Below are 72,089 nucleotides of genomic sequence, written 5' to 3' on the forward strand. Positions count from 1 at the left end.
TATTATCAGATAGATGGTTAGTATTTGCTTTGGCTATCCACAAACATGTCATTCATCTTAATCAATGTTTTGACAGAAAGCTAAGATTAGGATTTCTGAAAAGTATCTCCAGTACAGATGGTCCATTTTGCTTGAAAAGAGATCTGGAGGATTTTTAGATACCAAATGATTAATCATACCTGGAAATACAATACGCCGTTGCACCAACACACAATAATCTTCCTGAACAACAATCTCTCCCTAATGGCCATATATTCAGAGGTTCATGACAGTTCATATATTCTGTGGTCTCTGCTTCCATGGGCTCACTGCCTTCGTCAGTTTCTCTAAATAACTGTTACTTTTAGTCCCTGAACTTCAAAACCTATCCTATGTTCTGCAATCCATACATCTGGCTTTGCTTTCATACTGCTACCGATCTTACTATCTTCTTCCTGTCAAATAATCATTACATTACTAGGAGAAGAAATGAGGATTTACAATGTAACTTATAGCAGAAGGATGAGGAAGGAAATTTTCAGCACTACAATAAGGTCAAGTTAAAACTATGTGTTAGAACCCTCCCATCAAAAATGTTTACGCTACAATAGCACTATCCAACTGGAAAATAGTACAAACCACGTATGCAACTTAAAATTTTCTGGTAACCATAATTTTAAAAGTAAAAAAAAACAGTAAAATTCATTTTAATAAGTCTAAATGCAATATATCCAAAGTACTATTATTTCAACATGTAATACAAATTTTTAAAAATATACTGAGATGATTCAAAATTCAGTGTGTGTTGTACACTCACAGCACATCTTAATGCATTCTACCTACATTTGAAGTCCTCAGTAGCTACATGTTACCATACTAAACAGCATAACTCTATAATATAGTATTATGCCCCTCAGAAAGCTTTTAGGTAAACCTCAGTCTACAGTCCTGAAAAATACTATGAGTGGCAGAGCTAATGCTGAATCAATATTTACATTGTATGTAATACTTAGCATGAAATTAGAGAATATATTGATTATATTATTTATTCAACAAATATTTATCGAGTCCTTAAAATATGCTATGCCAGGTAAGATGTTTGTAGATCCTTTGAAGGGTACTGTCAACACTTACTTCCGGATTGTTTTATGAAAGAGTGATCAGCTTTGCCCCTTTGAAGTATACAGACATGATACAATTTAGTCTCCTTTGTTCTTCTGTGTAGAAAGAAGGACCAGGAGGCTGGGCGTGGTGACTCACGCCTGTAATTCCAGCACTTTGGGAAGCCGAAGCGGGTGGATCATGAGGTTGGGAGTTCAAGACCAGCCTGGCCAACATGGTGAAATCCCATCTCTACTAAAAATAAAAAAAAATTAGCTAGGCATGGTGGCATGCATCAGTAATCCCAGCTACTCAGGAGGCTGAGGCAGGAGAATCGCTTGAGCCCGGGAAGTGGAGGTTGCAATGAGCCAAGATCATGCCACTGCACTCCAGCCTAGGTGATAAAGCAAAACTCTGTCTCCAAAAAAAAAAAGAAAAAGAAAGAAGGACCTGGAGCCAACAGGGTGTCACCTTAGAGGCAGGCACCTGAGAGCAGGCAAAGGAATAATTCCATCTGCTGAAATACTAGGACAGTTTGCAAGAACACTTTGAACAGTGCCTCAGGATTGAGACTAAACACAAAACAATAACATTTATAACATGCTGACATTTTTAATTGTGAAAGAAACTGTATATGACTTGGAAATTACAGAAAACAAAGAAATCACTCATAATTCAACAATTTCTATGTATTTCCATTGCACATTTTCATGCATTTCCTTCCATCCAGTCTTTTTGCCCAGTCCTCACCATTTATATCCCAGGCCTGACAAGTCTGAGCCATGAGAGAATGTTATGCTTGCTTTTTATACCTAACTTGTGATGATGTGAGCCCCCACCCCCACTCCCACCAGCTTGATTCCCAGGAACTAGCTGGCCCCCAGGGGCCTCCTGGCTGCAGTCTCCTGGGTAGGACTCCTGCTGTCTCAGGAATGCCCCACAACCCCCATTTCTCCAAGCTGGCTGGCTTCTTACCTTGCACCTCACTGTGCCTCTGTGCCTACCATCCTCACAACATCACTGCTCTTCAGGGACACCAGTCTGCAGCTAATCTAACCTCACTAGCCCAGTGAGGGGCTTCTGCAGGTTCCACTCTGAAGCTCTTACTAACGGTCTACAGACCCAAACTCACAGCATTCTGCCAGTGGTTAGGGCTAACTCAGCTCACACTCATCAGGACTCTCTAGGCATTTCTGTACCTTAGAGTATAGGCCCGACTCAACCCCCAGATGGAGGCTGCTTCATTTTCAGAGCCAGAATTAGCCTCTCCCCGGGAAGACTGGACAGCGAGAGTACATGTTCCTTTATGGAAACATCTCTCACAGACAAGGCTGTGGTCTGATTCTGTGGCCTTAGCATGATCATTACAGCAGGCTAACTATGAACTTCTCACTGCCTGGGCTAGAGTCTTGTCTTATTTTCTGTTTCTCTTCTTTTTCTGCTTTTTCTTTCTCTTTTTTTTCTTTCTATTCACTTGCCTTTCTTCTGTCCTCCCTGCTTCCTTCCTTTTTCCTTTTTTAAATTTTACTTATATAAAATGGTATCTTAGAAACATTCTTCTGTTATAAAAGTACGATATATTCTCATCACAAAAACTGGGAAAATTCAAATAAACAAAAAAAGCAAAAGAAAAAGCCTCATGAATGTAGTATTTCCAAGCTAACTACCCTGTGAATCTAACACCTTGATTATCTTAAGAATCTGAAAGCTCAGGCACCTCAAGTATCAGAACCCTGAGATAACTCAGAAATCTGAAAAGTTGGTTGCTAAACTAAAGCTTTGATTGTAATAAATTAGTGTTATCTTAGCAAGTTCCCAAGTATAGGTAGGTATTTATTTCTGTAAAAGTTTATCATAATAATTTCACTTGCTGCTTTATTAAAGGAATTGTTAAAAGTTATTTATCATTATATAAGACCAAAACTTGGGCCAGAAAATTGGAGAAAAAAAAAATCCGAACTTGAACTCCTAAGTTATACAGATGGTCCCCAACTTATGATGGTTTGACTTATGAATTTCTTACTTGATTATTCTGTGAAAATGATACACATTCAGTAGAAACCACACTTTGAATTTTGATCTTTTCCTGGGCTAGCAATATGTGGTACAAAACTCTTACATGAGATATTTGACATTTTATTATAAAATAGGCTTTGTGTTCAATAATTTTGCCCAACTGGGGGCTAATGTAAGTCTTCTGAACACACTTAAGCTAAAATGTTCTACAGTGTAAGCTAGAATGTAGGTAGGTTGGATGTATTAAAAGCATTTTCATCAAACCATGGTGGGTTGAGGGGCATCTGTAAACTGCTACCAATAACATCATATCCATACACTTAGGAAATGTCGATCTCCGCTAGGACTTTCTCAGTCATTAGTGTTTCTTTTCTCTTTCTTTTGTGAACTACTAAAAATAATACAAAATGGGAATCAAAAAAATCTGGATTCTCGCTGTTTCTTTATTACATAGTATCTGTTTCCCAGATGTCAAACAAGGATAAGAAAATTTGTCTTAGAAGCTTTGTGAGGACAAAAATAAGACATTTGCTGTGAAATAACTTCAAAATAGTAAATCAATTGCGTGATACATGGCATTGTTATTTTTAGAAAAAATTATTTCTCAATGACTTTTTATATGGTTGTTACCATCATTAGAATTGTTTTGGTGAAAAATGATACCAAACAGGATAGAATTTCTTTGCATTGCTCTACTCTTATATTTTAAAATTTGGGGATCCAGGTGCTTGAGATTGAAGACATGCCAGTGACAAGCTCAGTTTTTCCTGCAGGCACTTTGAATTCCAGCCTTCCAATTTGAACCTAACACCATTAACTTAGCTTTAGCTACCATGTTTTTAAAGGCACGAAACTCTGTTTTTGTAAGTAACCTGAACAGAATGCCACACTCACACTCACACCTCCATCATTGCTACTCATTGGTCTTAGAGACGTTTCTCAGGACTTGAATTATAAAATTTCATGAACAAACCAGCAAACCAAAAATTTGCTCCACACCCTTTAAAATGAAATAAAGTTAGTATTTATCATTTATAAGCTTTACAGGGAACTTTGCTAAGGAGCCAGTGACTTCCACATAGAAGGCAGTAGTATATTCAAAATTTAGATGAACACATATGATGAAATCTTATGCAACTCTGCTAAAGTTTGGAGAGCAATTTTTTCACATGATGTAGAGGACATGGGTGCTACTGGCTAGCAAGGAAATAAGTGTTTGGCAGATTTACAAATCCCATGTCTGCTACTGCCCCAGCTCCGAGGGCCACAGCACCAGCAGGTATATGGCTGGAGGAATCTGGTGTGGGAGCAGGCAGTGGGGTCCTCACACTGCCAGTCAGCTACAAGATCTCCCACCGTTTCTCATTTTTCCATGATTTTCACTTCTTGGGGCCCTGTACTTATCAGGTAAAAATTACATATACCTAGTTCCTTCCCATGATAGATTCTAAAGTTAAGTGGCATGATGGTGAACATGGCTCAATTTAAAGTATGCAAAAACCCGTTTTCACTCTTTCTTCCTGAATCTGTGTGTGTGTATGTCTTTCTCTCTCTCACACACACACACATGCACACACACATTCACACACATGTGCACACACAGGTACACACACACAATTTTTTCAGATAGAATATATCATACTACTCCATTCTTCTTAGAGTTAACCAAGTGATGACCCCTATTTTAAATACATATTTAAGGTGAAAGAGAAGTCCTTGAACTATTATTGGTCATTAGAACAAGATTTTGAATGAGTTGACCAAACTACCTATTGAATCAACTTAAAGGGGATGGAACTATATATTCAAGAACATTGTAATTGTGAGAAAATAGGTATAATGTATGGGACACTCCCAGGATAAAGTCTTGTGTGACGCTACCAGGGGGTCATGCCATGCCATGGGGCCTAAGGCAGTCTTAGGACACTGGGCGTCTTGAGGTGGGAGAATGGCAGAGAGAGAGCATTCAAATCCAGGTATGTAACCACCACCAGCAGACAAACCAGAAGTTTAAGCAGCCTCATTGCAAAGGGAAAATCAGAAGGCCTGGGGGCTCCAGACCTAGATTCTACTCAACTTGCATTTTCTCTATGAAAGAAATTCTGAACACTGTAATAAGATTGTGAGTAAACAATGACTCATTAATTCAGTACTTTCAAAGAGATTCTCAGACAGGCAAAAACAGTACATGGAGCCTGAACCAAAGAGAACATCTTGAACTTCTTCCAGGCAGAACAGTCCTAAATATTGAGAGGTATGTAGAAAGAGAATAAGGAGAAGAGGGAAAAGAATACATAAATCATATTGTATATCATCCTTCTTCTTTCTCCAAGACCATTAATTCAAGTGACAGAAGGTAATAAGGAATAGAAAAGGCTAAAATAAACATTAAAAGGGAAGGAAGTTACTAAGTTGAATATGCAGTCTGAGGATGTTGTGGCTGAAGCTTATGTTTCATTTGCTTTGACTTTAGGATTAATGTTTGTGGGTTTATTGAAGCTATCTAGACCCCAGACCTTTCCTTTGGTATCAGCAGACAGTGCTTTATCCTTTCTCACTCATATCGGTTAAGTTAGCAACCAGTATCTTGCTCACCCTTGACTAGTACTTCTTCCATTCACTCCACATCTCTACATTCAACTGTGCACACACATGTGCAAACACACACATACCCAGACACATAACGCCACAGTCAGCTTGCTTCAGTTTGCTGCTCTTCATGGCTAGCTCTAGCCCTACAAACCTGGTTGTTCACAGCAGGGAATACAAACTGAATTGAGCCCTCCTGCCTTCCACGGGAAAAACCACAGTGTCCCAAGTAAGGATAGATTTCTGGTGCCTAGAACATCAAGAGCTATGAGCCACTTTTATATGCACTTCGGCAGAACTTCCAGGAAAGAAGATAGCTGACAAGCACCTTAGTTTATCAAAACTAAGATAAAAATGCAAGTAATGAACTTGAAGCAACAGCAGGACAAGTCAGATGGAAAAACATAACTCACCTCCTTTTCTCCACCCCACACAGTCTTTCTTTCAGAGCAAGGCACTATGACCATGAGGACTGTGCTAAGAATATATGAGAGAAAGCAAAAGAGAGCTATCTCAGGTGGGTACATTCACCTGGCAGATCTGCATCAAGTGTTGCTTATAAAAGCATGGTTGAAGATTGTACCTGGGCCAATGATGCACAGTGAAGATTTTTGAGGTTTTCCCTTCGTCCATTAGCCTGGCATTCGGTCACTCTCAAAACATGTATTCAGTGATTGCTGTGTGCATAAGACACTTTGCCAGATACTCTGGGGGTATGAATCAGATAGATCTCTATACTCAAGGAGTTCGCAATCCAGGAGGGAGCTGAGCAGATACACACATAAATAAGAATAAAGTAGAAAGTGATAGGAGCCCTAGGAAAGGAATTTAATAAATAGAGGTGTCAGCAAAGGTTTCTCAGAAGGGTGAAGCTGAGCCCTGAGTGAGATGGGGTCCTACCTTCCTCACTGAGGGCAGAGAATGATCAAAGCACACACTGTGGTACCAGTGCCTGTGAGGAAGCAGCTGCACCAGGCTAGAGCTAATGGCATATGGAAGGATCTCAAGAGCTTGGAACAAGAGCTTGGGGGTGTAGCTTAGGCATATATTTGAGGTCTTTGAATGACATGTGAGGATGTTTAAACTTTATTCTGGAGGTAGAACAATGAAAAATCCAAAAGCCCAAGGTCAAGGCAGGTTGTGAAAGTTTAAATCAACAAAGATATTGACATGAAGAAGGAGAGCCCATTCAGAAGCTATTGCAGGAATCCAGGTAAGTGGGAGAAGAGCCTGACCTAAGGACAAGTGGGGCTAGAAAAAGAACAAGAGATGGAAGAAACAAACGAACATTGATTGATGCATGTCTCATCATTCAGAAAAAGCTTACAGCTGAAGAAGCCAGCATAGAGGGTTTTCCACATGCTTCTTGGTTTTCTCCAGCACGTTAAAGCTAGCAGCAGGGATGTGAGTAACTGGGGATGATTGGCAGTGCCTGGGAATTTGCCCTTTGTTCCAAACAGACTGCTTACATAGCTCCAACTACAGCTTGGAGTAGTTGAGGTTAAGCAAAGCAAAAGGGTGATTCTAATCTCACAGGAAAGAAAAAATTAGGATTGACAGAAAATATAGTAAAGAGGCTTTGAAGGCAAAAATAAAAAATTGACATTGGGTACTATATCTCACAAATGTTTAGACAATGGACATGTTTCAGGATATTAGTGTCTTTCAGAAATATTACTGAAATGGATTTTATCTGAGGGAAGAGGGCATCTTGAAAAAAAAATGTGTTTTGATACAGGGTCTTGCTCTGTCGCCCAGGCTGGAGTGCAGTGGTGTAATCATGGCTCCCTGCAGCCTTGAGCTCCTGGGCTCAGGTGATGCTCACACCTTAGCCTTCTGAGTAGCTGGGACTACAGATGTGTGCAAAACACAGTTTGTTTTTTAAATTTTTTATAGACACAAGATCTGGCTATGTTGTCCAGGCTGGTCTCAAACTCCTGAGCTCAAGTGATACTTCCACCTTAGTGTCCCAAAATGTTGGGATTACAGGCATGATTCACTGTGTCCACCACTAGGGTTTCTTCACCACACCAGCACAATGTCAGCAGTGAAAGGGCCTGGAAGCTGGGAAAGCTTAAAAGATACAGACTGGACCTGAAGCACTGAGTTGGTTTAATACTGTGAGCTGCAATGTGGGTGCTCATTTTAAGCCTCACTTGAGTGTGCCATAAACACGAAAATGCATTTCCAAGGAGTTTGGGAGGCATCTAAACTACCCTTACCTGCCTCCGTGAAAAAATCAGTCACTGTGCTGAAGGAAGGATCTTGACATTTCTTTTATGGTAGGAATGGTTGAAGGGGTAGGAACTTGCCTCTTGGATATCCTACGAGCTAGATGTGCAGGCAAAGGCAAGCTTTTGTGTTGCTCTCCTGGGCAGATCAGTTACCACATTAAACCCAAATAAAACAACCTGGAGAAAAAGATTCATGAGGTGTCAGACACTTAATTTCCAATATGTACAAGACGAGAATGTTTTGAAATCCTGTTTCACAGCCATAATTCACATGCTTTGTACTTGTATATTTCTGTAGGTTATTGGTCACATGAAGCAAATATGGAGTTTCACAAGTTCTACACATGGTAGGAGGCAGGAGCAGGCTCCCAAGGTGTCAGCTTTTAATGATGTTGTATATTTAAGGAGCAATTGATACCAGTCTAGAACCCTTTTGGCATGTGCATATGGAAGATGTTACTGGTGTGTGACAATCCAGTTTTTATGCTACTGTGTTTTGCGTGCCTACTATGTGCTGAGGTCTATATACATAATCACATTTAATCTTCACAGCCGCCCCATAAGAAGTCTTATTACCCGTATCTTGCAAACAAGGGAAAAATGAGGCACAGAGAAAGAAGTGCAAGAGGCAGAGGTGGAATTTGTTCATCCACTTACTAGGCCTTAAGATGCAATCAGCACTGTTGACCAGCCCCTGGTCCCACTCTTCTCAGACACTGCATTCTCTTCCTATTTTTCTGGTTGAACCTTCTTTTGTTCTTTTTCTTTAGCTTTCCTTTAAATACTGGTCATTATGGATTAGTTGCATCTTAACAAAATGTCTCTGTTGGAGTCCTAACATCCGGTACCTCAGAATGTGACCTTATCTGGAGATAGGGTCTTTATAGGGGTCATCAAGTTAAAGTAAGATCATTAGTCGGGGCTGTCATCCAATATGGCTGATGTCCTCATAAAAAGGGGAAAATCAGGACACAGACATGCGCACAGGGAGAATAGAAGATGAAGATTAACGTAGAGATTGGGATGATGCTTCCACAAATCAAGGAATGCCAAAGGTTGCCAGCAAACCACCAAAGCTAAGGAAAGGCATTGGACAGAGTCTCCTCTCACAGCCTCAGAAGGAACCAACCCTGCTAACACCTTGACCTTGAACTTTGAGCCTCTAGAGCTGTGGGACTACAAATTCCGTTGTTTAAGCCACCCAGCTTGTGGTATGCCTTGTTACAACAGTCCTAGCAAACTAATACACAGCTATGCTTCAGTAAAAGGCACCTCAAGGAGAAAGACCTCTGCCTACCTCCCCAGGCTTGCCTGACTTCATCCTCATATACTAGCCACCTGCACCCCACCAAATAATTAACTTCTGCTAGTTTCCTGGACACCCCAAGCCATTGCATGCCTTGTTCCCTTGCTATGATATTCCCCCTTTCTGGAACACCTCCATCAACATTCCAGCTCAATTATCACCTCCTACAGGAAGCCTTCCCTCATTTCCTCCTATGCCTATCACTCAAGAAGTATTAACCACACTTTTCTCTGTGCTGTAGCTTTTTTTCTGTACCTGGTTCTATGGTTACCTTTACACTGCATTGTAACCTGGTATTCATGTGCTTATCTGTGTCCCCTGTGGAGCTGTCAGTCTCTGAAAGGCAAGTGCCTACTTCATTTCCTCTCTAGATTCCAGCACTGAGATGGTGCCAGGTGTCAGCCCTCCTTGGAAGCCTTAGAAAGGTCTCTCCAATTGCCATACCCCAACGACAATATAGGGGACTATAAAATGAGCACATAGTGGGAGGAGACAGAATGGTTCCCTGATTACATGTATGAACGCAGCTAGAGAGAGAATATGTCCTTCCAATGTGGGTGAGGTAGAAAAGCAGCATCTGTGAAAGCATGAAAAGGAGGAAATAGGAGTTGCTGGACCTATTGAGGAGTTGTCTGATAGGGAACCTAAGTGATCAGGCATCCAATCTTTTTAGTCACATTGGAAGGTAATCTCAAGAGACAGATGAGTCAGGGGCCCCTGGCTCTTGGTCCTTAATCTCTGGTTTTATATAACTCCCCTTATCCTGCTTCGTTTCTCAGACAACCTCGCATTCCCTTCTGGATCTCCCACTGAACAGAATACGATAAATGCATGGATTCCGCGTGTTTCCAGTCCTCGAGCAGTGATTGCTCATGGCCAGTGGACAAAGTGGCTTTGGATTGTTTGGCTCCCGAGCAGTCTGACAACAACCAGAGAAGGCTTGGAGCATGTCAGTATGAGAACTTCTGGTCTGAATGACAGATACATTTGTCAAATTGAATCAATAAGCTATCACTCTGGTAGCCACCCCAGTCTCCTTTGGGTTTTGCTTAGTGTAAACTAGTGAGTTAAATCGATCTTGGTTGGTATTTATTAGGTAAATAGTAATACTAGCACCTGAGCCGGGCACCGTGGCTCACGCCTGTAATCCCAACACTTTGGGAGGCCAGGGTGGGCAGACCACTTGAGGTCAGGAGTTCAAGAGCAGCCTGGCCAACATGGTGAAATCCTGTGTCTACTAAAAATACAAAAATGAGCTGGGTGTGGTAGCAGGCACCTGTAATCCCAGCTACTTGGAAGGCTGAGGCAGGAGAATCGCTTGAACCCAGGAGGCAGAGGTTGCAGTGAGCCGAGATCACACCATTGCAGTCCAGCCTGGGCAACAGAGACTGACCCTGTCTCAAAAAAACAAACAAAAAAACACTAGCATCTAAAACAAACAGCCTACATCCTAGTGGTTTAACAATAAAGGCTTATTTCTCACTCATGTCCTTACATTCCAGTCCTTGCAGGGTGGGTGAGGACTTTATAGTAATTCAGTCCTACCTCCTCATTGTGTCTTCTTTACTAAGCTGGAAATCATGTGGAAATAAAAGCAATTTTGCTTTCATGTAGAACATAAAAGGGAATGCATATGGCAAGTGGCCCATATCGCAAACACCCTTGTGCTCCTGGACAGAATTTCATCACATGGTTACTCCAAGCTGAGGGAAACTGGAAAATGTGGTTGAGCCAGATGCTTGGGAAAAAGAGAACTTGGCAATCGGCCACCCCAAGTGGTCTCTGTCACATAAGGACACAATAAACTGACACTCTAGATCCTTCTTTGGGCAATACCATGGCCACTTCCAGACTCTTCCTTCCTGACACTGATTGCTATACCTGAACCAGGAAGAGGTTGGTGCATGTTCATTGAATAAATGAATAGAACTTTTACTCTTCTCAACTCTCTTTGGCAAGCTTTAGTCGTTACCTCTAAGTGGATGTCCTCTCAAATAACTTCATCTCTCTTCTCTCCTTCTGAGCTCCAACCTTACATTCCCAATTCTTTCCTGGGTACCTTCACATGAGGTTCAACCACTTCAAATTCAATATGACAAACCTAAGCTCAGCAAGCTCTTCCTGTGCTGAGCTTTGTTTTTCTTACACAACGCTTAAGGCAAGAGCCTTATCTAACTCCAGTTTCTATTCCTCCAAGCATCTAGTACAACTTTGCATGCTATTAATAGTCATCTTTTGAATAAATGTTTCTGTTGTGGAATTATGCTAACCTTAGATTAGCAGAAAACAATGTGATTTTTCTGTTTTTCTATAGCTTACCTGATATTCCTCACAACGCCTACCCCTCTGGGTCTGATAATCCAGTCTGTTGTAAACTCTGTTGCATAAAATAATTGAAAGTCTCTTTAGGTAACTCAGTCTATCATTTTTTTTTGGACATTCCATCCTCAAATGTCCCTTTCCTCTGCTCTCTTCAAGAGGTATCTGTGGCTATGGCTGTACCTACTGAATCCAGGCTCAGGTAATCTGGCCTGTAGCCCTCAGCCACAGGGTCTGCCTGTTTAATCTCACCACAGTAACACCCCTAGTAAACGTCCCCTAGCACTGTTATCTAACCTCTGCATGTCCTCCACAGGGGCCCAGAATGTCAGGGTACCCAAGAGAGTGGAGGGAAGAATTGGGAGAACTAAATGTAGGCCTCCTTTGGCCTAAGCATGCAACTGCTGCAAAGGTTACTCTGATGGAGCCCATCAATGTTTGTGTGAAGGAAAGAGGGGCATCTGTGAGACTCTTCCCACAGTCCCCAACTGGAAATGAGAAGGAACCTACTCTGCTCTCTGCTTTGCTTGTAACCAGCCACCCCTACCACCCTTCCAGGAATTCTCCTATTGAAAGGAGGGTCCACCTGTAACACCCATCCATGCCAGCTTCCTCCTAGTTCTCCTGAAGTCCACCATGGGCCTGCTTCTTCTCTCACTGTGGCCAACACTTTCCTGGCCCCATAGCTACTGCTTTTCCCGGGTGGCAGTGACTTGCCAGCTTTCCCTGGAGTGTCCAGTGGAATAACTTCTGAGTGTTACGAAATGCAAGAGAGAAAATGAAAACCATATTTATTTTTTCAGATGGAGTCTCGCTCTGTCACCTAGCCTAGAGTGCAGTGGCGCGGTCTTGGCTCACTGCAACCTCCGCCTCCTGGGTTCAAGAGATTTTCCTGCCTCAGCCTCCTGAGTAGCTGGGACTACAGGTGTGCACCACAACACCCAGCTAATTTTTGTATTTTTGGTTGAGATGGGGTTTTGCCATGTTGGCCAGGCTGGTCTTGAACTCTTGACCTCAGGTGATCCACCCACCTTGGCCTCCCAAAGTGCTGGGATAACAGGCACGAGCCACCGTGCCTGGCTGAAAACCATATTTTAAAATATTTCAAAATATAATAAACATTTATTAAGTATCAGGCACTATTCTAAGAGCTTTCCAGATATGAACTCACTTAACCCTATGACAGTCTGAGGGGGGTTCTGTAATCAGACCCATTTTACTGACAAGGAAGCTGAGGCATAGCACAGCTAAATGATTTGCCCAAGGGCACAGAATTTGGGTTCAAACTCAGGCAAAATGGTTCTAGAATCTCTATTCTTAACCACTATGCTAAGCTGCCTCTACATTTGCTTTATATTTTTAAAATACTACTCCTACTTCAGCTTATAACTAAAATGACATTATAATTGCCTGTCATATTTTCCCACAGGCAGTAAACCAAGATGCCAAGTGAAGACTTCTCTATAGCATAGGGCAAAAATCCATGAGGCTAAATCCTGGTGTTCATGGTCTATGTTAATTTGAAAACCAAAAACCCATAAAACGGCATGTGGGGAGCTTCAAAAGAACTGCTGTCTTGGGAATTCTTACCAGCTTTGAAGACTTCGGGGAGGTGTGGGTCTGTTTTTCCTTCTCTGGATTCTCTTCCCGGCCTCTAATCCAGAGCCTGTATATGTGGGTGAATTTGCACATGCACGCCTGCACACACACACCCACCAATGGTAAATGCCTCTCTGGGATCCTTTCAGGATCCTTGGAGTCAGAGCTCTATACAGGGCTACTTTAAAGTGTGATGGTTCACTGAAAAAATGTTGTCAAACAGCAAAGTACCAACCTTTTTGAATCACTAGGTCATATTTTAGAGACTGTGAGTTCTACCTCTGCAGGAACGTGACTTTTTCATGCTGTATTTTCTCAAATAACAGAGAAGAGAATTCCAACCAGTGAGATGAGAATTGCACAAATCCTGCAGCCCATCTCTGCCACAGCTCAAAGTAAGCAACTTTTACTGCTGTATTCTTAAATAGTCCCAAGGATCAAATTATGTCTCTGCTAAAACATCGTTAGGCCTAACTTCCTCACCAAGAATGTGGACTTTGGTCCGACTGCCAGGTTAAGAGGGCGTTTCTTGAAAACTTTGGTTTCTTTGTAGGCACAGTATGTGCTCATTAGATATAAAAGCTGATGGATTAACTAATTCCTTTAGCCTTTCCAAAATAGAGGTTTCATGGAACTATCTAGGCCCATAACAAATGTTTCTGTGATGAAACAAACTCAGGAAACTGTACATTTTCTTTTTCCCTTAAAGCTTCACAGAATGCATCATCTCATTAAAATCTCCAGAAACCCTACAAAGAAGAAACCTTACCTGGTATTCCCCAAACTGAGATTTGATAGATTTCTACTGATTGGTAAAAGAGACTCTTATTCTGAGAATTTCTCATGGCTCTTAAAAAGAAGTCACCTTCTCATTGTATAGACTTAGACACACAATTTGTACTTTTTTTGGATTGTTGGGTAAGTAATGACCCAGACCATTGAAGAAAATGAGGAAACTGTGCACACAGACTGATGTCTTATGTGACCAACATGCATGGAAGAAATGGAAGCTTCCCCCTATCTTTCCAGCGTTCAAAAATCCTACTGCTGAATTCACCGCCAATTCCATGAAACAATATAGAAGATCCTCCATAAAGACCCCAGGTTATAATGTTTACAATTTATTCTGTACTCCTTTTCTCTAGTAATTGATGACTGCTATTATTAATGAAGACATTACAAGGAATAAAAGGGCTTGCCTGCCACTTCTCACCACAAAACTGTGTGGCATCAAACAGAACGAAATCCTTCTGACATTGACAGCTGGAGAAAACCTTGTCACCACAGTGACAGTGTCAAGTATGGTGTGACATCTCTGTGTGTGTTTCCTTTGCACCTAATAACTTCGTTGCCAATACAGACCAAAATAATGAAAGAAAACCTGCTTTTGCCAGCCCAAAGGATTAACTGTACTGTTGAGAAAACTGCAGGAATATTTGACATGAGATCACAATTTTTAATTCTTTTCCCCCCAGGATTCTGCATGAAGTATTTTTCTATGAAGGATTTAAATAGAATTACTTTTCCTCACATTGGTCATGGAGAGAATTAAGACATTAACTGTTGATCCAATTTATACCGCCATTTGATCCCATAAGTGCTATACAGGACTCGGTTACTCATGGAAAATAGTTCCTGCCAGATCAAACACTCTCAGGGCCAAAGTCACAAGATTCTGACTTTACATGCTCTGTTCTGCCTCCTTTCATTTTGCCTCTTGGATTGTCATGAACTTCCTGAGCAAGGAGGCCATCCACCATGCAGTGTAATGTCTTGCTAAGAGAAATTAGTATTCAGTCTGCTCAGGTTCCAGCAAGGATTTTCTTCATGAAGATCTTCAAGTGGAATCGAGGTAGGAACTGTTATCCTTTTCAGTCCTTGTCCTTTTCATTCACACCTTGGAACAAAAACAAAGCCGAACTCTGTAGAGGGGAAAATTGATACCACATGGTTTCTGGTGTATCTGCCACTTTGGGCTCTGCTTTGGAAAAGGGTGTGTGTGTGTCATGCACACATGTCTATTTCATCCTCATATCTGACAAATACCTTTGGGAATTGCTTTGTGGACTATCTGGTTGTTGCTGCAGGTTACAAATTTCTAGAGGGCTGGGAGATGTCTTTAAATCTCATAGGCATTGGATCATGTGTCCTCTAGTGGCCACGAACACTAGAAGTTTTAGATAAAAGGTCTCATTTTCAGGTAAGTATGAGGAATACTTTATTTTCAGCCCTCTTTTAAGAGGCATAAAATCTTTTAGTGCTGAAAACACTTGTACTACCTATAATAAAGAATTATGTTTAACTTTAAGTCAGTGTGTTCCTAATTTGACTATGGAATTCAAAGTTCTTGTAAGAGTCCACAGACCAGACCAGGTAAGACTTAAAGTTTTGCCAACATTCAAAACCTCTGAAAAATAACCCATTACTGGGCAGCTAGGTGATCTCCCTCCTAATTTATCTGGCTCTATTTTCTTTTCTCTACCATCACCAAGAGCATCTTTCTAATCCCTCACTCGGATCTTCTCATTCCTCCATTCATTAGAATACCGGTTCATTTCTTCAATAAACATGCCAAATAGGAGTGGCTCTAACAAGACGGGAAGTTTTTTCTGATGTGACAGTCTGTATATTTGCAGTCCAGGACCTGAATGGTGCCAGCAAGAGGACAGAGGCTCCAGGTTCCTTTTGTTTTAGTGCTCTGCCACGTGTAGGGTGTTTCCCATCCAAATGTTCCAGGATGTCTTACCACTATGTCTGTATTCCAGGCAATGGGAAGGAGGGAAGGGGAAGGGGAGAGAATTTTCCTTCTTTGCAAGAGCATCATCTACAAGTTGTGTTTCTGCTCACACCCCAGTGACAGAGCTTTATTGCTTGATCACAGCTACCTGCAAATGAGGCTAGGAGATGTTTTTGTCAGTCTGGTAGCCTTTGTTTTGTCACACTACAATTTCTATGTTAGAGGAGAGAGAGAGAACATATATTAGGGAATAGCTAACCATCTCTGCTACACCTATGACCTTCCATTTGGCTCTTACAATGAGTTTGTGAAGTGAGAATTTTTATCCCAAGTTTTCCACTGAGAAAAATCAAGCTCATAAAGCTGAAATAATTTAATATTGTCACCATATTAAGAATGATTAAGGATGTGAAGTTTTATCTGCTTCCAAGCTAACAAGGGAGCCGCCACAATTGCATGGATTCTTGCAGAAGACACAGATTCCTGAGTCAGACACAGAGGACTTTATCACTCATGGCACAGCAAGCAGCATCAGCTCCAATATTCATGTTGGTTCTTCTTGTCCTCCAAATCCTATGGGGCATCAGGGGGTGGCCAAGGTAGATGCTGCACACGCAGTCGGTTTGCACCAAAGGTGAAAAACCCCGAGCTTAGGAAACTACAAGCTTTTAAAGAGGCTATAAGGAAACCTGCCCAACCTTTTCCTTAGAAGGAAATCTTTTTTTTTAGCATCCTAGTAAAGAAACAAATCTCTCTGCTTGAGAGAGACACACTACCTCTAACCTCCAAGAAGTTCACCATACAAATATTCTCGGAAGGCAGTCCCAATAAAAGTCTCTTTGTTGACAAGACTTGCAGAAACATGAGAGACCCATGGACATTTTTTCCCCAACACACAGATAGTCTTGCTATTTTCATTACAATAAAGGTACTTCAAGAAATCTCCCACGTACACTGACCATGCCTCCACCATCAGGGCAGTTCTCACTTTTTATTGTAATTGTTCACACCTCTGGATCTCCATATTGGAGTATCAATTCCTTAAAGGCAGGGGCTATGGCTTTTGCTTTTATATCTCTAGCACCTAACGCATTACTTGGAATATGGAACATGTTCAACAACTATTTTGAATGAAGTATATTAGAATAAGATTTACTTAAGGGATAGAACAAATCAGCAAGCATTACATGTTATTGAATCCACTTGAGATTCTCTGTATGGATCCTAGGGTAGGTGGCTAATTTTTATGATTCAGGCCTCAAATACCACTCCCCTGACGACTGTATTTAAAACATCATTCTAGATAAGTCTAATGATAAGCACTTGTTACTACCTGATATTATTCTGCTTGTTTATTCAGGTATCTGACTCCCCTTCTAGAATAGAAATCCATGACTTCAAGGACTTGCCTATCTAGTTCATGACTATATTTCTATACTCTAAAATAGTGTCGGGCCTAAAGTAGAAGTTTCATAAGTATTTTTGAATGAATCAGTGAATGAGTAAATTCAGCAAACATTCACTAAGTTTATACCATCTGCTAGGAACAAAATGTTTTACCGTGTCACAGTGGCCCACAAAGAATACTGTTACTTTGGACAACAGAAATAATTCCATATCTGGGTCAAATTGAGTGGCAGCATCATTTTTGTTGGGGCAATGAACTTTCATTCCTTACTACAGATATTCCACTGCTGGCTTGAGCTGGGTCCTGAACACTGTCCTTTCCTGGTCTTGCTGGCGAAGGCATCCTGTGCCAGCAGGCAGCTTCATTGCCTTCCTCTCCTCTCCGAGCCCCTGAGTAGCCATCCTGCTTATCAGGTACCCACAGTTCTGGTCAGGTAGCCTCAGGGAGCCCATCTGATTGGTGCTATGGGTCCCCACACCTCCAAGGACCCCATGCCCTTCATATGATGCTTAACCATATATCCTCATTCTCACCTGGGCAGCAGGTAGCTATCAGACCCTCTCTCACCTTCCCTTTACTCTTCTTCCACCTCTATTTGATCTCCTGTAGCAGCCTTGCCCATAATGTCTTTCCTGTGGCTCCACTGAGAAATTCGAGTAAGTATTCCAATACTGCTGTGAAACGAAGTAATCTGATTCAGGTGAGTCCATTTATCTTGCAAGGTGTATCAATACTCATTTTATTCATTATTTACCCATTTCCAAAAATGATGTGAAGTGGGAAAATGTCAATGTTGAACAACAAAAATAGTAAAATCCCTTTGGGGGGAAGATCATTATAGTTTGTTTAAATGCTGACAAATATTGATATCAATGGTGAACGTAGAAGTGGGGCATGAGGGAAATTACCAGAGGGAAATGACTAGGATATTTTTCAAGCCATCATTGATTCAAAATGAATTATGAGAGTAGAGCTTTGCATGGAAAATTGAAGGCCTAATACTAAAAATAATTATTAAGCATTTTCTTACTTTTATAGATGAAGAAATTACCTCAGAGAAGTCAAATAATTTACCCAGAGTCACAAAATAAGCAAATGATGGAATATTCAAATCCAGGTCTTCTGACTCTACCTCTATTGCATTGTCTGCCTTAGAGGTTTCCGAAGTATTGATAAGATGGAGGCTGGAAGAGCTTGAAACAGACCATATAAAGCCAGGTCTGAGCTGCAAAAGCAGAGGCCCAAGGAACAGCACAGACCCTGACTGGTGGGGTATCTGTGTATTTTAAATAACAAATACAACAAAGATTCAAGGTTCAGCATGTACCCAGATGTTTCCATTATTGATATATATATGCCAATTTAAAATATTTAAATGGAAAACAGTTTGTGTCCACTTTATTTTAGAACTATGCCAGTTACAGGAATCACCCCAGTATCAGTTATGTCTCACTCATGTCAAAGAATCAGGGTCAGAAGAAAAAAATCTCCAGCAAAGATCCTTGCAATTCAGGAACACTCTTTCCTCTGAACATGCTATGAACTAGAGTTAAAAGAAAGCATTTTTTAAAAGAAATATGATTTATTCGTTCCTCATGATAAACATATCAAAACATCACATTGTACTCCATAAATATATGCAATTATTTGGTTAACTGAAAATAAAATAAAATTTAAAAAGAAATAGAATGAACCTGAGTTAAACCCTGAGCTAAACGACTTTTTAACAAAATTCAATGGATTTAGTTTGGGTTCATGTTTGCCTATATAATGAATAAAGTGTTATTTATGACAACATCCAGAAGAACAGATCTCAGGGGTTGGCTTTATTGCAGTATGTTAGTTTAAATTAATTTGCCACTATTTCCTACAGTTATTCTTTAGTCTTCCCCTGAGGATTTTCACACACACACACACACACACACACACACACACACCCCTCCTTCCAGAAATGTAAGAAATATCTTTACCCTCATCCTATCCTATCTTTAAGATGCCAACTTCTAGCTTTGCAAGTAGGAAGGATTAAAACATGAGAAAGAAAAATAGGCCTAACTTGTCATGAAAGTAAAATATATGGTCAAAGCCCATACCAAATGATAATGCCTGTATTTTTCCAGATTTGAAGTTCCTCTTTTTTGCTCTTAAGTGGGTTGAGAGACTGTGATAGGTAGTTGGGGGAAAAAGCATTTGGGGCCCTGAGTTTTTCATTATGGTGTTTTTGCTACTAGAAAACACATGCCTCAATGGTGAATATTTTCAAAAAGGTACCATTTTAATTTAACTAGACCCTTGAAAATAATAGAGGCTCATCAATAAGTGGCATAAAGAGAGGAACAACAAACATTGGGGCCTACTTGAGAATGAAGGATGGGAGAGGGAGAGGATCAGAAAGAATAACTATTGGGTACCAGGCTTAGTACCCTGGGTGAAAAAATAATCTGTATAACAAGCCCCCACGACACAGGTTTACCCATATAACAAACCTGCACATTTACCCTTGAACCTAAAATAAAAGTTAAAAACAAACAAACAAAAAACCTACAGGCTCATCTGCTTCCATTCCAAGTGAAATGTCGAAATTTGTATTCTTTTCTCCCGCTTAATGGAAGTCTGGCATAAAAAATCCAGAGTCCACTCTAGCATTGTTGCCATGTGTTCTAATAATGCATTTTTCACGCCAGCAAAATCATAGAAAGTGGGGTGAAATACTGTTTTAAGTGAGAGCCATCCTTCACCTTGTATGAAATGACCATGCTAGATTCTGTTTTACAGCCAAAAAACATGATTATTACACTGTGTGTATGGGGTTAACCTTGATTATTCTTATTCACCACACCAAGAAATTACTCCAAACCTAAACTGATCCAATTAATAAGACTGCAATTAAAACCAAGAAAAAAAATTATAAACTTATTTTCTAGTTCTCAGAAAATATCTGAGAAGGAAAATTGACTCCAGAGACACAAATGGCCTAATGGAATAATTAAAATTATAATTAAATAAAACCAAGTCATCCCAGGCCTACTTAGCTGTACAACTCCCTCCAGGATTATTGTGTCATTAGGGGAGGGAGAATGAAGAAATCACTTTTCAGGATTTCTCAGTGTAAGAGAGTTCTCCAGACTTTCAAAGCCTGAGAAGAGACCAAGAAGAAATAATTATCAGGACAGATGAAGCTGACATTACACCCCTGCCCAGTCATTTCTACTTTACCATTGATAGCTGTGTGGCCAAGGAAATTGACCTTGCACGCTTTATCTTTAATTTCCTCATCTCTAAAATTTCTGGGACAATAGCAACATGAATCACAGAGTTGCTATGAAGATTAAGTATAACCATGTATAATAAGTGGTATGGGCATATTCGGTATTGGATATCACTATTAATATGAGGAAGACATCAAATGGTATAAAGAGTATTCCAGAACACCTGAAGATGGTGACAATAGTGAACGCACTGAGCCAGGTGTCAATGGTAGGAGAGTTTCTGGAGAGAGTTGGAATTGCAAATTGGAAAAGCCTCCCTGTAAACTGAATGTGGGACTCTGGGAATGGAGGGAGGAGGTGAAGCCTCAAGCAGCTTTCTCTGTCTCCCATTAAGTGCAGACCCCAGGAAGCCAGTCACTGATAAGGAGTGGGGCAATGAAAATGGAGAGAAGCCTGGTGAGGAAAAGGGTTCCCTTTCCATAGGCCACATAATCTATTCTCCTAGTTTAGCAAGTGTCCCAAGGTTGGCCAGGCACAGTGGCTCATGCCTGTAATCCCAGTACTTAGGGAGGGTGAGGTGGGCAGATCACCTGAGGTCAGGAGTTCAAGACCAGCCTGGCCAACAAGGTGAAACCCCGTCTCTACTAAAAATACAAACATTAGCCGGGTGTGGTGGCACGCACCTGTAATCCCAGCTACTTGGGAGGCTGAAGCAGGAGAATTGCTTGAACCTGAGAGGCGAAGGTTGCAGTGAGCCAAGACCACACCATTGCACTCTAGCCAGGGCAACAAGAGTGAGACTACACCTCACACACAAAACAAACAAACAAACAACAACAACAACAACAACAACAAAAAGAGTGACCCAAGATCTCTAGCTTTCTATTTCTTTAAATTATTGTTTAAACATCATTAGTGAAAAACTATCTATTGGGTACAACATACACTACTTGGGTAAAAGGTGCAATAAAATCCTATACTTCACCACTGTATAATTCATTCATGTAACCAAAACCTCTTGTACCCCTAAAGCTATTGAAATATAATTTTTTAAATAAAAAAATAAAACAAATAAAAATCATTAGCTACCACACTGATTAGGATAGCTAACCACAATGATAGAAAATAACAAGTGCTGACAGGAATGTGGAGAAACTTGACCCCTCCCTACACTGCTGGTGGTAATGTAAAATTGGGCAGCCTCTTTGTAGCACAGGTTGGCAATTCTTCAAAGGTTAAACATGGAGTTACCATATAACTCAACAATTCTACTCCTACGCATAAACCCAAGGTCATTGAAAACAGATTTCCACACAAAACCTTGTACAAGCATGTCCATAGAAGCATTACACATAACAGCCCCAAAGTAAAAACAACTCAAATGTCTATCACTGATGAGTAGATAAACAAAACTTAGTATATCCATACAATGGAATAGTATTTAGCCATAAAAGGGAATGAAGTACTCACCTTAAAAACATTATGCTAAGTGAAAAAAGCTAGTCATAAAAGGCCACATATTGTATGATTCAATTTTACATGTCCAGAAAAGGCAAATCCAGAGAGATAGAAAGTAGATTAATGGTTACCACGGGCTGGTGAAGAAAGGGGATGGGGACTGGTTGCTAATGTGTATGTGATTTCTTTTGGAGGTGATTAAAATGTTCTGAAATTAGTGAGTATGGTCGTACAAGTGTGAATATATATATATATAATATATATGTATATATATATAAAATATATGTATGTGTATATATATATATTATATATATACATATATAAAATTCTTTTTTGAGATGGAGTCTCGCTCTGTTGCCCAGGCTGGAGTGCAGTGGTGCAGTCTCAGCTCACCGCAAGCTCTGCCTCCTGGATTCACGCCATTCTCCTGCCTCAGCCTCCCGAGTAGCTGGGACTACAGGCGCCCGCCACTGCGCCCGGCTAATTTTTTGTATTTTTAGTAGAGACGGGGTTTCACCGTGTTAGCCAGGATGGTCTCGATCTCCTGACCTCGTGATCCACCCGTCTCGGCCTCCCAAAGTGCTGGGATTACAGGTGTGAGCCACCGTGCCTGGCCAACTGTGAATATATTAAAAATCACGGTATGTGCTTTAAAAAGGTGAATTGTGAATTAGATCTCAAAAAAGTATGAGAAAAAAATCAGTACCCCATTTAACAAATTATATTAAACTAAATAGAAGGCACACAAAAGCCAAGGTTTTACAAATGCTTTAGTGAGTCTACACAAGTCATTCATTCCTGTTTCTTAATTTTCCTCAACTGGAGGAAGAAAAGAACCACACTTGCCACCTACATTTGTGATAAGACCTGAGTATATTTTTTAAACATCTGTGTTTTTCAGCCAAAGGTTATATACAAATACTAGGTGTTGTTATTATGAAACTGGCAACACTGAACACTGGGTAACTTTAAATAGAGTCACCATGTGGCAGTTGAGTCTTAGACATACGCACTGCTGTTCATTTCTCACAGCAACCGAGTGGCCCATTTGATGTACCGTGGCTCTGAGTGGGTCATCCATGGGGGCAAAGCTTAGGAGACACACAGTTTTGAGATTCAAGCCCTAGGTGATTCCTCTAGTTATCATGGTGTCCTGAATATTAAGTTCTGTTTTCAAAACAGATAGTCCACAAAATTGTCAACTCTGATGATCCTTTTAGAAAATAACTCAGGGCATTCTTCATTGCACCTGGAAGAAGGATGGTCCTTAAGAGGGGCTGTTCACATCACTTTTCATGTAATCAAAAGATCTTGATTCTCTTCCTTCAGATTTCTTTTAAGGAAGTAGAAAGAATAAGATTCTGGAATGTGGAAAGGATAACTACCCGCCTTTTCTTGATGGCAAATGTTGTTAGTTTAACCTTCTATGGAAAGGAAGGGCAATGTAGGAAGTGCAGTGAATCCTCAGTTCCAAACAGCCATTGCAAATGGTGACTGCCTACCCTTAACCCACTGTAAACAAGTGCATTTCTAACACAATCTCCCTGCACCTCACTTGTGATTTACACAAACAAATTTAAGATCCACACAGTGTAGAAGCCAAAGCAGGGAGACAAAGCCACTGTCTACTCTCCTCACATTCTTTGTCCCAACCCCATCCCTTGGTGCTGGGCAGGTGCACAGGAGAGAGGGTGTGTGCACCTTTATACAGTGGAGAAGCACACGTCTGCTTCCTGCACCCCCTGGTGTCTCTCAGAGCCAGCAGCCAGAGGAGACGTAAAGCCGAATTGCATGTTGCACTGAAAGGGCCAGGATCTAGTGACCTATCTCTGCACTCTAGTCTTTCACTCCCTTCAACACAGCTATAGAAGTGGAAATGAAAGAGAGGCAAAGACTGATATGGAAATCTAAACATAAGCAATGAATGATTTGTATCTTTAGGGAAACTTTTTCTCTTCCCACATTTTCCTCTTATCTCATAGAAGAAGGAATCTCCATCATGACTCAGAAACACCATAAAGGAAAGATCCACCATCTCAATTCCTCTTTACTTGCTCTTCTTTATGGAAATGGGAATGATAATCTGATTGGTTAATTTGCCTCAAATCAGGAGACTGGATTCTGCTGCTATCTAGGGTACCTGGAAGCAAATGGGGGCTAGGTATGACAAACGCTGGATGCCTGTGTTCAGTGATGGTGGACATCACTGGTGGAAGCCTTCCAACCTTCATGCAACAAGCAGACCAAGCACCGGGTTTAACAGTTGAAGATGAGAAGCTACAAGGCAAGCAAAAACCAGCAGCCAAGGGTGAGAGTAGAGAGAAGGGGGAAAAGAGGCAGCGTGGAGCTATTCTAGATTACATGACTTGTATATAGTTTATAACAGACTAGCTTCAGCTGGATTGAACAAAAAAAAAGCTGTCTTAAAAACAGTCTTTCCTTCTCCCAAAATAAATTTGGAGATAGATGAGCCAGGATGTGTAATGTTCTCCACAATCATCAGGGAATGAAAATTTGTTTTCCACTCTACCTACTTGGCCTGTAGCTTTTGTTTTCAAGGTCACTTCAAGGTTGAAAGATGGCCACTAGAGCTCTAGACACGGCACCGTGTCCCAGGGCAATAGGAAAATAGAAGGAGCCAGAGGAAGGACACACCTCCCAGCTGAATTGAAGTTACACTGGGAACCCCACCCAACTTCTGCTTGCATCTCATTGGCCACTTCCAGCTGCAAGGTAGATTGGGATATGGAGTCTTATCTAGACACAGTGGTGGCCTGAATAACATCATATGGGCTCACAGTGCATTAGTAAGGAAGAAGTGGATGCCTGATAAGTTCCAGGGAGCAATCAGATTAACCACATCTGCTCCTATGGGGAGTAGAAAGCAGAAGATAGAGCGGTTAAGACTCACTCCATAGTACATTCATGAGAGATCAAAAGAATTGGCAAAATTTTCTTTCTCTGTAATCTAAAGGTGAGTAGAAAATTAATGGAGTTCTCTGAATAAATTAAGACCATTACCTCATTACAAATATGCACACACACTTGCAAAAGTAGACCCACTTTTCACGGACAAATGCCAAGAAAAGAAGAAGGTTAGAGAGGAAAAGGCTTCCTTCTACAGTTATATCTTCCCATAAAACATCGTGGGGTGTGTGTGTGTGTGTGTGTGTGTGTGTGTGTATGTGAAAGAGAGAGGGAGAGAGAGTAATGGAGTGGTGGTACTATTTTATTCAGAGAATGTTCTTAATTTTCTATGTACTTTTACATGTATCAATACAATCTAACCCTACTGAGCTCCCATTATAAAAATTAATCACCAAGGTTAGGGCACAGTTTGTTCCTGTGCAAGGACATTCCCAAAGAACAGATGTAGGGAGGGCAGCATTTCTTCTGGGTCCTATCACTAAGTTAATGGTCAGAATTCATGCTGTGGAGTGAACAGCCCATCACAGTCTGAGGCATTACCATGGAGGATGAGCTTTAGGGAACAATGGGATAAAGACAGACCAGACAGGACAGGCCGTCCGGAACACTGCCCAGAAAAATTCCCACCACCTCTGCCAGCTCCTGAACTGCCCGTGTAGGGGGATTTCTGCTGTTACACAATCAGCTGGTTTATCTTGTCTGCATGGCATGTTGAGAGAAGGCTGTTTAGGGGCCAGCGAAGTCAGTTTCTCTGGCTGCTGAAATAGCTTTTATAAAAATAGAGTTACAAAACTAATGTTAAAGCTTGGGCTGTATACTGTCTTTTTAAGAAAAATAATGGATATTATAAACAAGGAACAGTAAAGGTTTCTGGGAGAAAATATAGTAGAAAAGTTGTCCTGGCACCCTTTGGAGAAGGTAATGGGACTCTCTCATGACCTTTGTTTCAGAATTGCTTTGTAATTCTGGTGAGATAGACGCTAAATTGTCGTTTCTGGACTGTATAGACACACTAAATTGTCATTACTGGAAGTATATACACACACACATGCAAAAACGGACCCATTTTAAAATGAGCAAATACAAGGGCCAAAATGTTTGATTACAGGTTCATGATGGATTTTTATTTTTTTAATTACACAAATGCTTATATTTTTCTAACAATAATTTCATTCAAAGAAAAGTCAGTTGATAAATTTTAAGGTTGTATTTATTACTCCCATTGGTTTTTGAAAAGTGTTCGTTCAACCTAGGTGTTTTTAGAGTATCAGCTTTTGAACTCAGGGTTCTCAATCTTGAAAGCATAATGGTAAAAGTCCTGCTTTCATTTATTTAAGTGTTCTCAGAGACTACAATTGCCAATATAAATTTGAAAAAACAAAATTTACAGTACCATCGCTTTTTGTTAATACTATATGCAAATCCACTTGTAAAACTATCTTACAAATATTATCTTAACAATGTTTTACAACTAGTAGTTATATTTTGAGGTGCCCAGCAAAGGAAAACGAAATCCATCCACTTTGTGCCAGTCAGTAACAACCACAACAGACCAGCTGATGTTGTTAACAATGCCCCTATTAGCTAAGGATCAGAAATGTTGTGACATTAGTTTCTGGGATCATTTCAGGATTGAATTAGACTGACTCATCTCAGGTCCTGGTGCTCTCTTAATTCTTTGGTCAGCAGGAATTAGTCCTACCAAGCTTTATCTTGGTCATACCCAACATTGTCCTCAAGCATAAGTTAAGTAGCCCTACTATAGGATCACATTTGTCAGAAGTTTTCTCCTCTGTGCTTGGCTAAATTCCCACCATCCACTTGCAAAAGGAGTGGTTTATGCAATTTGATTACTTTTAAGAGCTGTCTCACCTCCAAATGCCTGCTCAAGGGAACTCAGTGACACCAACTAAGAGGCATGTGAGTGCTAAGGTTTAGAGTTGCCCGTGTTTGCTTTCTGATACAGGAATGCCGGAAGAAGCTTAGTGCTGGATGAAGGTGAAAGAGATTATCAGTACCAGAAAGCCAGCTCTTTCCTTCTTCCCCGGAAATTGAGTTGTCAGCAGCCAGTTCAAAGCAGACATGTGAGAAAATCACCATGTCTTTTTATTTTAATGGAAATAATTTAAATAGTAGTCTTGCAGGAAACATGTTTTAAAAATTGATCTTTCTGGGGTTGAGGGAAGCTGGCTATACCAAACGGGCCATGAGCAGGGGGCCAGCCGACTTATTACTTATTAGAGTGCTTAATAACTTTTCCTTATCTCCCCTCAAGGGGAATATTCATTAGTAGATCAGAAGATAGTGTTATTAACTTATAGCATATCCATAATCTATAGCATATATAGAGGCCAAATTTTACCTCTGATTTATCCAATTGCTTAATGGTTTTAAACCAGATTCACATGGAACCCTTTTTAAAAGCACATTGCCTCTCCATCCCAGGAGGTTGAGATTCTTTAAGTTTGGTGAGGAATCTGTATTTTAACAACTGTATTGATAATTTCAAAGTATGCCAAAGTTTGAAACCCGCTTAGGTTAGGGACGGGTCAATCAATATGAGAGAAAATAGTCATCTTGATTTACTCTAATAGCTTTATCATTTAGATTAAAAGATACACCCGGCCGGGCGCGGTGGCTCACGCTTGTAATCCCAGCACTTTGGGAGGTCGAGGCGGGCGGATCACAAGGTCAGGAGATCGAGACCACGGTGAAACCCCGTCTCTACTAAAAATACAAAAAAATATTAGCCGGGCGTGGTGGCGGGCGCCTGTAGTCCCAGCTACTCGGAGAGGCTGAGGCAGGAGAATGGCGTGAACCCGAGAGGAGAACCTTCCACTGCGCCCAAACCGCGCCATGCCATACAGGCCCGCAAAAAAAGAAAAAACCCTCCTAAAAAAAAAAAAAAAGATACACCCAATCCATTAATAAAAATGTTAAAATCTAGGTTTTTTAAACTCTAGGTAAACATTGCCTGAATCCTTTAGTGCTTCAATTTAGCTAAACCATAAAGTAAGTAGAAACTATAAAGCTTCCTGACTGCAAAGATGGTAAAATGCTAGTTCAAATGTCATGCCTCTCTGGGAAACCTCCTTGTCAATCTCATCGTCTTTTGCAGAACTCAAGTCTTCTTTTGGGTTCCTGGCTAGTAGCAAATTGTATTTAGATGTTTTATCCGTGGCCACACCGATTGTGAACTTCTTGGGGGATAGACATGTTTCTGTCTCCTCCCTCCTTCAACAAAGCATCAAGCGCACAGTAAACCCGAATAATGTGTGCTGATTTTCACTCTGTTATAGGTTTCCTAAAGTGATTTACCACTTATTTTAGAAAATTATGGACACATAGAAGATTTAGATGGAATTACTGTAACATTTTAAACCTTTGTTTGAATTTGGAAGTACATTAAACTCTGTAAGAAAAGATGTTTCCTAATCTCAAGTTATTTCTCTCAGGAAAGAAAAACACAGTAATTTGCCTAAAAGCTTACCCTTAATTTAGGTGTTGATTTAGCATCTCCTCTAAATACAATCCCCCTTCTCTGCTGTGTAACTGTTTTTAAAAGGATTGGCAATGGATGAATAAACAACTCCTTTAACAAACATTTGAAGACCCCATCCAAACACATACACACACACGCAACATGAAATCTCTTTCCACATCAATTTAGTGAGCCCTTAATTTTGCTTTCTAAGCACACAATATTATAAACCACAAAACACATACAACCAGTTTAACTCCTGCTGAAATGACATGAGAAGATTCTACTGAAATGCTTAGGGAAACTGGTAATTGTGTGCTGAATTTACTACAGGCTACACCACTAGAAGAGCTATAAGTAGCAACAGCAGCAAATGTTGAGCAGTCACTTTCCTCAACTTGTCCCTGTCCTTAGGGAGCTCACAGTATGTGGCGAAGACAGATACATGAACCATTAATTACCAAGTAAGGCGAAAAAAAAATGGCACATGGAAGAATATGCAGCTGTGTTCTGGGACCGAGGCAAAAAGAACTGCCTGGGGTCACGTTTGACAGACTAGAAAACATTTGATCTGCCTTGAAGGATGCATAGGAGTAGGAGTTCACTCAAAGATATTCCACTAAGAATAGGTACTATGTTTATCCAGCTTGCTTTTCAGGTAGTTCAGGTTAAAACAGGCTCTAAAAAAAGTTTAACAATAAAATATATGAACTGAGGAAGGATTAGATGCAAACAGCACAGCCAGTACATTTAGACCACATAAAATCCAGTTATGCTCATGAAAATCCAGGCAGCAGGATGTCCAATTTAATAGGAGAGGAAGAAAAGGAAGGGCACATAAAATAGAAAGGATTTATTCATTTTCCTCAATAAAGGCTAAGCACCTTCGTAGGTTCTTCTTAATTCATGAACTTTCCAATTCATATTCCAGGTACTAATCCTGCTGTTCTAAAATAGCTGTTGCAAATAACAGGATTTTATGTAGGTCACGTGACCTTAATTTTTATTTCTGCCTCACTCAGCTCAATGTCTACTCAAATTTGTTGGTCATAAACCAGGTATTTAGTTAGATTACTTAGCGACACCTAGTGACAGAGATCGGAACCAAGTGCTATTTTAATACAGTGGAGTGCGTGCCTCTGTTATTGTCATGCTTTAGCCCAAGACAGCCCTCATTATTCCAAGTTCTCTTTTCAACCCATTTCATCCCAATGATACTAAAGCAAACCTATGCCCAGTTTGGACTGAAAAACAACTAATTAGAGAGAGGAAGTGAGAAAGAGAAGAACAAGGGAGAGAGGGAAGGAGGTGATTGAGGGAGTGGGTTGGAATCACAGAAGAGACAAGATCAGCAATGAGGGCTTCTATTTTTATGTATTTATTTGGCTGTGTTCATATCAAGAAATGGAAAGAAAGTTAAGACCACCTTGAAGCAGAGAAGGAATGAGAACCAGGGGCAGTCTAAAGAAAGGCTCAATTCATATTTTGTTTCTCTCTCTTCCACTCGGATTTGAAAGGGCAGAATAAACATGTTTTGATGATTTTGAAATCCAAGATAGATCCAATTTAAATGTTTTTAAACAAAAGATAGTTCTTATTGTCATAAATTATAAAATGCCTTTCTCACTTTGCAGTTCCTTTTCTTGCATCCCTGTCTATGTATCTTTTCATATCAATTTGTTTTTCCCACTAAATGGATCTATTCGGATGGAGTCATTACTGAGTTGCCATTGCTCTAAAAATAAGCTGATGATTTGCTATCTGCAGTACCTGCTGTCAAAAAAAAAAAAATCAGCCAAAGTAACAAAGCAAAATAAACATAGTAATTAACACGTTAAATTAAAAATCAAAATATAACAAAAATACTAGAAGACAATGTGAGTCACGTGACAGTTTTAAATGAGTTGAAGGTCTGATTCTAGGCAAATTCCATCCAAGGGTTCAGAGGGAATCACACAAGAAAGTACTGTTATACATTTTTGAGCAAATACAGAGAACACAAACAATACTAAAGGACTGAATTCTAAAACAGATTTTTAAGAATGCAGACAAGTGAGCCCTCAACTGTAAGCATGACACTGGCACAGCCAATTAAGCAGCGGTCTTTCCCTGCTGTGGTCCAGCCCCTTTGCCAATGATGGGGTTCACACCCTACAAGTTGAGACCCTTTCAGGCTCTGGGTCCACTGAAACTAACTGAAACATAAGGAGTGACTTGCTCCTTGGAGGTGGAATCCACAGATGATGTTATACAGAATAGCCCTGATTCTGAGGCCAGAGGTCCCAGTGGGCTCCACTGTTCCAGGGTGCAGACATGGCACTGGACCATCAGTCTATTTTTCTCCCCCACCCAGTTAGCCATTATGTTTTATTGCATTTGTACAGACATTTATATAGATTTCTACCATCCCATTGCATTGTAATAATGTATTGTCATGTCTGTTTTTCTTCTGTTAAACTATGACTTTCATGGGTGGAGTCATGCTGTGTAGTCTTTGACTACTAGCCCAGCCTATTTAATTGTTAATTAAATGTTAACTGAGCATCTAGTATGCACTGTGCACTGAAGTGGGTTTTGGGGATACAATGAAGAAGATATATGTCCTGGCCTCAAACTACTTAAAATCTGGTGGAAAATACAAGGAAGACTTTACTTCATTTTGGTATGTTTTAGTAAGTGCTAAGACGGGGGTAAGCACAGAGTTCTGGGAGCACAGAGTAATGCCACTGGATTTACAGTTTGTGAAAGAGTGTGGGAAGGCTTCCTGGAGAAGGAGGGGCTGAGGAAGGAGCATGGGAAGGGCATTCTGGGTAGCACAAAGCCTCAAAGACATAAACTAGCACAACATATGCTCTCACATGAGATCTAGTTGTCTGCCTGTCACTGGTCCCTTCCCCTACAAACCCATTCTCCACATTGTCCCCAGAGTGGTCTTATCAACATGCAGATATGCAATATAAAGATCTTTCCATGATCAAGTTTCTTTGATGCCTCCACATTACCTGCAGAAAAAAATCCAGCTTTTATTTTTATTTTTTATTTTTATTTTTGAGATAGAGTCTCACTCTGTCACCAGGCTGGAGTGCAATGGCACGATCTGGGCTCACTGCAACTTCTGCCTCCTGGGTTCAAGCAATTCTCCTGCCTCAGCCTCCTGAGTAGCTGGGACTACGGGCATGTGCCACCACATCCGGCTCATTTTTGTATTTTTAGTAGAGACGGGGTTTCACCATGTTGGCCAGGATGGTCTCAAACTCCAGACCTCATGATCCACCTGCCTCGGCCTCCCAAAGTGCTGGGATTACAGGCATGAGCCACCGCACCCAGCCAAAAATCCAGCTTCTTAACATAACCTATAAATCCCATTTCACCTCACTGAGCCCAGGTGCGTACTGTGGTGCAGTGCAGTACATTGTACAAAATATTTTTGGATGAACAAATAAAAGTTGAATAAATGGCTCATGAATTGTAGACAGGATGAAAATAGCAAGAATACAAGAAGATTATTCCATTTCTACAGGCCATAATCCTCCCATACACCATCCTCACAGGGCTTTATCAGGTGGCCAAAACACATTAGGGTAACAAAGCGTCAAAACATTATTAATGATAAAAGTACACTTTAGGTTCTTTCTTTCTTTGCAACTCACTTTAGTTTGGAAATGACTTTGAGTATCTGAAATGTTATTTGTACTTTATACTTTTGTTTAAGCTTCCATTTCTTCAGTACTTACTGTACACCATAATATCCTAGGCATTTTTCATGCATTTATCTTAGTAAAAATCCATAAACTAGAAACGAAGGAGGTGCTATGGAAACCTCATTTTTCCAGAGAAAGAGATGAACATTTAGAGGTTAAGGGACTGACAGAATATCACAGTCGATAATTGGTAGAGCAGAAATTTGAACCCAGGACTGTCTAACTGTAGCATCCATGTTCTTAAATATTCAATGTGCTGAACGGATCAACTTGATCTAAGCCCCACATGGATCAGGAGAAAAAGGACACTAAGGCTATATAGTTATGACATAAGGACTTGCCCCCAAAGGAGCAGCAATCAGAATTCTAATCTCTACTGTTGCAAGCCCAGGCTCCAGGCAAATCCAGCAGCTGGGATGCAGAATTGGAGGCAATTCAAATATAAGCAGTCTTCAAGGTCATACTATTACTTGGGTCACGGTTTCAAAGGACATAGCTATGTGAAGTTGTGTCTCCACAGTGAACTGGGACTATGAAACCCAAGGTTTGAGACACAGAGGAAGGGGCAAGGAATAGACAGGGAACCAGCACCACCTTCCCCATACATCATCAAGCCAACTTGGAATTCAAGGAACTGCAATAGACAGAAAAGTAAGTAGGAGAGTCCAGTTCATGTAGACACCAAGTACACAGGGGCTGGTAGAAAGCTGATTTAGTGAGTACCTTGGTGCCATCATTTGAATGTATCCCCCAAAATTCATATGGTAAAACTTAGTCATCAATGTGCTTATATGAAAAGGTCAGGGGGTGAATTAGTCATGAAAATGGAGCCCTCATGAATGGGATTGAGGGCCTTATTAAGAAAGATTTGAGGGAGCTGTCTCTTCTGTTTTGCCTTCCACTTTTCAACATGTAAAGACTCAGTGTTCAAGGTGCCATCTTAGAAGCAGAGACTAGGCCTTCAACAGACAACAAGCTTGCCAGTGCCTCTATTTTAGACTTTCCAGCCTCCAGAACTGTGAGAAATAAATGCCTACTATTTATAAATTATCCAGTTTCTGGTATTCTCTTATAGTGGCACAAGCAGACTAAGACATGAGGTGAGCCAAAGTGGTTCCAAGACACCAAAATGCCAAAAGCTTATGACAGCAACACTAATACTAACTTCCACCTGTTGAAGTGCAGCATCTACTGGTTTCCCTATCCTAGTAATGTAGTCCAGAAGGATGAGATAGGGCTGAGTCAGGTTAAAGTGAAGGATTCGGCATCTATAGCTGAGAAGAGCTGAGAAAGGCAGAGAATGACAGTGAACATTCTTGGTGTTTAGCCAGGATCTCCCCCCAAAAAAACCCATGAAACATGACGGTGAGGTTTCAGGTGGGTGTGGGAGATATTTTGGGGAGAAGAGAACTATTCTATGGTGTCCTTAAATAATATCTGTGTAAAAGGTCTTTATTTTTGGAAGACCCTCTGTTACTTGTATTTTCAACAAATGGGTCCGAAACCCTGCCATATTAACATCATATTGCACCATAGCCAGATGCTACAAACTATGAACGTTTTTTCACTTTTATGAGCAAACGTCACAATTACTTTTTTAAAAAAAAAAAGCAAGAATAATTTTCGTTCCTTGGAAAAATTTGTAAAAATGTTATCAATAAGATGAAAAGATTCAGAACACATTTATTTGTATGCAGCACATACACTGAGGACTGGAGCATTTGCTAAAATGAAATACACCTGTAAACAAATGACTTAGGGGGAGTTTATAGGTGGTCAACTCCACTGTGCAAGGTATGCTGCTCATACCCTCTTTCTGAATAGATTTTTGTGATAACTAAAAAGTTCCGATTTTATCTCAAAAGATGTTAATACATTTTTAAAAGGCTTGAAATGGGCCAAATTATAATTACATATATTAAAATAACACAAGAATTAATTGGCTTCACAAAAATACTAATGAAAAAAATATCTTAGGCCCATCTATTAAGAGAAGAAATGTTTGACTCATGACTTGAAATGGGGGACATAGATATTTTGGTATAAGCTTTAAAAGATAACATATTAATTTCTGGTTCTACAAAAAGACTGACATTAACACCCATCCTATTCTGTTCTACAGCATGCTTTGGTACAACTTCAATAAATCCTTACATACTTTAATTTGAGCCATAAATCTATGTTGCTGCATGTTGCTTTTTAAAAGAGTGAAGTCTAGGGTAAAAGCCAACCATTCAACTCTTACACCATGTATTCACAATTATGTCTTCTGAAACCATGCAAGTTACCAGGACCAATGATTGACATTAAAATTATTCTTATATTTGAGCAGCAAATTATAAAAAAAGGATGCTATGCAATTTATGATTAGTACAATTGCTAAAATTTATAGTAGCTCAATTGCTTTAAGATAAAAAATTCAAGATCTCCCCATATTTATATATCTAATTCTTTAGCTCTGAGAGAATCCTCTGTCAAAGAAGAACATATTGCAGTTTTCCTTATGAAAAATTAGTTTGAATGTAAGTTCTCACCTTAAAAAACATTAAATTTTAATAAATCATGGAATTTTAAGGTCAGAAAGGACCTTGGAGATCACTAAGTCTAACCTTTTTTTTTTTTTTTTTTTTTTGGAGGCGGATTCTCGCCGTCTCCCTGGCTGGAGTGCAATGGCCGATCTCGGCTCACTGCAAGCTCCGCCTCCCGGGTTCACACCATTCTCCTGCCTCAGCCTCCCGAGTAGCTGGGACTACAGGCACCTGCCACCATGCCTGGCTAATTTTTTGTATTTTTAGTGGAGACAGGGTTTCAATGTGTTAGCCAGGATGGTCTCGATCTCCTGACCTCATGATCCGCCCACCTCTGCCTCCCAAAGTGCTGGGATTGCAGGCGTGAGCCACCACACCTTGCCAGTCCAACCTATTCTTTTCGGACAGGACAAATGAGGCCAATAAAGGGGAAATGACTTGTCCAAGGTCATAAAGTAGCAGAGGCTAGACCCCAGCAATCTCATCAGCAAGATATCTTGCAAGCTATCTTTCCAAACTTTTCTGGTTTTATTCGCTCTCATTAATTAAAAAACATCAGGCACACAGCAATATGACAAACATAGACTTTTATTCCAATTTTGAAGTCAGAACATTAAAATGATTCCTGAGAGTTTAACTACCTGCATTTTATTGAGAATGCAGTCAAGAGTAAATTATGACTAGCTATTGTGATTATCCTCAAATACACACATAAATTACCTTAATGTACTACACTGGGTGGCATAAATTTTGCATTTCAGGTATGTATACTGTGGCAGCTTTTATTTATATTATGCTTGCCTGTAAAGTATTATAAGCATATCACAAATTTGACCTTTAATTCAATATCTCATGTATTAATTAAAAATAATCAGGTAATTAGATACCAAGTAAATAAAATTTTAACTCAAAATCAATTTGTATCCTTTACTTTTCTGAATACTCCAAAACAGAGATATCATTCATTCTTCTTGTTTCTTCCAGATATGCATACTACCTGCATCTAGGACATATCATAAATTTGTAAACCATATTTGAGGGTACAAGGATAAAAATCAGATGCATGTTCACACTTAACAGTCCTGCCTTCAACTGCTGCCTTTTCTTAATACTGGACAAATAGTAACATTGTGGGCAAAGGACATGAACAGACACTTCTCAAAAGAAGACGTTTATGCAGCCAAAAAACACATGAAGAAATGCTCATCATCACTGGCCATCAGAGAAATGCAAATCAAAACCACAGTGAGATACCATCTCACACCAGTTAGAATGGCCATCATTAAAAAAGCAGGAAACAACAGGTGCTGGAGAGGATGTGGAGAAATAGGAACACTTTTACACTGTTGGTGGGACTGTAAACTAGTTCAACCACTGTGGAAGTCAGTGTGGTGATTCCTCAGGGATCTAGAACTGGAAATACCATTTGACCCAGCCATCCCATTACTGGGTATATACCCAAAGGACTACAAATCATGCTGCTATAAAGACACATGCACACGTATGTTTATTGCAGCACTATTCACAATAGCAAAGAGTTGGAACCAACCCAAATGTCCAACAACGATAGACTGGATTAAGAAAATGTGGCACATATACACCATGGAATACTATGCAGCCATAAAAAATGATGAGTTCATGTCCTTTGTAGGGACATGGATGAAACTGGAAAACATCATTCTCAGTAAACTATTGCAAGGACAAAAAACCAAACACCGCATGTTCTCACTCATAGGTGGGAATTGAACAATGAGAACTCATGGACACAGGAAGGGGAACATCACACTTCGGGGACTGTTGTGGGGTTGGGGGAGGGGGGAGGGACAGCATTAGGAGATATACCTAATGCTAAATGACGAGTTAATGGGTGCAGGAAATCAACATGGCACATGGATACATATGTAACAAATCTGCACACTGTGCACATGTACCCTAAAACCTAAAGTATAATAATAAAAAAAAAACATTTTATTATTTTTTGGTCAAAAGGTTAATATTTTCAAATTGTGTAATACAATTAAATATTAAAATAAAAACATACATTACATTATATAGACATTTAATAGCAACCTTTAAATCCTCTTACCAGCAAAAGATAATATGTTTTACTTCCTGAGAATGGAATCTGACCTGTGCTGTCTTTTACCATGGAGTTATTTTGAATGAAAACTTGCTTGATTGAATGACAATATACAGTTGAAGTATTTTATCACCATCAAAGTTAGAAATAGCCATAAAATTTATCAAATCAGTATATAAATATACTTTTTGAGACAGTCCTGCTCTGTCACCTAGGCTGAAGTGCAGTGGTGCAATCTCAGATCACTGCAAACTCTACCTCCTGGGTTCAAGCAATTCTCCCACCACAGCCTCCAGAGTAGCTGGAATTACAAGCACATGCCACCATGCCTGGCTAATTTTTGTATTTTTAGCACAGATAGAGTTTCACCATGTTGGCCAGGCTGGTCTCGAACTCCTGACCTCAAGTGATCTGCCCACCTTGACCTCCCAAAGTGCTGGGATTACAGAGGTGAGCCACCATGCCCAGCCATAAATATACTATGAAATGCATCCAATAGGATGGATTATAGATTGATGGGGGAATGATGGGTACATAGGTATGTGGTAGTGCGAGCAAAGTAAAATGTTCATAGCAGGATTGAGATGGTGGGTACATTAATGTTTACTCTAAAATTCTTTCAACTATGCTGTTATGTTTTAAAATTTTCATAATGTGTTGGAAAAAAAGAATCTGGGAAATAAGATAAAGGCTTAAAAATTCATGGGATTTCTTCAAAATTATTTATCAGATATTTATTGTCTACAGTTTAAATAAAAATCAAGGATGGCTTTAAGAAGTCTCATAATCCTGAAAATACGTCAACACAGAATGACCTTTTTATGAAAAAGGAGATATTTTAAAATATCAAAACAATTCAGGTAAAATATGTCTCGAGGTAATTCAAATAATGTGTATATTACCTGATATTTTGAGATTATATTTACCTAAATTGAGATTATACATGTATTTACCTGAATTCTTCTGAAACTTGATGTAGATAGATATGTGTGTATGTTTGTATGTATGTACAAATGTACTAGAAGCTGCAGGGAAAGAAGAGGAGTTAGAGGATAAGTAAAAGAAACCATGAAAGAGATTGTAAATATTTAAATAGTTCTGAGGGGTAAGATTTCATCATTTTAGATTAGAAAAACCAAAAAGTTCCTGATATATGTTGAAGAAAACCCAGGATGGATTGTCTGTTAACTATGGCACATGCAAGATGTTGGCATCAATATCATGTCCACTCATGGTATCAAGATCAATATACACGTTCCTTGTTGCCGCAAGAACAGTCTGTTAGGGTCAGGAGGATTTAATATGGATTCATTCTCCCTGGCAATGAATCATAACCACTGGTGTGGCTCTAAAAAGATAGAAACCCTGAAGGGTTTACCCTTCTAAGATTCTGATGCCATAAGTCTGAAAGGAGAGTTGGGCATCTGAATTGTTCTTCATGCTAGAGGAGATTGCCATGCACAGCTGGTTTCGAGTACAATTTCTTTACCTCTTAAGATGCAAACAGCAAATTATTCTTAGTCATTAGATCAGTAGACCTATAAATTCCTCTTTAAATTATTAGTCGTTGCTGTGTTCTCCCATTTTGTTCAGCTCTGCTCTTAGATGAAAGGATGTTATTTTTTCCAAGGTTCCAATAAACCATCATTTCACACTCAAGGATACATTTATAAGATCTAATTGTAGTTTTTTTTTGTTTTTTTTTTTCAAAAGACTTGAAATAGAGAAGAGGAAGTTAGTCTATTAGAGTTTGCAAAGGGGCCTGGCAGAGGATACAAATAGAAGGGAGAAGGAGAAGGATAATGCCAATTCAGAAAACCCTGGTGGAACACTTACATCTTTTGTCATGTGAAGAACTTTCCAAAGATTTGAGGTAGAATGTCATCAGCTAGTCAGGTCCAGTACAGCGAAGGGTGGTCATGAATTCTAGCATGTCTGGGAGAGTGCTGATTTGTGACTACTCTCCCAGTATCATTAATAATGCCTTTCACTCTTTAAAGTATCCTGGACTTTAGACAATGGATTATATGGTCACCATAAGGTTAAGAGTGTTTTGGACCGGGTGCAGTGGCTAACGCCTGTAATTCCACAACTTTGGGAGGCTGAGGCAGGCAAATCACCTGAGGTCAGGAGTTCAACATCAGCCTGGACAACATAGTGAAACCCCATCTCTACTAAAGATATGAAAATTAGCTGGTCTTGGCAGTGTGTGCCTGTGGTCTCAGCTACTCGGGAGGCTGAGGCAGGAGAATCGCTTGAACCCAGGGGGTGGAGTTTGGGGTGAGGTGAGATCCCGCCACTTTACTCTAGTCTGGGCAACAGATCGAGACTCCATCTCAAAAATAGCAACAAAGGCTGTTTTGGAGATCAGATTATAAATATAAATTTGGCAAGTTTCTTAATCTTACTGAGCCTTTGTACCTTCAATTGTGAATTGTTAATGTTATCTTGAAGGTTGTTGTAAGGGTTAAATTAAATGATCAAGCTGAAGTGCCTGGTCATGAGTCTAGCTCCCTGTGAAGGCTCAGCCATCAGTAGTAGTTAATATCAGGATGGATAGTGCAGGCTTGCAAGCCAGTCTGCCTGGATATAAATGAAGATACTATCTATCACTTCTCAGCAGTGTGACTTGGAACAATTTTCTTATCTTCTCTAGGCTATTCCTCAGCTTCTTCTCTGTGAAATGGATATGAGGGGAGTCCCTGCATACAGTGTGCGTTGTAAGGATTAAATAAAGCAGAATATATGTGGGGCTTCAAATAATACCTGGCACATAATACTCAATAAGTGTAATATATTATGTTTAATCCAATAAACTTAGATTTTTAAAATATTTTTATTAGTGGACAAAAGACTAGTGGACAATCTACTGTGTACAAAATGACATCTGACTTCATATGAAGGTGTTTCTGTGGTATAAAAATATTGACAGTAGAACAGACTCACAAAATGTTGGCTTCTATTTTGACCTTTGCCATTTTGCCATTCTATTATTTCACTTTCATGAATTATAGTTATTTTGGCTCTCTTTTTTGTTTTGGCATGAGTGGTCAGAACCTGTTCTAGTTTGTTCTCTTGCTGTCATTGTCTTAACTTCCATCCTGAGCAGGTGGAACCACAAAATTAAACTGAGGCATGACCTTGGGACTGCCTTCCTGATGAGATGAAGGGTTGGGGAAGAACCAAAAGAGCATGGACCATGTGTTAAAACAAGACAACTTGCTCAGAAGCTAACAAATAGGAAAACACTTGTTTCAACTGCAGATTCCAGTCTAAAGGAGCTAGAAGGTAGCAATGTAAGTACCAGGCTTGGGGTGATAGGGAGGAGGAAGAAGGAGGCTGGTAAGTTTTTATGAAAACCTCCAAACTAAGTTTATATCTAATGTTTCCATCCCTTGATATAGTAAAATAAGATAGTAGGCTAATAGCACAGAATGAAGTAGTGCTAATTTATTCACATAGGTGTATCTCTGCAGGGTCAAGTGGAAAACTAATACATTAAACATGGTACTCTAATCTGAATGTCTGTGTCCTCCCCAAATTTATATGTGGAAAACTAATCACCAATGTGATTGTGTTCAAAGGTGGGAAGCCACTGGGAAATGATTAGATCATAAGGCTGGAGACTTTGTGAATGGGATTAGTGCCCTTATAACAGAAGCCCCAGAGAACTACCCTGTCTCTTCAACCATGTGAGGACAAAGGGAGAAGGTACCATCAATGAACCAGGAAATGAGCCCTCCCCAGACACCAAATCTGCTGGTGCCTTGACCTTGGACTTCCCAGTCTTCAGAACTATGAGAAATACGTGTTTGTTGTTCATAAGCCACCCAGTTTATGGTATTTTGTAATTCAGTCCCAGTGGACTAAGACACATGACATTCTTTAAGTTGTCTAGCAAAAAAAATTGTTAGCGCACATTGAACTATCAATATAGTTACTTCTACTGAATCAAAGAAACATGTAAACTGTAACTAGTTTATTAAATTGCTGAAGTTGGTAAGATGCAAACAGAAAGCAACTTTATATTTCTGAAGTAATCTCTCAACTTGGTCTTCCCCACCCCTTGATGAAATCTTGGTCGCTCTAAGAAATCTCATTTTTCAACACACACATACACATCCAATCAGCGTAATATGAAAATTTCAAACTCTCACCCAATTTAAACCTTTTCTCTTTCCCTGAGCTGGATCTGCTTCATGGTTGAAAACCTGCCAAGGGGAAGGGGTGCATATAAAGCCTGTTAGTTAAGGTTCTGGAACAGATAAATCCTGAAATACAGTGGCTTGGCGCAATGAAAATTTAGTTTTTCTCATAAAAAGTGGAACCAGCTATAGTGGGATAAGGGCAACTCCACCAACTGTATGCTGCTGGAATTCTTGTGACAGGAGAAAAATAACCCCCTATTATTTTAGGTTATTAAAATAACCAGAAAGAAGAGATCACACTGTATTAACAAACAATGTGGTGGAGACAAAAGGACTGGATGGTGCTTTTGTTTTGATGTATTTTATTATTTTGTTATCTTCTGTTTTGTTCAGAAGGATGATCATTCAACTGAAAAATTATGGTAAAAGCATTTTTTGGAGCAAATCAAAAATCAGAATAAGTGGCAAGATTGTAAAGAACACTCAGTTGCCTTAGATGCATCAAAGTTTTTAAGTCTAGGGGAATTACCCAAAATATACAAGAGCGTTCTGATAGAGCCACTGAACCACCCTTTGTTGAGAGCTCAGCTGGAAGCTGAACCATTACAGGGCCTTTGTGTCTGGTTTGCCCCCTGTGCTGGAAGCACCTATGCCCCACAACATCCTTATTCTGTTGGGTATTTAGTAACTTAGACCTAGGGCTCTGCTGAGGGTGCATCTTCTCCAGGAAGCCTTTCCTATCTCCCGAGGCTGGTGGAGACTACTGCTGCACGTTTCCAGAGCACTGACTGCACTGTCCTCAAGAGACCCATCACTAAGCCCTGCCTGTAAATTAGCTGTAAGAGGACTGGACCTTAGTCCCTGTTGCATTCCCCTGGGCTTGGCATAGTGCCAGGCACTATTGCAACTTAAGTGTTCAGTAAACAATTCTTAAATCAATGAATTAAACACATTATTGTATCCTTCTCGATCCTTGCTCAAAGGAGAGTTTTCCTGCTCTAAGGCCAAAGCTAAATAAATCATTTTGTCTGAGCATGGAGGCATAGTCTGAATGGTAGTATACAGAGATACCTGGAAGAGGGAGTACAAAAATATACTGTTCTGAAAAAAACACTTCATTAGGTCCAAAGCTGCAGCAGTGATATCTGGAAAAATATTCAATTCTTATGCCACTCAATACTCAACCAGTACACTACAATAGTTTCCCTTAACCAAGCACTTACAGTTTGTCAAGACTTGTGCTAAAAAATGTAAAGTTTTAAATCCTAACAGTCCTGAAAGATGAAAAGTATTCTCTCCCATTTTACAGTTGAAGAAATAGGCTCTGAGAGATAAAATGACCCACCCAGGACCTCACAGATGGCAGCTTCCAGAGACCCAAGATCTGCTTAATCCTCAACTCTTGCACCTTGTGTTGGCTTCTTAGGGCTGCAATGATAAAGTACTGCAAATGGGTGGCTTATAAAAACAGAAGTTTATTCTCTCACAGTCTGGAGGCTAGAAGTTTACAATCAAACTGTTTTTCCCCTGACACTCTAAGTAGAAGCCTTCTTTGCCTCTTCCTAGCTTCTGGTGGTGGTCATCGATGATGGGCATTCTTTGGCTTGCAGCTGTGTCTTTCAAAGCACTGCCTGTCATCACATGGCGTTTTTCCTGTGTATCTGTCTTCACATTATCTTCCCCATAAGGACACCAGTCATATTGGATCAGAGCCTACTTTAATGACCTCATCTTAACTGCTTACAACTGAAATGATTCTATTTCCAAATAAGGTGACATTCTGAGGTACTGGGGGTAGGACTTCAACAGTGTGTACACAGTTCAACCTGTAACACACCTACCCACTCTTACTCTTCTTCTCTGAGAAATGTGGGAGTGGCATGATTTTCTTAATATTGAGAGCACAGAAAACAAATTATTCTGAAGGGGCACAACAGAATAACAAAGTAGAGGGAATCCTAAAAAGCACATCTAAACACCAATTGCATTATTCCTAGTTTCTGTCATGAAATTTCAGTCAATAAAATATACTCCTTAAGCTATTTCCATCTTAATAAGGATGCTACTGCCACGACGAAGTTTAACAGAAGCAAGTCTTACACTTAAAAAAATGTTAATTTTTACATTAGGGATTTGACTTCATTATACAGAAAAAAATGTTAATTTGATCAATGTAAGGAACAAAAGCAGATATGCAGACCTGAGTTCGTTTTCATGCAGCTAATTGTCTAAGTTTAATCAAAAGATTATGTAGTATTTGTTGGTAGCAGTGGTAGATGAAGCCAGCTATTCACATACAATTTATGCTTCCTCTTCCAGAGTGTGGAGTTGCCACTCAGAGGTTACATTACTACTCGCCAATGGGATGTGAGTTGAAGTAATGTGTCACTTAAAAGTTTCATACCCTATTTCCCATCCATTGGTTAGAGGTGAGAACGTCAAAGATGTAGAGGCTTAAGACAAAGGAGTGCCCTAAATTAGTGTGTAAAGGAAAACTGCCTAGCAACCGGGACACATATTGGACCATTAGGTTAGGTAGAAATAACAGGTTAGGGTTTATGTGTTACAGCAGTTAGTGCTATCCTAATTAACACAAAAAGATATACCTTATAGAGCATCACTACAATTAAAAATATTATCTTAAAGGTCAAGTGTATGCAATGAGAAAATGGATAATACAAGCTGGAAAAAAATGGAAACTAGTATTACACGGGACAAAATATTTGGTAAAGTTGCCGTGTGTCATAATTCAGGCAGACCATATGTCTACTGAGCATGTGGCTTTAAGAAAAGTGGTTGAAAAGAATATTAATGTAGGGTATTTTTCTTGCTACTTTTAGCAAGATATTATAAAATAAACAACAAAAAAAGACCTTCAGCAAATCAGCAAAGATCAGCTCATCTGAAATCACAGTCGGACATATGTGACTTCACAAGGAGGAAAAAGCTAACTCCTAGGACCTGAGAAAAGACTGAAAAATAAAATCTTAAGAGGCCTATTATGATTTCTCAGTTGAATGAAGTGATTTAGTCCCACGGCAAAAACCAGCATAAGGCTATTTCAGTCCCACCCAAGCCTGTTCTTTCAAATGCCTCCAAAGCAGCTACTGCAAAGTTGAAATACAGGGACACAGGGAAAGGAAACAGAAAAAGCAGACATGTGAATCTACCTTTAGGAGTTAATTTACAATATGATTATTGGTACATGGGACTGACTGAAAACAGGTTAAAAGCCTACTGTATTTCTGAGGGACCTCTGCTGCCAAAGACATCAGTAAAATATGTATTAGTCTGTTCTCACACTTCTAATAAATTACCTGAGACTGGGTAATTTATAAAGAAAAAGATTTAATGGACCCACAGTTCCACGTAGCTGGGGAGGTCTCACAATCATGGCAGAAGGTGAAGGAGTAGCAAAAGCACATCTTACATGGCAGCACGTAAGAGTGTGCGCAGGGGAACTGCTCTTTATAAAACTGTCAGATCTCATGATATCTATTCACTGTCATGAGAACAGCACAGGAAAACCTGCTCCCATGATTCAATTACTTCCCACAGGGTCCCTTCCAATGACATGAGAATTATGAGAACTACAGTTCAAGATATTTGAGTGGGGACACAGCCAAACCATATCATAATATGTTGATTATTTGAGTCTTAAAACCCATTGGACCTCAAGCTTCCATAGGGAAAATATACAGTGAAAGCACTGCAGATCCTGTAGAGAGTATCCTTCCCAATGCCCACTTCAGAAGGCCAGGGAAAATACCAGAAAAGAAAGATATTTCATAAAATGGAGCCAGGCTCCACAGAGAACAAATGAGAGGAATTTTTCTCCCTGAGAGAGATTCAAGATCTGACCTAGGAACTTCTCTCCCCTTTAGGCTACCTCCTACATTCTTTTGACATGTCTTATTTTGGGAAAACTCATGTTCAGCTTTTTCTGGTTCATCTTGTACTTTCTGTTCCATATTAAAATCAGCCCTGAAATCACATACTGTTCCAAGGAGCCCAACTTTCTCTTAATGGGGAATAGCTTTCAGTAATCAAGATTTGGTGTGGTGTGCTCATTGTAATTGGAATGATTTTACTTCTAGACCCTTTTGTAGACACCCAGGATTGAGGGGGATGAGACTGAGACACACATACACACACACCCCTATTTTTCTACATCTATTATTTCCCTGGATGATGCCATCTCAAGAGTTTGTATTTGTAGTGATGGTTTTTCCTGCAGCTCTGGGAACTGGCTCTAGATATCCAGAGCCCCTCGATATCTAGAGCCAGTTCCCAATGTTCTTCAGTAAGCTTCTATTTGATCTGTGATCTGAGGGACTCTGATCTCAGCGACTGTGGAAAGCTTGGGGCCTAGGCTCCCTCACCTAGGCTATGATGGAGACCTCTGGTTCCTCTTTTATATCATCCTTCAGGATGAGGAAGATGCAGGTCTCAAAATTCCTCAGATGGGGTATGTGGGTGATATACTTCCTGAATCCAACCCTTACATAGCCACAGATATCTGTCACCAGGTCAGAGGAGCCATATCATATGGGTGAGTATAGGATCCCCGAGTTTAGTTCTTTTTGATGTAGATGATTTTCTTCTGTCTTCTGACTTGCAGCTTTCAGATATATATATATATATATAGCCACCACATATATTGATACTATGTAACAGGCACTGTTCTAAGCCATGTATCAATTAACTACTAGTTAATTTAATCCTCGTAAAACATTATGGATATCACGATCACTATTTTATATATAAGTAAACTGTAATAGAGTTAAGTAACTTACTCAAGACACACAGGCATTAAATAGAGAAATGTGAAATCAGAACTAGACTATGTGACCCAAGCCATTATTCTAAACTTGTATGATATGCTATCTCATAGGTAATTTTGATTCTTTTCTTTTGGGGGGTATCTTGTTTTTTCTCTCTGCAAGCATACAAATTTTTCTTTTCCTTCTTGTGGCTCAAGAATTTTGCTATAATATGCCCAGGTATGCTGTTTAGATTTGTTTCTCTTACCAAACTTGCTTGGAATGTAGTATCTCCTTTCAAACTACGAATTCAGGTTTATGTTCAGTCTAGAAAATTTTCATCTATTACCTGTAAAATCATTGTCTCTTGCTTATCTTGTACATTTATCTCTTTGTGGAAAACCTATTATTCTCACTCTAAGTCTTTGCACCCATCTATGTGTTTCCTTCATCGCATCTGTCTCTACATTTTTGTTCATTCATTGAGGGATTTCTTTTACTTGGCATTTATGGTCACTAATGCAGATATCAACAGACTCCATTCTTTTCTTCAATATACCTATTGGTTTTTTGTTTCTTTGTTTGGAAATCATGTTTTTTTTAGTTCCAGAAAACCTTTGGCATGGACTCTCCGCTCGATTCCTCAGGGATCTGCAGTAGTGCTCTTTCTCTGGGCACCTACCTCTGTGGTTTAGTCTTTCTCTGAATGATGGGACCACATCACTATATTCTTGCCATTTCTTTTCTTGGCTCATTTAGGCATATGACTGATATTTCTGGTACCATAAGTGATTGTGGTTCACCTTGTGGAAGGCAAAGCATTTTCTAACTTTAGGGACAGAGAGGGGAGCCAGAAGGAAGCCTCTCTGCCCTCTGTCCTCACACAGTAAAGGCCAAGCCCACCTGCTTAGTTTTCCTCGCACCTCTTGGGGATTAGCAAGAACAAACATACTCATAGTATCAGTGCCAGTTTTACCCCTGGGGGTACACAAATTCCTCAGGGCCCTCTGGTTCTAATTCTTGTCCTAGGGCTCCCCAGTAAAGGTTTAGAGACTCCTCTGATGCTCAGGGAGAAAGATCCACACTTGCTTCATGAAGGGTATCACCTAGAGCCCAAGACCTGCCACTCTGATCCTGTGGATAGATGGAACTAGGGATAGAGGGAAAGTACGAAGCGCTTAGGTTGTCTAACATGTTTCCATTATCTGTCCTTATATTCAAACAACTGAAAGAAGAAAAAACGTAATTACTATATTCAATATAGTTTCCCCAATATCAAGTTTTCATGCTTCTATTATTCAAACATCTCATGAAATTTCATTTCTACATTTTTAAAAATATTTACCAATTGGAATATTCTAATTATGAGTTTGATATACATACCCAAACATGTATAATTTAGCTGAAGATAATTGTGAGGGCCAAGATCAAAGAAAAATGTGCAGGAGGAAGAGACTGATTTCAGGGGGTGTTTTGCTTCATTCAGTTCCTCAATAACCACATACCATTGGTGTAGGCATCCCTTAATATGTAAAAATGGTAACTTTTACAGGCACTGGTAGATCAAGGCAGAGCTTAATAGCAAAAATTGAGCCAGGAGTAGAGTTGAGATTCTCTTGAAAATAAAGAAGTACATCAGGACAACCACTTGGACAGAGGGTCTCTTAACTGTGTTTGGAGATTAAGTTAGGGTATATATGTTAGGCCAAAGTTTTCCTTAGAAAACATTTACTGAGTAAGCTAGAGGTAAATGAGAAATCAAAGCCATAAAGTTCTATATCATGTTCATAATTTTAACCTAGAAAAATGTTAAGAGAAATATAAGTAGACAACCACTTTGGCTACATAAAATCTCAATGAAGCACCCATAGAATTCTTAACTTTAAACAATGATACTTCTGGATATAGTCTCTAAGATGAACTGTTTACAAAATGTGCATCATAGAAACCAAATGAAATTGTTTTCTCTTTGTCACCTTATCAGAAATGTCTTTTCTGACCACCCTACTCCTGTCTCGGCTATTCTTTGTTCCTTGTACTTATCACCATCTGACACATATGTTTACTTGTTTATGTGTCAGTGAGCAATCTCCTCCCCAGTTGATTGTAAGCTGAGAGCGGGGACTTCGTTTCGCTCATTGCTGCCTACCTAGTGCCTGAAAGAGTACCCAAGATATGATAGGTAATAAATATCTACTGAGTCAACGACTGATGGACTGACTGACTGAATGAATTATTTCTACACTAGACAAAAGCTACATGGTATCTTCACAAATAGTGATTTCAGTTTTGGAATATTTGATTTGTAACATTATCTTCTTGAACTCACTAAATGTCGGGATCATTCACCTATTAAATCCACTGCTGGATTTAGATATTAGACCCTGTCTTCTGTTTATAAGGAAATTTGTATTTTTACTCTTATTGACGTGGGTTGGACCCAAAGATTGGGAAAGTACACATCGAGTTATCAAAAAAGAACTTCACTTTATTTTTTATTAAGAAATAATTTTTATAAGGGGAGGCCAGAATTCATTCATATTTTCCCTTGCTTGAAAATATTAAATTATCCATCCAGAATTCTTCCTCTTTCTCTTCCTATTCTTCTTCCTCCCTATCCTTCGAGATCTCAGATGAACGGACATTACTCCATTGATACATCTTAATTTCATCTTTGTAAGAGGTGAAGATAAAGTCCTATTTTTAATATAATTTACTTCTAGCGTAAACTTTTACTGTACACCATAATTCTATATCAAAATTGCACATTATTCCAAAATTTTAAATACCTTTTTAATGTAATAAAATATCTCTAACACAAAATAGCAGTTATTGTCAAAGTCTTATGGAACTGGATGATTAGACAGTGTTCCTCAACATAGTTGTAAGATCTGAGAGCTATAGAAAACAAAAAAATGAAAACAGGACATGAGCATCTGCAGGGCTTGGCTTATCAATGTCATTTTCATTAAAGTCTCAGAAATTTCAGAGATATAAGCAGTAAGAAATACAGATTTAATTATTTCATAAAATATGCAGATTTATTGCATCTACAGTAATACTACAGTAATACTACTATGCTCAGTAAATGACAATGTTTCTTTAAAAAACAGTAATTTTATGCCAAGTTAATATTTTGAAGGATCTCTTTCCTTTCAATTCTTGATGTGTTTGTGGGTTAATGACATACCAACTCAGTGAATACACTTAGGACACTTATCCGATAATTTCTAAGGCAGTGAAAGTAATTGAAAATGTTGCCTTCAGAATTAGAAGGTGGGGGACTGAATCCTGTTTCTGCCACCCATTTGCTATGCAATCTTGGGCATGTGGTTGAACCTTTATGTCCCCCCTTTTTCCCATCTGTTCAATGGAGGTGGTAAGAAAAGCACTCACACTACTGGATTGTATTGTTCTGAAGATTAAGAATTAATCCATCTGAAGCACCTGAGACAATGCCTGGCACATAATGGACCACAGTATTTTCCTGGATTCCTTTGACTTTCCAAGAGGGATTAAAAGGATTTCTGAACTACAAAATACTGGATTATCAGAACTAACTGTATCTGCTTCATAAAGTTTCATGGAGCATAATAGATTCTAGTTTAGGTTAACTGGCTTTGGTTGCATTTCTATTTCCACTTAATTTCTTAAGTTGTTCCACATGGCTCTCTGGAAAGCAGGAGTGACATATGATTGGCAAAAGTCTTCTGTTCTAGCCCTTGACTGAGTAGATTCTGCTTAGAACAAGGATGTTTTGTTCTTGTTTAAAAAATGTATCTTGTACAGCTTAAGACTAGAGCTCTAACAGAATCATTGATTTATTAATTTCTCCTTTGGCCAATGGAAAGAAAAGCAAAGTTTGAGGATCTTGTCTCACCTCAAAGAAGTGCATTTTATATTTCTTCAGAGCTTTCAGATGCCAATTTCAATACATTCTTCTCTGACAACCAATTAACATGCAGTGTTTTAAGATTAAAGCTTAACATTCCACAGGAGACAGTGTTTAACTCTAGAAGGCCAGCTTTCTCCCAGGGGACCTCTTACCAGTATCTTTGCAAGGACATATTCATGGTAACTAGAGACCTAGATTTTGTTCTTGTGAATGCTACTGACCTTCAATTTCACTAAGCAAGTATCCTCTAAATAGCTTTATGTTTAGAATTCTGTTCTCTTTCTACACCTGCAAAAGCAGTGAGAAGAGCAGAGCCCCCTTTACAAACAGTAGTTAACTAGTATGCTTTGTAGTTTTTAGGCTACAGAAATAATTTTATTTGCTATATTCAGAAATACAGTTTCTAAAGATATCTAAGACTCGATAAGATAAAATAAAGACTTTTAAGGAAGGCACATTAAAGCTACTCCTCTCTGCTTCTATATTTTCCTTGTCTTAGAGTATGCATCTGCTTGTGTGCCATTGGTCTGAAATAGGTCATATGGAGATAGGAAACTGAAATATTTACCATGGAGCTGATCAATGATATACTTTTTACAGGTGATGCATGAGATATTTTCTATTCCTGACCCAAGCCATTTCTGCCTCTTCTTTCCAGCTAACAGAATCCCAATTTGTTCAGATAGGGACCTTCACCAGGGATGAATCATGATTGAGCTAAATAAACCAGGCTTTCTAATCTCATCCCTCTTGGATGTAATTGGTTTGATGATGAGCAGGTGACCTAATTCAACTGCAGGTGGAGACAACTGGAGAGGACTTCGCTTCCTGACTAAAAAGACAAAGCTGTGCAAAAAGGAAAGATTTAACTTTCTCCCCTTCTTTCTTCCTGGAATATGGCTCTGGTTCCTGAGATGCAACAGATGTTTTGTGACATGAGCAAAAAGTCCAAGGATGAAAGGTAAAGATGAAGATGGAAAGGCCCCGATTCCATGGTGGGATCAAGGAGCAGTTGAACCTACTCTAGCAACTGTCTGCCACTGGAATTCTCATAATAGAAGAAAAATAATCCCCTATTCTATTAGGTTACTGAAGTTTGGTTTGCTGTTTCTTGCGATTGAATGCCTAACATAGATGGGCTCTCCTGAGGTTTGTTGTGAGACTCTATTGCTAACATAGTAAGCAGTCTGGGTGTCTTCATTTGGGTTCCCTCAATAATAGACCTTATGACAAGGATTAGGGTGCAAGTGGTTCATTTGAGAGGCAAAGGAAATATCAGTAAGCAGTTAGGAAAGTGAAAACAGAAAAAAGCAGCCAATAAAGGGTGCATTATCAAGCCAGCTACCACTGTGAAGAAACTCTACAAACCAATGGAAAACACATGCCTCAGGAGTAAAGGAGCTAGGGTATTTACATACCAACTCATTTATTGGTTGAGGAAGGCTTCCAGGGAACATTAATTCCCTGGCATATCTGTTTACCATATAGGAGGCAAACTGGGCTTTAACAGTCAGAGAAAGCCCTCAGGAGAAGAAATGCAGGGACTGATCATTGAAAGTCCAGCTAGCAAGCATTAAGTCAGTGTGGCGATTCCTCAGGGATCTAGAACTAGAAATACCATTTGACCCAGCCATCTCATTACTGGGTATATACCCAAAGGACTATAAATCATGCTGCTATAAAGACACACGCACACGCATGTTTATTGCGGCACTATTCACAATAGCAAAGAGTTAGAACCAACCCAAATGTCCAACAACGATAGACTGGATTAAGAAAATGTGGCACATATACACCATGGAATACTATGCAGCCATAAAAAATGATGAGTTCATGTCCTTTGTAGGGACACGGATGAAACTGGAAAACATCATTCTCAGTAAACTATCGCAAGGACAAAAAACCAAACACCGCATGTTCTCACTCTTAGGTGGGAATTGAACAATGAGAACTCATGGATACAGGAAGGGGAACATCACACTCCGGGGACTGTTGTGGGGTGGGGGGAGGGGGGAGGGACAGCATTAGGAGATATACCTAATGCTAAATGACGAGTTAATGGGTGCAGCAAAACAACATGGCACATGGATACATATGTAACAAACCTGCCATGTACCCTAAAACCTAAAGTATAAAATAAAATTAAAAAACTAGGAGATACGGAAGGACAATCAAGGGCATCTGCTGCAACTAATGAGCTGCTGTTACAGGCAAATACGGGTATTGAGTTAACAGCTATAATCGCTGCGTTCATCTCTGATAAGACATTTTAAAAATACCTTACAGACACATGTGTCTCCCTGCTAACTCCAAGTCTAAGTATAATCAGACTCCTACTTCCCCGAAAAATCCTCATAAACATGCCACAAAAGTCATTGACTATTTCTTCCTGAAGTCAAAATTGATGGTTAAATAAAAAAGGTATGCATTTAACATGCCCTTTGGCTCTGACTTATGTTGGCCAAGGAAGGGAAGAGGATTGGGATTTAAATGAAAGGTGAACAAACAGTATTCATCTTCCATCTGTATTTAGTCTCATATTTCCTCCCTACCCTTCCCATCCTGGTTTCGAGAAGTAACACCCGCCAGGTGCAGTGGCTCATGCCTGTAATCCCAGCACTTTGGGAGGCTGAAGCGGGTGGATCACCTGAGTTTAGGAGTTTGAGACCAGCCTGACCAATATGGTGAAACCCTATCTCTACTAAAAATACAAAAATTAGCCAGGCATGGTGGTGTATGCCTGTAGTCCCAGCTACTTAGGAGGCTGAGGCAGGAGGACTGCTTGAACCCAGGAGGCGGAGGTTGCAGTGAGCTGAGATAGCACCACTGCACTCCAGCCTGGGGACAGAGTGATTTGTCTCAAAAACAAAGTTACACCCTACTCTGTTTTAAAAGTTTATTCGTTTCTCTTTTCTTTCTCTACCTTCCTGCAATACATTCATAAGACCTGACTCACCTGTCTCGTAATTCCTACTCCACGTTAAAAATAAAACATTATGATATGCTCCATGTATTAGTTCATTTTCATACTGTTATGAAGAACTGCCTGATACTGGGTAATTTATAAAGGAAATAGGTTTAATTGACTCACAGTTCAGCACGGCTGGGGAAGGTCACAGGAGACGTACAATCATGGTGGCAGGTGAAGGAGAAGCAAGACACCTTCTTCACAAAGCAGCTGGAAGAAGAAGTGCCGAATGAAGGGGGAAGAGCCCCTTATAAAACCATCAGATCTCGTGAGAACTCAATCACTATCACGAGAACAGCGTGGGGGGAACTGCCCCCATGATTCAATTACCTCCACCTGGTCTCTCCCTTCACAGGTGGGGATTATAGGGATTACAATTCAAGATGAGATTTGGGTGGGGAGGCAAAGCCTAATCATATCGTTCCACTTACGTTTTATTGGATTTACATATTTTTTGGAGGTGGGTTAATATGGTTGAGAAAAGTAGCACTGGACTAGAAATTTTGCAAGACCTGAATTCTTGTAGCAAATGTATAAATCTACTAGCTGAAAGAACACGTGCAATGCACTTACCTTTTCCATGGCTCAGTTTCCAGATGAAGAAAATTCAGGGTTTGACAAAACCAGCTCTAATGACCCTTCCTCCTCTGAAGGTCTAATTTTTCAATTGACTTGGAGCCTGGCTGCCTCTGTCTATGTCATGTTTATTTTATTACTCAGGTTATTTCCTCCTAGAAGGCTTTCTATGGAGCTAGTCTAACTAGGCAGTGAAATAGGAAGCTAGCCCCATGGTCCTGTTGAGATGAAACTAAGGGAAGGAATCCTTTCCTCAAATTCAAACCCTACTGCCTGTTATCCTACCAGTGTAGTTTTATTTTATCATGTAAAGGTTTTGCCAGTTTTACTATGTATCATTTTGGAGAATGGGGATTACTCTTTAATGAACAAATATCGTATCAATTAACACTATAGCAGAAAATAATGGGGGTGAGAAGGGTAATGACAGGTAGGGGAATAAAGACCAGAAGAAAAAAATAAAGAATGAGGCTAAGGGGGAAGATGGAGGGTGTAGAAAGACAAACTTTGCTTAATTTGTCATTTTATTCTGCCTGACACCTCCTTTATACAATGTCCAGCATAGCCCCAAGTCATGTGCGGGTGAGTGATTTCGATGGGATAATGACATGACACTTTTAGTCAATGGTATTTATGGAGGACAGAATTACTCGGGAAGAAGAATGAAATTAAATCAGAACAAAAATATATTAAACTCCTTTTCTTCAAAAATAGAATCTTATTTTCATACTGAATGGGTCAGCATCCATACTTTGAACTTTTAATAAATACATGAAAATGTAAAAAACATAACTTGCAACAAAATTCTACATTTGTTAGCTTTAAAGTTATTACCGAGCTATCACCTTTGCTTATGTAACACCTGTCATTTTTCAATCTAAATCAGCCATATGTGCTTCAAAGGAGAATAGCCTGCTATTTAGAGCTTCCCAGCCATTATCACAAAATCAGACCACCACTCAGCACGCTGTCACTCAGATAGAAAAGAAATGCCTTCTTATCTGTGCAATTTGTCACCCGAATGCTCTGAAGCTCCTTTGCTTCACAGCTAGGGTGCAAGTTAATTCATCCAACAAGCCAGACATCATTTTCCTAAAAAGGTCAGCTTGATACACTCAGAGACCACAAGCATGTATGCAGCAAGCTTCCAACAGAAACCTTGATATCTTTCCAGCACCGTCACATTTGCACGTGATATAAGGAACTAGCTCAAGAATTGGTGGTGAGTCTATGGGCTGCCAGATTCTCCTATCTGTGCTGAAAGAAACAATGGAATGTCTCTTGGATCCAAGTTCTATTTACGCAGTTGGTGTGAATTTTCAGTTGGCCTCTGTTCCCCAACTATAGCCTGAAATCTTAGAAACATTTGTTTCAGCAGGACAGCTGGTTCTTCAAGAACACTCTTCAGTTCTATGATCATGAACGTGACATTTCTTTTTCTTTTTAGCATAGCCCATCTGGATTCTTTACACTAAGGCAAGAGGCAAGCAGAAGACAGAGAGAGAGAAAGCAGAGGCCCTCCAGGAAAGGAAGCCCCCTTCTCAGTCGGCCTAGGCAGAAGTAGATTTATTCTGAGGATTCACTCCAAGGGTGAAGCTTTAAGGGTGCTTCACTTGCTCTGGTTTCATAAATAAATTTTGACCTTCTTACATACATTTGGATTAAATTTTCGTGTTTTTTTCTAAAAGAAATTGTCCAAACCTGAGGACCCATGAACTTAGTTTCACCCCTCCTACTGGGGAATCCTAGCAACTCCAAATGGCCTTTGTCACCATCTGATTCTTAAATTCTAATTTCCACATTGTTGTGTAAAAACAAGAAGCTATAGATAACAGCTGAGTTGTAAAGTTATCTGGTGTATTTTATTAATAGCAGTGATTGATGTGGATAATGAACAATCTGGAAAATCCTGAATATTTAACAAACAATATTATTTATGTCTATCCATTTTACTTTACATACATAGATGGAGGCTTTTAAAGAGTGTTACTTGTGAGACATGTTTTTAAAATTATTTTATCCTATTTTATGTTATTAGACCCCTGAGAACTCAAGTTTATAGAGATTAGCAATATGATTTTTATAAATATTTTTAAGTACTTACCTCCCAGACCATTGTAAATGGGATGGGCAATAATTATAAATTTATCATTAAAATAAAAAGAATGTTAAAAAGCATATAAAAATTACACAATCCCAATCTATCTTGTCACAGATTGACTGTCAAATGCATTCTGATGGGAAAATGAATAGTAAAAAAAGACATAATATACTGACATTGAGCATATTTTATATTGAACAAGACTGTTTAAAATTCTTCACATAGCATGTTCAGGCTGCATTTTAATTAAATGCCATGCAGAAGTGCTCAGCTTTTGAACCATGTGATATTCCCAGGACAACAGTAAATTTCTAGGGAAAATTTGAACTGCTAAAAAGTTATTTCTGAAATTGTCCTCTGTTCTTTATTATTTCAATGTAATGACCTTGCCACTCAAAAAAAAATCCATTAAAATATTTTTCTCTCATAAGCGATAACTTTATTTGATAGCAAATGTCTTGAAAGCCTAATAAAAACTAATATTCACATCACGTCATGTTATTTAAAAGTATTTTCACACATACTTTGTCTCATTTAAACAACATATCAACCCTATCAGTTTTATTTTTTATTTTTGTATTTTACTTTGAGTTCCAGGATACATGTGCAGAACATGCAGATTTGTTACATAGATATACATGTGCCATGGTGGTTTGCTGCACCTATCAACCCATCATCTAGGTTTTAAGTCCTGCATGCACTAGGTATTTGTCCTAATGCTCTCCCTCCCCTAGCCCCCCAACACCCGACAGGCCCTGGTATTGTTGTTCCCCTCCCTGTGTCCATGTGTTCTCATTGTTCAACTCCCACTTATGAGTCAGAACATGCAGTGTTCAGTTTTCTGTTCACGTGTCAGTTTGCTGAGGATGATGGCTTCCAACTTCACCCATGTCCGTGCAAAGGACATGATCTCATTCTTTTTTATGGCTGCATAGTACTACATTCTCTTTATCCAGTCTCATTGATAGGCATTTGGGTTGGTTCCATGCCTTTGCTATTGTAAATAGTGCTGCAATAAACATATGTGTGCATGTGTCTTTATAGTAGAATGATCTATATTCCTTTGGGTATATACTCGGTAATGGGGTTGCTGAGTCAATGGTATTTCTGGTTCTAGATCCTTGAGGAATCGCCACACTGTCTTCCACAATGGTTGAACTAATTTACATTCCCACCAACAGTGTAAAAGTGTTCCTATTTCTTCACAGCCTCGCCAGCATCTATTGTTTCTTGACTTTTCAATAATCACCATTCTGACTGATGTGAGATGGAATCTCATTGTGGTTTTGATTTGTGTTTCTCTAATGATCAATGACGTTGAGCATTTTTCCATATGTTGGTTGGCTGCATAAATGTCTTCTTTTGAGAAGTGTCTGTTCATATCCTGTGCCCACTTTTTGATGGGGTCATTTGTTTTTCTTGTAAATTTGTTTAAGTTCCTTGTAGATTCTGGATATTAGACCTTTGTCAGATGGGTAGATTACAAAAATTTTCTACCATTCTGTAAGTTGCCTGTTCACTCTGATGCTAGTTTATTTTGCTGTGCAGAAGCTCTTTAGTTTAATTAGATCCCATTTGTCAATTTTGGCTTTTGTTGCAATTGCTTTTGGTGTTTTAATCATGAAGTCTTTGCCCATGCCTATGTCCTGAATGGTATTACCTAGGTTTTCTTCCAGGTTTTAGGTCTAACATTTAAGTCTTTAATCCATCTTGAATTAATTTTTGTATGAGATGTAAGGAAGGTTTTCTTCTAGGGTTTTTATGGTTTGGGGTTTTATATTTAAGTCTTTAATGCATCTTAAAGTTAATTTTTGTATAAGGTGTAAGAAAGGGTCCAGTTTCAGTTTTCTGTATATGGCTAGCCAGTTTTCCCAGCACCATTTATTAAATAGATACTCCTTTCCCCATTTCTTGTTTTCGTCAGGTTTGTCAAAGATCAGATGATTGTAGATGTGTGGTGTTATTTCTGAGGCATCTGTTCTGTTCCATTGGTCTATATGTCTGTTTTAGTACCAGTATCATGCTGTTTTGATTACTGTACCTTGTAGTACAGTTTGAAGTCAGGTAGCGTGATGCTTCCAGCTTTGTTCTTTTTGCTTAGGATTGTCTTGGCTATACAGGCTCTTTTTTGGTTATATATGAAATTTAAAGTAGTTTTTCTAATTCTGTGAAGAACGTCAATGGAAGTTTGATGGGAATAACATTGAATCTATAAATTACTTTGGGCAGGATGGCCATTTTCACAATGTTGATTCTTCCTATCCATGAGGATGGAATGTTTTTCCATTTGTTTGTGTCCTCTCTTATTTATTTCCTTGAGCAGTGGTTGGTAGTTCTCCTTGAAGAGGTCTTTCACATCCCTTGTTAGCTGTATTCCTAGGTATTTTATTCTCTTTGTAGCAATTGTGAATGGGAGTTCATTCATAAATTGGCTCTCTGCTTGTCTATTGTTGGTGTATGGGAATGCTTGTGATTTTTGCACATTGATTTTGTATCCTGAGATTTTGCTGAATTTGCTTATGGGTTTGAGGAGTTTTTGGGCTGAGATAATGGGATTTTCTAAACTTACAATCATGTCATCTCCAAACAGAGACAATTTGACTTCCTCTCTTCCTATTCGAATACACTTTATTTCTTTCTCTTGCCTGATTGCCCTGGCCAGAACTTCCAATACTATGTTGAATAGGAGTGGTGAGACAGGGCATCCTTATCTTGTGCTAGTTTTCAAAAAGAACACTTTCAGCTTTTGCCCATTCAGTATGATATTGGCTATGGATTTCTCATAAATAGTTCTTATTATTTTGAGATATGTTGCATCAATACCTAGTTTATTGAAAGTTTTTAGCATGAAGGAATGTTGAATTTTATTGAAGGCCTTTTTTGCATCTATTGAGATAATCATGTGGTTTTTGTCATTGGTTCTGTTTATGTGATGGATTATGTTCATTGATTTGCATATGTTGAACCAGCCTTGCATCCCAGGGATGAAGCCCACTTGATCGTAGTGGATAAGCTTTTTGATGTGCTGCTGGATTCAGTTTGCCAGTATTTTATTGAGGATTTCCACATCAATGTTCATCAGAAATATTGGCCTACAGTTTTCTTCTTTTGTTGGATCTCTGCCAGGATGGTATCAGGATAATGCTGGCCTCATAAAATGAGTTAGGGAGGAGTCCCTCCTTTTCAACTGTTTGGAATAGTTTCAGAAGGAATGGTACCAGCTCCTCTTTGTACCTCTGGTAGAATTTGGCTGTGAATTCATCTGGTCCTGGGCTTTTTTGCTTGGTAGGCTATTAATCACGGCCTCAATTTCAGAACTTGTTATTGGTCTATTCAGGGATTTGATTTCCTGGTTTAGTCTTGGAAGGGTGTATGTGTCCAGGAATTTATCCTATTCTTGTGGATTTTCTCATTTATTTGCATAGAGGTGTTTATAGTATTCTCTGGTGGTAGTTTGTATTTCTGTGGGGTCAGTGGTGATATCCCCTTTATCATTTTTTATTGTGTCTATTTGATTCTTCTCTCTTTTCTTCTTTATTAGTCTAGCTAGCAGTCTATCTATTTGGTAAATTTTTTAAAAAACCAGCTCCTGGATTCATTGGTTTTTTGAAGGGTTTTTGTGTCTTTATCTCCTTCAGTTCTGCTCTGATCTTTGTTATTTCTTGTCATCTGCTAGCTTTTGGATTTGTTTGCTCTTGCTTCTCTAGCTCTTTTAATTGTGATGTTAGGGTGTCGATTTGAAATCTTTCCAGCTTTCTGATGTGGGCATTTAGTGCTATAAATTTCCCTCTTAACACCACTTAAGCCAAGTCCCAGAGATTCTGGTACATTTTCTCCTTGTTCTCATTGGTATCAAAGAACTTCTTCATTTCTGCCTTAATTTTGTTATTTACCCAGGAGTCATTCAGGAACAGGTTGTTCAATTTCCATGTAGTTGTGTGGTTTTGAGTGGGTTTTTTAATCCCGGGTTCTAATTTGATTGCACTGTGGTCTGAGAAACTGTTTTTTATGATTTCGGGGTTGTTTTTTTTTTTTTTTTGCATTTGCTGAGGAGTGTTTTACTTCCAATTATGTGGTGACTTTAAAATAAGTGCCATGTGGCACTGAGAAGAATGTATATTCTGTTGATTTGAGGTGGAGAGTTCTGCAGATGTCTATTAGGTCCACTTAATTCAGAGCTGAGTTAAAGTCCTGAATATCCTTCTTAATATTCTGTCTTGTTGATCTAATATTGATGGTGGGGTGTTAAAGTCTCCCACTATCATTGTGTGGGAGTCTAAGTCTCTTTGTAGGTCTCTAAGAACTTGTTTTATGAATCTGGGTGCTCCTGTATTGGGTGTATTTATATTTAGGATTGTTAGATCTTCCTGTTGCACCGATCCCTTTACCATTATATAATGCCCTTCTTTGTCTTTTTTGATCTTTGTTGGTTTAAAATCTGTTTTGTCAGAGACCAGAATTGCAACCCCTGCTTTTTTTTTTTTTTTTTTGGCTTGGTAAATTTTCCTCCATCCCTTTATTTTGAGCCTGTGAGTGTCTTTGCACAGGAGATGGGTCTCCTGAATACAGCACACCAATGGGTCTTGACTCATTGTCCAACATGCCAGTCTGTGTCTTTTAATTGGGGTGTTTAGCCCATTTACATTTAAGGTTAATATTGTTATGTGTGAATTTGATCCTGTCATCATGATGCTGGCTAGTTATTTTGCACACTAGTCGATGCAGTGTCTTCATAGTGTCATTGGTCTTAAAATTTTGGTGTGTTTTTGCAGTGGCTGGTACTGGCTTTTTCTTTCCATATGTAGTGCTTCCTTCAGGTGCTCTTTCAAGGCAAGCCTGGCGGTGACAAATTCCCTTAGCATTTTCTTGTCTGGAAAGGATTTTATTTCTCCTTCCCTTAGGAAGCTTAGTTTGACTGGATATGAAATTCTGGCCTGAAAATTTTTTTCTTTAAGAATGTGAAAATTGGCCCCACTCTCTTCCAGTTTGTAGGGTTTCTGCTGAGAGATCCACTGTTAGTCTGATGGGCTTCCCTTTGTAGATGACCTCACCTTTCTCTCTGGCTGCCCTTAACATTTTTTCCTTCATTTCGACCTTGGAGAATCTGAAGATTATGTGTCTTGAGGTTGATCTTCTCATGGAATATCTTAATGGTGTTCTCTGTATTTCCTGAATTTGAATGTTGGCCTGTCTTGCTAGGTTGGGGAAGTTCTCCTGGATAATATCTTGAAGTGTATTTTCCAACTTGGTTCCATTCTCCCCATCTTTTTCAGGTACTCCAATCAATCATAGGTTTGGTCTTTTTACACAGTCCCATATTTCTTGGAGGTTTTATTCATTCCTTTTCATTCTTTTTTCTCCAATCTTGTCTGCATGCCTCTTTTCAGCAAGATGGTCTTCAAACTCTGATATCCTTTCTTCCACTTGATCGATTCTGCTGCTGATAGTTGTGGATGCTTCATGAAGTTCTCATGCTGTGTTTTTCAGCTCCATCAGGTCATTATGTTCCTCTCTAAACTGGTTATTCTAGTTAGCAACTCCTATAACCTTTTATCAAAGTTCTCAGCTTCTTTGCATTGGGTCGGAACATGCTCCTTTAACTCAGTGGAGTTTGTTATTACCCACCTTCTGAAGCCTACTTCTGTCAATTCATCCATCTCATTCCCATCCAGTTCTGAGCCCTTGCTGGAGAGCTGTTGTGATCATTTGGAAGAGAAGAGGCATTCTGGCTTTTAGAATTTTCACCATTTTTGCATGCTTTTTCCTTATCTTCATGGATTTATCTACCTTTCATCTTTGAGGCTGATGACTTTTGGATGGTTTTTCTTGAGGGGGGCAGGGGGGTGCTTTTTTGTTGATGTTGTTGTTGTTGCTTTCTGTTTGTTAGTTTTCTTCTAACAGTCAGGCCGCTCTACTGTGAGTCTGCTGCAGTTTTCTGGGGGTCTACTCCAGACCCTGTTCTCCTGGGTATCACCAGTGGAGGCTTCAGAACAGCAAAGAATGCTGCCTGCTCCTTCTCCTGGAAGCTTCGTCCTAGAGGGGCACCAGCCTGATATCAGCTGGAGCTCTCCTGTATGAGGTGTCTACCGACCCCTGTTGGGAGTTCTCTCCCAGTCAGGAGGCATGGGGTCAGGGACCCGCTTGTGGAGGCAGTCTGTCCATTAGCAGAGCTGGTGCACTGTGCTGGAAGAATTCCCCTTGTCAGGATCAGCTGCTCTCTTCAGAGCCGGCAGGCAGGAGAGATTAAGTCTGCTGAAGCTGTTACTGCAATCTCCCTTCTCCCAGGTGCTCTGTCCTAGGGAGATGAGAGTTCTGTCTGTAAGCCCCTGACTAGAGCTACTGGATTTCCTGTAGAGATGCCCTGCCCAGTGAGGAGGAATCTAAAGAAGCAGTCTGACCACAGCCGCCCAGTCCAAACCTCCCAATCTCTTTAGCACTGTCAGGGGAAAACTGCCTACTAAAGCCACAGTAATGGCAGTCACCTCTCCCCCACCAAAGTTGATTGTCCCAGGCCGACTACAGACTGCTATGCTGACAGTGGGAATTTCAAGCCAGTGGTTCTTAGCTTGCTGGGCTCCATGGGAGTGGGACCCGCTGAGTGAGACCACTTGGTTCCCTGGCTTCAGCCCCCTTTCCAAGGAAGTGGACGGTTCTCCTGTCTCACTGGAGTTCCAGGCACCACTGGAGTGTGGAAAAACTCTTACAGCTCAGTGCATTCCCAAACAGCCACCCAGTTTTGTGCTTGAAATCCAGGGCCCTGGTGGTGTTGGCTCATGAGAGAATCTCCTAATCCATGGATTGCCAAAATCTGTGGGAAAAGTAGTACTCTGGGCAGGTAGCACAGTCCCTCACTGCTTCCCTTGGCTAGGGGAGGGAGGTCCCCTGGCTCCTTGAACTTCCTTGGTGAAGCAATGCCCCACCTCGCTTCTGCTCATTCTCTGTGGGTTGCACCCACTGCCTAACCAGTCCCAATGAGATGAACTGGGCATCTCAGTTGGAAATGCAGAAATCACCTGCCTTCTGCGTTGGTCTTGCTGGGAGCTGCAGACGGTAGCTGTTTCTATTTGGCCATCTTGGCCCCTCCCCACCCATCAGTTTTATTACCCTTGGTTTTCGGATAAGAACATTGAGACACAGAGGGGTTAACTAGTCCTAAATTTTAAGTCACGGGGTCAGAATTGCACTGTTCCAAAACTTTCTTTTTCTTTTTATGAAATAATGTTAAAATTTATTAGTTAAAACATTTGATCTCTAATACATTCTGAATAAGAGAAACAAATTGTTATGCTAACAGTTAAAATGTGAATCCTACTCATCAACATGCTGTTCTGGTTTTTGAAATTGAACTCTCCACCCTGATAACTGTTCTTTCTCCAATTTCAATCTTTGCTATGCAGCCATTATTGCCATTCCCTGGAGAATGTGGCCATTTTCTCCTGCATTATTTCTACCACATAATCCGTACCTAATAACCTGTTACTCCACCCCCATAAGAATCCCAGTGTCCTAAGGGCTTGGCCTGTTCTATATCATGGTCAGCTGGTAGAGCATTTCTTTCCTTTAATCCACGATGCCCTCCTGTGAGGAGAAAGGCACCCTGAACACAATGAGCACAATGAGTGGCATCATCGGTTTATTTTGTTCTCAGCCCCTGCCAAATGCTCTCTCATTCAGACAATATTTAATTTTCAAAGGCAGAGTCCTTCTTCTTCCAGGAACTTGGATAGAAACAATCCTCGCCTAATGAAATAGGTCATCTCATACAATTGGTTCTTTCCCAGAGACCATAAGGAAAGGCCTGTGATCACACATTTGATCCATTGTCACCCATTTCAGTTTCTTGCTATTTGCACTTGGCTCTCTACAGTCCAAGGCTCTTTCCCTTGCTCCAACATGGAGACACTACCCAGGTCAAAAAGAGAGATTCCCAGGAAGATAAAGTTCCTGTAGTTCTCCAACATCATGTCTCTGCATAAAGCCCTCTGAGTAGAGGCTCCAGGCATGGCCACTTCTCCCAAAAGGATTCTACAGCCACATCCCTAAATGTCAATGGTCCCGGAGTAGGAGTCATCTCTGACTCCTTTTGTTTTCTCTTTATCCTCTTCTAGGCTTCTTCCTGGTGTGAAGAGGGTGGTGTGGGGATTTTCAGATCCATAGCAATGCCTTGGTGCTGGGTATGGAAACAGGGGATGGTGAAGCACAGGTTGAATCTAGACAGAGGGACACTCAAGCTCCCTGGTGTCACCCTCACTCCATGCAATTCGTTTCTGGGACTATCCCGAAACTTTCTATTAAACCCCAAACCACCTTTTAGTTACATTATATATGATCTCATAGTAAAAATATAAATTTTCAAAACTTGCCACCATAACCACTCTTGACAGTTCTTCTATAAGACTTTTGCTACGGTCCCTTCATTACTCCAAATAGCAGGACTCAAAAAATAACTTTTATTTCTAATATCAATAGAAAAGCACCAAATGAAAAGAGCTGGGAAACATAAAACCAAAATCAATACTATGTAACTGATATGATTTGGCTCTGTGTCCCCACCCAAATCTCACCTTGAATTGTAATCCCCATAATCTCCATGTGTCAAGGGCAGGACCAGGTGAAGGTAATTGGATTATGAGGTGGTTTCCCTCATACTATTCTCATGATAGTGAGTGAGTTCTCATGAGATCTGATGGGTTTATAAGGGGCTCTTCCCCTTCACTCTGCACTTCGTCCTGCTGCCTTGTGAAGAAGGTGCCTCTTTTCCTTTGCCCTCCGCCATGATTGTAGGTTGTCTTAGGCCTCCCCAGCAATGCAGAACTCTGAGTCCATTAAACTTCTTTCCTTTATAAATTACCCAGTCTCAGGCAGTTCTTTATAGCAGCGTGAGAATGGACTAATACAATAACGATTCAAAATTATGCTTTTAGTAGAAAGGGTAGAATGGGGAGTTACTGTTCGATGGGTACAAAGTTTCATTTTTTTCAAGACAAAAAGAGTTCTACATGGATGGAGCTGGAGGTCATTATCCTTAGCAAACTAACATAGGAACAGGAAACCAAATACTGCATGTACTCACTTATAAGTGGGAGCTAAATGATGAGAACACATGGACACGTAGAAGGAAACAACACACACTGGGGCCTACCAGAAGGTGGAGGATGGGAGGAGGGAGAGGATCAGGAAAAAGAACTATGGGTGCTAGGCTTAGTACCTGAGTAACGAAATAATCTGTACAACAAATCCCCATGACACAAGTTTACCTATATAACAACCCTGCACATGTACCCTTGAACTTAAAATAAAAGTTAAATAGAAAAAAAAAGAAAGAAAGAAGAGTTCTAGAGAAGGATGGCGGAGATGATTGCACAACATTGTGAATGTACTTAATGTCATTGAACTGTACACTTAAAAATGCCTAATATTTTAGATATTTTATTTAGGTGTATTTTGTTATGTGTATTTTAACACAATTAAAAATAATTTTTAAAAGATAAACAGATGAAAATATTGAACTCATGGGGAAATAGGACTAACTACTAAGGGCACTGTCCCATAAATGTAGTTGTTTACATTTGGCTTTTACAATTAAAATGGACTTTCATTTTTAAAAAATTTAATGACTTGGGAAAATACTCAAGATGAAATATTAAAGTGGAAAAAAAAACAAGATACAAAACTATATAGAACAATGTTGGTTGGAATGTAAACTAGTACAGCCACCATGGAAAACATTACAGAGATTTCTCAAAGAACTAAAAATAGAGCTACCATACAATCCAGCAATCCCACTGCTGACTATTCACACCCCCAATAAAAGGAAATCAGCATATCAAAGAGATACCTGCACCCCTATGTTTATTGCAGCACTATACAGAATAGCAAAGATATGGAATCAACTGAATTGTCCATCAAGAGATGAATGGATAAAGAAAAGAAAATGTGCTGTTATATATACGATGGAATACTATTCAGCCATAAAAAGAATGAAATCATGTCACTTGCAGCAACATGGATTGTAGTGCAGGATAATATGTTCAGTGAAATAAGCCAGGCACAGAAAGACAAATATTATAGGCTCTCAATCACATGTGGTAGCTAAAAACAAGTTTATCTCAGGGAGGTAGAGAGTAGAATGATCGATACCAGAGGTTGGGAAGTGTGTATGTGGAGGTGGAGGAATGAAGAGAGGCTGGCTAATGGCACAAACACACAGTTAGATAGAAGGAATGAGTTCTAATCTTCAATAACAGAGTAGGGTGACTGTAGTTAACAATCATGTATTGTATATTTCAAAATAGCTAGAAGAGAAGACTTGAAATGTTTCCAACACATGAGAATGATAAAGAAGGTGGTAGATATTCTAAATAGCCTGACTTAATCATTACATATTCCATACATTTAACAAAATATCACATTTTTAATAAATATGCACAAATATTATATATCAATAAAAACTATAAACAGCAGTATCACAGACTTTGTTTTCTTAAAAATTTGCACAAGTGCTCAATAGAGATTGGAAAGAAGAGGCACCAAAATAGTGGTGGTTATTTCTGGATTAAGGATCAACCAAATTTTTCTGTAAAAGTTCAGATAGTAAATATTTTAGGATTTGTGAGCTGCATAAGGTCTACAGAGAGGGGCGTCCCTCCAATTTTGGCTATATCTTATAGATCAAAGTTCATGTTCCCTCTACCCTCATAGAAGGTATAGACAACTCAGTTTATTTTTTAGTTTACATTAGTTTATTTTTGTCTTCTTGAACCTCCCAATAAAACTCTGATTCTCCTCAACAACTTTCTTGCTTTTTTACATTTTTTATTATCAGTCCTCATTTTCTACTTCTTCTATTGATCCCAATACAAGTGATCAGAAATTCTTGTACCCTAGAACCGAAATGTCTGTGTTTGTCAATCAAGTTTTACAAAGGGATTTTCTTGAATATCTGAATTCCATGAAACAAAAATGTGACAGGAATGGAATACCTTCTTTGAGACCTTTTGGGAACATGAGAGTGATCATCGTGGTTTTGTGGTGATGCTAACCAGGCAGTGGCAGCGCTTTCCCATGTCGCCTCTGCAGCAGCAGGGGGTTTGATTATAGCTCTGAGTAAGTCAGGAGTCATCTGACTTGGACGATGACTAGGCCTTTTACTCACAGGTTCCACAGACATTTTAAAATATTAATCAAAATAATAGAGAAGATACTTATCTAGACTACCATTTTTGACAAGTCATGGCTTCTTAATTATTGAATTCTTACTCTTTAGAGGAGACAGGGAGAGTTGCCTGAATTAGCTCCTAAGTGTATCACTTTCTCATATGCTTTGGTTGTGTAGAATCTGCCCTAATTAAAAATGATTCTTGGAAATGCTTATGGGATCAGAGACTTTGAAGGGGATTGCATTAATATGAAATAAATTAAAGCAGCTGCCAACCAAAGATATATTCCCATTTGTCTTTCTCCTTGACCATTCCATTCCCATTAAAATCAACTCTCAATGCTTTTAAAAGAGTTTGTTCCTGGCCTTGCCTTTAGAGAACACGCCCTTTGTTGTTGCACTTTGAAAAGATAGGGAGGCGGTATTCAAGGATAAATCGAACAAATGAATCAGCCTTGTATTCCAGCAGGCATGGGGGCAGGAAAGCTCCAAAGTACACGGAGAACACTCTAAGCATAGTCAGATGGGCTGTGCTCAGGGTTTTACAGACTCATTCACAATTTGGAAGTCATTATCTCAAGCACGTCTCTGTTGTCATCTCATTAAATAGCAGTCTCATGCTCTCTATTTTTCTTTTTTTCTTTTTTTTAACTTTGCATTGCAGCTTTGAAAGGGAAGTCAGCTTCATCACCAACAGATATACCTATAGAATGCAATGCTTTACTGCCTTTCTTTTCAATTAATCTTGGTTGTGCTGGTCTAGTGGGGCTGTGTTCTCTGGCGATGCTCCAGGGGACTCCAGGACTGACCCCATCTACCTGTCGTTGCTTCCTTGGTGGTTTGATGATTTCCCTCTGGTTTTTCCTGGCAGCAGCTGCTCTGTTAATTGAAGCCACCTGTTTGGTTGCATGTCCTCCATTCCCGAAGAGGAGCTGAAACTCCACATGCTGCTCCATTTTCGGCTCACCGCTGTCTATATTTGAATTAGATTGCAGAAGAGGAGCACAATGTCAGCCTGAATCCAAATTGATCCTGCTGTGAACAAGTGTATATACTTATTGCCCTGTATTACAAATGTGCCTTAATTTAAACAAATTGAAGTATGCAAAAGTTGAATTTTAAAAACTGAAATATCCAAGGTGATAGTTCTTAAGCTTCTTTGAGGCTGAAGGAAACTTAGAAGCCACTTAATTCAACCTTTTATCTAATATATAAATTCGTCTTATAACATCCCCTATAAGTGGCTCTCAAGATATTACTTGGCACATCCAGTAATAAGGTACATATTCTCTCAAGAAGTAGTCCTTGCCATTTTCAGAGAGAGAATGGAATTTCCCCCGTATGTCAAACCAAAATCAATCCTACTCTATTTCTTAAATGCTGACACCTGCAACCACATAGAAAAAAATTTCTACCTCAAACTTCAACCATTGAAAGACAACTATAATGCCCCACGAATATTTTTTTCTCCAGGATATTTGTGGAACGTTATAGTTTTCAATATTTTCTTATAATATCACAATTTGCAGATCTTTCCTTCCTTCATCATACTGTTTTTTTTTTTTTTTTTGCTTCTTCAACAAAATTGTCTCTTTTAAGGTGTGGATCTTAGAAGCAAACCAGTAATCTAAATGCTTAGTGTAGAAGGGAGTTATCATTTCCCTTAACCAGAAACTGTCTTCCATGATTATGGTCTAAGATCTTGTATTGGTTAGAGAAAGCCATGTGTGTTGCCTGCTATAGTTTGGATATTTGGCTCTTCAAACCTCATGTTGAAATTCGATCTCTAATGTTGGAGGTGGAGCCTAATGAGAGGTGTTTGGGCCATGGCAGCAGATCTCTCCCGAATGGCTTTGTGCCTTCCTCCTGTTAATGAGTGAGTTCTTGTTCTATTAGTTCCCAAGAGGGTTCTCCAAGAGCTGGTTTTTAAAAAGAGCCGGACACCTTCCATCTCTCTCTTGTTCTCTCACCATGTGACCTCTGCACACCCTGGCTCCCCTTCACCTTCTGCCATAAGTGGAAGCAGCCTGAAGCCCTCACGAGAAAGCAGATGCTGGTGCCATGCTTCTTGTACAACCTGCAGAACTGTGAGCCAAACAAACCTCTTTTCTTTATAAGTTACCCAGCCTCAGATATTCCTTTATAGCAATACAAAGGGACTAAAACATTGCCCCAACAAACAAACCCCCAAAACTCAACCCTAGTAAAAGTTTATTTGCTCACGCCACTGTTGGATGAGAGTCTGAAGACCATCTCATAGCCAAGCCATTAGGTCCCATGGCTCCAAGGGTCACTTGGAGCTATGGAAGTGAGGACTGGAGGGTTGCTCCGATTTTAAAGGCCAACTCTGGGTTACATATTTCATTAGCTAAAACAGTAGATTTCCATGAATTTCCAGAAAGAGGAAATGCTGTGGGAGACACATAGCTTTGTCTCCACCATCGATCTTCTTAGCTTTCTTGCCATTACAGCCTGAAGACATCTTTGGAAACTGGACCCAGCTTATCTACTATCATTCTCACTTAATGTGATAATAAATTTTATACCCACAGGAATCCTTATAAGTCAATATTATTATTTTCATGTCATAAATGAGGAAACTGAGGTTTAGCGAAGTTAAATAGCACACTTGAGTTCACATTTGGGTATTTTACAAAAATTTTTCAAACAACCAACTTTCCACACTGAAAATTTAAGATGCTAAAGCTCTTATTGCATTCAACATTTAAGAGCCCAAGATATATAGATATTGGCAGAAACTCTAAGAGATCATTCAGTACATTAGTTCTTATCTCTATCTGACCCAAAGCCATCTTTTAATAATTAATAGTTTGTAATGCCTTCTTGGTAAACATGAAATAAAATTAATAATAAAATATAATATTCAATAGGCAAAACTAGACTAGAAGAAACTAAGAAAATGAAAGTAGCTGAATTAGTCAATGATTGCTGAATTACAAACCTCAAAATCTCAATGGTTTTAAAAAGTAAATATTTATTTTTCATAAAGTTGAAAGTTAATGGAGACACCTTTGCTGAGGTGACTCCACTCCAGGAGATCCTCATACTCTTGCTGAGACAAATAGGCAGAATTGAGCACTGTCTTCTGTTGACTATGGCAATAGGAAAAGTAGGAAAAAGCAAGGCCTCTCAAGGTGGCATGCGCCACCATACTTAGCTAATAGTTAAATTTTTTCTGTAGAGACAATGTCTCATTATATTGCCTTTGTTGGTCTTGAACTCATGGGCTCAAGCGATCTTCCCGCCTTGGCCTCCCAAGGTGCTGGGATGACAGGAATGAGCTAGCATGGCCTGGCCCAGCTTGGCAATCTTTGGCTTATAGATATATCACTCTAATCACTGCCTTTATCACTAGGCTCAGAACCAGTGCCATGTCATGTCTGCTCACATTACATGGTCCAAAGCAAGTCACTAAGTCAAGAGGCAGAGAAATTTACTACCTCGAGTGGGAGGAGTGGCACAGTTACATGGCAAAAAGTATGGATACAGGGAGGGATGGAGAATTGGGTCCCCTAATTGATCTAACTCAAGGCCTGAGTATTACTAGTCTTTCAAGACCCTGATCCCCATGCGTCCAGCTTCTGTTGGAGCCCTGTATTAGTTGCTAGGGCTGCCATAACTAAGTACCACAAACTTGGTGGCAAAAACAACAGAAATGTACCCTCTCACAGTTCTGGAATCCAGATATCTGAAATCAAGGTGTCAACAGGTTTCACTCCTTCTAAGGGCTATAAGAATCTGTTCCATGCCTTGCTCCTAGCTTCTGATGATTTGCTGACCATCTTGTCATTCTTTTTTTTTTTTTCTTTTGAGACAGGACCTCTCTCTGTCCCCTAAGTAGGAGTGCAGTGGCATGATCTCGGCTCACTGCAACCCCTGCCTTCTGGGTTCAAGCGATCCTCCCACCTCAGCCTCCTGAGTAGCTGGAACTACAGGTGTGCACCACCATGCTTGACTAATTTTTAAATTTTTTTGTACAGATGATATCTCACTATATTCCCTTCACTGGTCTTAAACGCATGGGTGGAAGCGATCCTCCTGCCTCAGCCTCCCAAAGTTCTGGGATTACAGGCATGAGCTACCTTGGCCTGGCCCAGCTTGACATTCTTTGGCTTATAGACACATCGCTCCAGTCACTGCCTTTATCTTTCCATGGCAATCTTCCTGCATGTGTGTCTGCATCCTCATTACCCCTTTATGTAAGGACACCAGTCATATTGGATTAGGAGTCTTCCATTCTCCAGTATGGACCTTAATATAATTACATATCCGATTATCCTATTTCCAAATAAGGTCACATTCAGAGGCACAGATGTTAAAAACTTGTGACGGCTAATTTTATGTGTCAACTTGGCTGAGCTAAGGGATGCCCAGGTAGCTGGAAAATTTATTTCTGATTGTGTTCATGATGGTATTTTTGGAAGAGATTAACATTTGAATTCATAAACTGAGCAAAGAAGAAACCACTCTCCTCAGTGTGGTTGGGCATCCAATCCACTGGGACATCCATCTTCTCCTGCCCTTGGACATCAGTGCTCCTAGTTTTTGGGCCTTCAAACTCAAATTGGGACTTACACCATTGGCTGTCCTGGTTCTCTGGCCTGTGGGCTTGAATTGGAACTATACCATTAGCTTTCTGGGCCTCCAGCTTGCAGATGGCAGATGATGGGATTTCTTATCCTTCATAATCACGCAAGCCAAGCCCTCATAATAAAGCTGTTTTTATATATCTATATTTTAATCTATATCTTATTGTTTCTGTTTCTCTGGAGAACCCTGACCAACACAGACTTTAGCATATAAATCTGCAGGGCAGGAGGTGGGACACAATTCAGCCCCTAACAACCCCCAACTAATTTTGAAGTGTGAAGGGAATGAGATGGTGGAGGGGAAGTAAAGGCAGGATCACTGTGCTAGTACCTACTAGTCATAAGCCTGGTTGAAAATAAAATAAAGGAAATGTTTGCATAGTAGAGTCCAGAGGAGGTAAGAGGAGGTGAAATCACATGCACTGGTGAGAGATTTGTCTTTACAAGCAAAACAAATTTTAAAAAACTAATAAAACACAAATTTTAGTAAACCCTTTATATTCTCTGACGGGACAACTTTTATCTTACAGATGAAATATTCATTAACACATACTGGATGCCTACTGTGTGTCAGGCATATTATCTTCAATCCCACAATAACCTGAAAGGCTGGCACCACTATCTTCACTTTATATGTGAGAAACCTGAAACCAAGAGAAATCAGAAAAATAGTTTGGCTCATAGTTTATAAAGCACGAGGTTGTCAAACCCAAGCATGCCTGTTTCATCTCAACCACTTGTCTGTTGTTGAGTTACTGCTGCTTTTACAGAACTTGAGAAAATCCCAGATGTCATTGATTAGGAAATGATGTCCTGAAATCCCTCCTGCTTGGTCAGTGTTTCCCATGGGATAATAAATAAGAGGACAGCTTGATTACCCTTTTTTGGCCTCTGAGGTCCAACTTTAGGAACACCTTTAATCATAAATTCTTAACACTTTACCTCCTCCAAGTAGAACAGTAAAATTTCTCCTCTTGTTCTTGAGACCTTTTCCAGGCTTTCCTTATAACATTCATCATGTACTAATCAATTTGCTTATTTGTGCTTTCCTTTCTAATTCAACTGAAGTCCAGAATTTTCTTTTATCTTTGTGTCTCCAATGCCTAATATAGTGACTGACACATGTCGGGGGAGGGACTTAGTGGGAGATGATTGGATCATGGGGGTGGTTTCCCCATGCTGTTCTCCTGATAGTGA

At 39.6% G+C, this 72,089-nt stretch overlaps 1 long non-coding RNA gene across 1 annotated transcript; it reads left to right on the plus strand.

Annotated features, from left to right (window-relative positions):
- The first annotated feature begins 14,842 nt into the window (after positions 1-14,842).
- Positions 14,843-54,678, plus strand: LOC116479712 (uncharacterized). The gene is made up of 3 exons (XR_004251045.1): positions 14,843-14,995; positions 17,898-18,010; positions 54,471-54,678. It is a non-coding gene; the product is annotated as an uncharacterized LOC116479712 (long non-coding RNA).
- The last annotated feature ends 17,411 nt before the right edge of the window (positions 54,679-72,089 follow it).

This window comes from Hylobates moloch, unplaced genomic scaffold (genome assembly GCF_009828535.3).
Source record: "Hylobates moloch isolate HMO894 unplaced genomic scaffold, HMol_V3 SCAFFOLD_12, whole genome shotgun sequence".
Taxonomy (NCBI): Eukaryota; Metazoa; Chordata; class Mammalia; order Primates; family Hylobatidae; genus Hylobates; species Hylobates moloch.